The sequence below is a fragment of the Adiantum capillus-veneris genome, chromosome 1 (genome assembly GCF_014529385.1).
Source record: "Adiantum capillus-veneris isolate H3 chromosome 1, ASM1452938v2, whole genome shotgun sequence".
Lineage (NCBI taxonomy): Eukaryota > Viridiplantae > Streptophyta > Polypodiopsida > Polypodiales > Pteridaceae > Adiantum > Adiantum capillus-veneris.
The window spans coordinates 132451154-132523242 of NC_140931.1; the positions used below are offsets into that span (position 1 = coordinate 132451154).

The 72089-nt window shown below is 44.6% G+C and overlaps 2 protein-coding genes across 4 annotated transcripts; both read left to right on the plus strand.

Moving 5' to 3' along the window:
- The first annotated feature begins 7420 nt into the window (after positions 1-7420).
- On the plus strand, positions 7421-55556 carry LOC147465582 (protein OSB3, chloroplastic/mitochondrial-like). Of its 3 annotated transcripts, none has more exons than XM_086520709.1 (8): positions 7421-8558; positions 39237-39375; positions 39632-39680; positions 39776-39867; positions 40354-40462; positions 40563-40654; positions 41377-41474; positions 55146-55556. In XM_086520709.1, the coding sequence occupies exons 1-8, from the start codon at positions 8059-8061 to the stop codon at positions 55285-55287; spliced, it is 1221 nt and encodes a 406-aa protein (XP_086376835.1). In that variant the 5' UTR covers positions 7421-8058; the 3' UTR covers positions 55288-55556. The 3 variants fall into 3 exon arrangements, with proteins under 3 accessions (XP_086376835.1, XP_086376840.1, XP_086376846.1); XM_086520714.1 differs by lacking the exon at positions 55146-55556 and adding an exon at positions 54159-54701 and having other exon boundaries at positions 7430-8558; XM_086520720.1 differs by lacking the exons at positions 41377-41474; positions 55146-55556 and adding an exon at positions 54159-54701 and having other exon boundaries at positions 7456-8558.
- A 339-nt stretch (positions 55557-55895) lies between these two features.
- LOC147465583 (putative E3 ubiquitin-protein ligase ATL44) lies at positions 55896-56639 on the plus strand. The gene has a single exon (XM_086520723.1). The coding sequence runs from the start codon at positions 56044-56046 to the stop codon at positions 56575-56577; it is 534 nt and encodes a 177-aa protein (XP_086376849.1). The 5' UTR covers positions 55896-56043; the 3' UTR covers positions 56578-56639.
- The last annotated feature ends 15450 nt before the right edge of the window (positions 56640-72089 follow it).

The window sequence follows — 72089 nt, forward strand, 5'->3', positions numbered from 1 at the left end:
AATATTGTCAAAATTGGATTTTGATATCATGTTTAGTTTTTGGTCAAACTTATTTTGTGCATAAATGATTCAAGTCTTAAGGGCCATGTGTGGGCTCAGTTTGATTGCAGTGGATATGTCAACCTCCAAGTGTGGGAGTTGGTTCAATGTGAATATGGTTTATGTTCAAGGACTGAGATCCCTAATCGATTATGGTTGTGGTTTTGATTGTGGAAGATGGTGTGGCTCTTGCATCTTTTTTTTTTTTGGATATGGTTTTGCTGTCAAAATGCTACCAAAATTTTTGCAACCATGTTATGTGCTTTTGTGGCCTTGCAGGAATGGTTGTGCATCACCCTGAGTTGGGTCGAGTGCTCAACCATGTGATGTGAATTATGGTTTATGACTTTGGATCGGATTATGAGGTGTTTTGGATGGTTTATGGTGGACGTGTAAGGGTAGAGACTTTTTACAGTTTGACTGCTTGGAAAAGATTGTTTGTTTATATGGAAGATGCTTTTGTGATTGGACTCATGTGTTATGTTTCTCATGGCAGTGTCTCTACAAGACTAGGATAACCTACATCGCTTAGCCTTAGATAAAAGGGTCATTGGCTTTATTGGATTGGGGGTGTTGCCTAGGTCTTCTTTTTTGTTAGGCTCATCTACACGGTTAGTGCGTCGGGGGTTGAACAATCTACACGGCTAATGAATATCTTGCCTTGGACTTTTATAAACACCTGATGATGGGCATGGAAGAGGTGTGGCACATAAACTAGTATGGTGGTGTTGATACCCTACCACCTACTGGTATTTGGGATCCTTTGAAAGCTTGGGTTCATGGAGGGAGGCGAAGCGGCCTCGGCCTATGTCTGGCTCAAGTAGGTTGGAGGTGTACTGGCTCGCTCCCGGCAAAGTGAAATTCTCTTTGTCTTTAGTGCAAAGGAAGTGGATGGGTGGACCGATCGATCCCTACATAGGGTCCGACTCTCTTCTAGTCATCTGTTATATTTCGGTCGATCCCTACACAGGGTCCGGTGCTCTTCTAGTCATCTGTTATCTTTTGATGTTATTGTATACCCAAGTTTTGTTATTGCATTAATACATGCTTGCCTCTTTCATTTAGATGGGGCATTTAAAAATTCTCTTGTGTCATTCTCCTATGTCTCTGTGCACTTTATTTCACTCTCCACTATTCTCTCTCTTTCTCTATTCTCGCAAGGTGGTGTACACTTATATTCACCCTCTATTTCACTCTCCACTATTCTCTCTCTTTCTCTATTCCCGCAAGGAAGTGTACACTTATATTCACCCTCCACAATGTTATTTTTCTTGAGTATGCTTTCATTCATATTACGCATTTAGAGATATCACTAGTCACTAGGTGCCTTCGGATGCAGTCCAGCTCATGGCCTAAACTCCATGCTAGGTCGAGCACTGAGAACTCCTACCTTATGCAAATGCTTTCACAACTCTAATATATATTGAAAATTGCATAAGAGTGTAAATTGTGTATTTTGTGCATAGACCCCTAGGGAGGGGTATCTTTCAAGAACATTGGCATATGCAAACTACTTCATGACGAGGCTGTTAGTGAGGGGTTGTGATGAAAAGAATCATGTTGGCAATGATTTGGTCAACATGGAATACCAATTGCTGTGTACTTTTGAAAGCACAAAAATGTTCTTGATGAGCATGACTTTTGTGATGCACTATATGATTAGTCCATTAGGGGTAGATCCATAAAGCACTAAGCTACTTTAAGTGAGTGCAAGTAGTTTGTTAAACTGCACTTTCAAGAGGATAACCAAGGGATGGTGAAGGAAGCTTGAGAATATAATGATTGAGGAGGAGATGTTTATCGAGTTTAGAGCCAAGGATAGAAAGATTTGGTTATTTTTGGACATACAAAGCGAGGGTTTCATGACCACCTATGCTTCCATTTAGAAGGCATGTGGCATTATGCAACCAGGAAGCTTTGACCATTTTTCAACAAATGTGGAATAGGGAATCTCTCAAAATGTGGCTTGCATTTTAGAGCTTGCAAGACACCGACATGTGCAATTGGCTTGTGATACGGTGTATAATAGAGGCAGCTATTGAAGGATAATATCATGCTTGTATTGGGTCCTTACAACCTCCTATATATACCTTTTGATGGAGTGTAGAGCATTGATTATCCTACAGGCAATCAAGAAACTAATTGCCAAGCCATGGATGCACCTAAAAAGATGTAGGTGTATCATGTGTGCTTGATAGGAGGGTGTATAATAACAAGTTTCAGTTAGAGGTTTACATCTACAAACATGGATTAATAATCCAATTTCAAAACAAGATATAAGTTTGTGAAGAAAGGGGTCATTTTGTTGAAACTCAAAATGTATGTAGAGAGTTTTCTTATTCAATTTTGGATTGCATGCATATTTAGGATCTAGTAAGAGTGTGACCTCGGAGATGACTACTTTTTGCTTTGATCCAAGGATGCAATAAAATCCCAAAGGATTTTTGAGCAATAGTTTAGTAGCTCTTTCAATTCCCTATTTATGCATGTGAAGTCGTCTCATATGAGATGGAGATGAGGATATCACACATGTAGTGATTTGAATTTCAACAATATGGAATCAAGGATGGTACAAAACCTTCCTAAGGACACATGCAATTCACAAGGTCTTGCAAACATCACACACATGGACTTTTCCTTCGATAGTCTATAAAGGTGTATTCCCTTTCACATTGCCATAATGCAAGCATCTATGAATATCGACTTACAACTCATGAGTGTCCCCAACCAACCAACTCTACCTCGGAACGATCTTTGTCTAAATCTTGAAGCTTGGCTATAAGGATGAGGACCCCCTTATCCTCATTGCCAAGGGTTTGCCTTTCTCATAGGTATTTCTTTAGCTAGCTTCGTCTGGTGATTCCTTCCATTCAACAATCAATGAACTCTAATACAAAATGACATCTAAAATTATCGATTACCAAATGTTAAAATGTGACAAACAAAATACTAAAGTAGCCTTCAGGAAGTGCCTTGCAACTATTCTTGCTTCATAATAATGCTTTTATAGGCATCCATCATGCAAATAACACGAGTCTATAAATCACTCACCAACTTCTTATAATGTTTTCCTACAAAACATTGTGAGAAAATTTACAGCCTTGATGGCATTCGTTCTCTCAAATATCACGGGATGGGGAGCCTGGCCATCCTTTGCCTCTCGGCGTATGCCAACTCCTACACTCACCATGGCCCCTTTCATGAATCAAACATACTCCAAAACATTGAACTCCCATTCTCATTTGACCGAGGCCATTGACCCAAGTTCTACAAGGCTCTCTCATCACTATAAATTGTGTGCGGGGCTCGCAAATTAGTCTTGCTTGGTGGGCTTTGCAATAGAACATCTATAGAATATAATAGGACATATGCAAATTGACAACAAGCATCTAACAATGAATTAAACAAGTACAAAGCACTGGAAAAAAATAATAATTGCATATATGATGATTGATTACCTCTCTAGCTGTCTGTAAAATGGTCCAATTTCATGGCTTTCTCTACGACTGCTTAAGAAGTGAGACCAAGGCAATGTTGCTCTTTGTCGTACATGTTCTAATCGATTTTGGACTGTAGTTGGTTTCTTGCTAAGTTGGTTTTCATTCCTGTCACCTCGCCCTTTGTTGTGAAACATGAGCGGATGAGTAGGACCAATTGATAGACAACAACAATAGCTCAACTTGGGACTTAATGATCATTGAAAAAAAAGCAAGTTGTGTCATATAGGACTCACTATACATTAGAGGGCTACTAAAGGGGGTAATTTGAATTGAGCAAAGGGTTGTAGCTTAATCATTCTTCTTAAACCCTACTCCTTAACCTACTGGTAGTTGTTTTTTGATTGCCATTCAGCTTGGTAATACCAATCATAGGCACCCATCTTACTCTAAATCAAGCGTAGTCAAATTTTTCATATTTCTTATAGAACCTGAGAGAGAGAGAGAGAGAGAGAGAGAGAGAGAGAGAGAGAGAGAGAGAGAGAGAGAGAGAGAGAGAGAGAGAGAGAGAGAGAGAGAGAGAGAGAGAGAGATAGATAGATAGATAGATAGATAGATTTTATTGTCGTCCTCGGAGGTCAAAATATGACCTATGGGACCAAAGTTACATGTGATGTAGTATGTGTATGGCTGATGAGTGACTCTCGATGCTCCAAAATTGTAGTGATGAGAGTTGCAATGGAGAGCCCACACTTTGGATGGGAGAGGAAAGTGTGTAGGTCTAAGTTATGGCTGAAAATGTGAGAGAAGCAATTTCGGATGTGATCAAAAGCTGAGCACTCTAGTAGTGTGTGGTACTCAGACTCTCGAACTTGCAATGAGCATAATGTGCACAATCGATTTGACTCTTCTCCATTGCCCCAACGCCCTATCTCGCATCGAAGGAAATGGGAGCTAAGCCGAATTGCTGCGATAGTGCGTATCGCGGACAAGGGAATAGGCTCAAGCATGTAAGTGTGAGTACGGTTTCCTCTCTCAGCGAAGAACATGGTTTTGTAGTTGGGGGCAATATAGGTGGTGTAATGTATGAAGCGTGACCCACCGGATTTCTCCCAAGCCATAATACATTGGCGTTGTAGAAAAGAGAGAGAGAGAGAGAGAGAGAGAGAGAGAGAGAGAGAGAGAGAGAGAGAGAGAGAGAGAGAGAGAGAGAGAGAGAGAGAAGTGTTGTGACAGTTGGAGGGAGCAATGAGTTTTGGCTGTTGATCAGGAAACCTGATGCAAAACATATGTGAGGAGGAAAACGCAAGGATAAAGGGTTGTCCTTGTGCTACAAAACGGTTATGCAGAGAAGAACGTTGGGCTGCAATATATAAGATGCATTGCCAAACAAAGACATAGTAGATTCACATCAACTGCCTAGGAATAAAGTAAATAGTATAGAGTGCATTGACTACTACAATACATAAGTTGAATTGCCAAATTGTGAGAAAAGAAGTGCGTGTCTATTTGATTTATATATTTGATGATCGAGATTGAGCATAGTGAAAAAAACATGTGGCTAAACTAACTTAAGCATTGACAAACTCAAAAAAAATACAAAAAGCATCAATATACTTAAAAAATTGAACTGCACTACCAACCTGGTAATTGTGTACGAGTGTTGTCCAATTGTGCAAGCCGGAGAAATTTTTTTGAATCAAGATACATAAAAGCAATGTGAATAGTTAAACTTTGTGTCTTGTAATGAAGCATCGCAAAGTGTAAATGCTGAATATATGGTGCACTTCATGCAGCGGTGCCATACAAAAGTATGATGGAGAGTTGGCACTGTGGTCTTTCCAAAACTTCAAAGAAACGAAAGCCGTGCCCTGTCCCATAGGATTTATGTGTTGAGCCAAGCAAACACATAGGCATGGGGAATTGGATGCAAATAATAGATCTTGCACTGTTGTCGAGTTGTAGTCATTGTTATGTAACCGAAATGTCCATTGTTGTGAATATATGTCCTTTCTTTCACACACAAAATAGGATTAAACACAAATACAAAAGACACAGGATATAAATTAAACTTAAAGAGAAGCAAATTTAACTTTATGTTCTACGTCATATACACTGTAGGGTTTATTGTAGTAATGAGTTCTAAGTTCATAAGCTCCGATGCAATCACTACAGTAGAATGGCTCAATCAGCAGGTTGAAAATATTAAGCTAGAAGATCGTTTTTTCATCTCTTCATATATGTTGGAGGGGTGTGTTTGATCTCAGGCGCCTTGAGGAGGTTGTGCATCACACTCTGGTGTTTAAGATGCCGAAGCTCTATGCTACCATGAAAGTGTATCTCAGATGTTATCTTTGTTAAGAAGAGGTTTAGTTGTTGAGTTGATAGTGTCTAGGTGGAAAAAGCTCTTTTGAAAGAAATGTATGACCATCTTCAAAACGTGCATACTAGCTATTTGATTGCTAATGGTCTACACCAACCGTAGGTCTCTGGTTTCATGCTTGATGGATCTCATGAGAAATGTCTTTTCATGTCAAACGTTACGTAGAGCTAGAAAACGTCGTTCTCTCTCTCTCTCTCTCTCTCTCTCTCTCTCTCTCACACACACACACACACACACACACACACACACACACACACACACACACACACACATAGTAGGCTCAGTTTACTTCTTTGTCTATCATTTAATCACTTAAGATTTAGAATTAGAAAGAGTTAAGGGCACATACAAATGATCGTTTTTCAAAGATTGTTTTTTTCATCTTCGTATCTGTTGGAGCAGGGGGGTGTGTTTGATCTCAGGCACCTTGAGGAGGTTGTGCACTACGCTCTGGCATTTGAGATGCGGACGCTCTATGTTGTAGCTTAACATTAAAGTCCTCTGTCTCTTCTTGCATTGCATGCATGGAGGCTTTCCTCTCTCCTTCATGATATCCCAACCCTTTTTCCCACTCAAAATCTATCAATGAGGTTTACAACAACATGCCTTGCTCCTTGAGGTCCAAGAGTTGGATTCCCCTTTCACACCCTTATCTCCATCACTTGACAATATCGAAGCAACCAATAATCAATTGTTTACTAAGAGAGGTAACAAATTGTGTGTCTGAGAGAGAGAGAGAGAGATACCTTCTACTAAATGCTTGAGAAGCCAAGGTGTAGAATGTCGGTTGCAAAAGGGAGTGATGATGCCAATGATGATGGGTTGACAAACAAGGCGTATGATAAATAACAAGCTGCTATCACCACGTGGCAAGGCGAGCATGAGAGACACAATGCAAGAGAAACTTGAAGCAGAGATTCCATCACGACGAAAGTTGGAGAGCTCACTCGGAGCACATGTAGACCCTGCGTGCTGCCGTGGCTACGTTTGGGGGGGGGGGATTTTTCTCTTGTCACATGGACACACAATGTTATTTATGGAGAGATGTGTTGGATCATTTGGATATGAAATATTCTTAATAAGCCAAGGATAGTTGACCAGTTGCTCCAACAACATCCTCTTCTAAAAGTGGGGACAAAGCATTCCCAACAAGAGGTCCTATGCCTTACCATCTAGTCACTCCCAACCGCTCATGCCGCTTCGTAGGTCCTCTTTGAGCTCCTCTTTGCGAGGATCATGCCACCATTCAAGGTGAGCGCAATATTGTTTTGTGGAGGCAACGACCTCATATTGAGGCTCCATGTATCGGCTTCTGCCCTCACCATCCCATTAATTTCAACCTCTAGTGCACAAAAACTAGGATTTCTTGATCTCCCAACAAATGATCATTGCTCATATAGGCATATTTGGCTAGCTTGTCTTGAATATAGCTGCTGGCCGGGGTTGCTCGATTCAAGTGGTAAAGCGAATCCAAAATTTGCTAGGCATGCTGTGGATGGCTGTCTTGAATTATGCAAGAGGATATTGTCCGGTTTGACGTCGAGGTGGATGATATTGTTTTGGTGGCTAAAGAGGAGCACCTTGGTAGCTTGGTAGAAAATTGGGGCTGTGTTCGCAATACTGTTAGATTTTGCTCCATGATCGGTGATGGCGCGTAAGAACAGACCAATCAAGTTGCTGCAATCTCATCACCACTTTGCTGTCAACATCTCGCCATGTACTGCTCAACGCCAATGATATATTTTTCACAGGCGATCAAAAAAAAGCAGGCGCCTTATATTCCATTGCTTTATTTATCATTGTCGCTGCGCGATAAGTATTAGAGTGAGGCTATTGGCCGTGCGATTGGGCTCGAGGGCAACGACATAGATCATGCCAAGCGGCCTTCTGTAGGCTCAAGCAACCAGAAAACCTCATTAGGCTTACTCATTAAATAAAAATGTGATAGTGATATTTCACATTCGACTTTTTGACCAGGCAACATTTTCATATCCTTGATGGAGAGCCTTGACCAGGCAACGTTCTCATATCCTTGATGGAGAGCCAGTGTGATAACAATCCTAATATGGCATTCAATTAATTCCAAGCCACAAGTCGTAGCTTTGTCACCTCCGTATCCGGAGGCATGCATACACTTTAGATATTGATACCCCCCTCTTGTCATTGTTCTTGTGTTGGGCAAAGGCCAATTCAAGAAGTATGTGCATATTAGCCTGGCCTTGCAACGTGTTTGAAAATGTCCTCTCTAGTGGACGCCTTGTTTATTGTGTACCTCCAATGTTTAACACATTCGTACCGAGTCCATATACCACAGTCCAAGGTGGTGGCAACGCGAGAGCTGCGCCTTGTGGAGAAGGAGCCATGGAGATGACACATTCAGCAGCGCTAGCACTGCGTGCATCCTCAACAGAAGCATTTCTCAGTTCAAAGCAGCAGAAGCGCATACACCAGACCCTCCCAATCTCTTCAGCTTTCTCCACGCAGACGTCACGTTGGCAGGAGTTTTCTGCATCAGCTTCACCAAGTCCATCGGGCTTCAAGAAGCCGGAAGTGATCGAATGGCGGGAGAATATGCCCACCAACAAAGCCACCTTCATCGGCATGGTCATTCGCGATATCAGAATTAGGTACCTTGATTCGGGCAAGATCGTTGCTAATTCTTCCATTCAAGTCACTCGCCCTGTTAAAGAAGACAGCTGGTACTTCTCTTCCCCTCTTAGTTCGAGTATGACTCTTTGTGAATAAAGCAAAGCCTGAAAATTCCTGTGGCAAAACTGCTCGACAATGGTTCTGCTTACTGTTATGTTCTACCTTTAATGGAATATGAATTTCAATCCTGCTGAGCTGGGGTAGGGACCATATCACTCCTTTGATATAGAATTCCAGACTAATCATCATTTCAGGACTCTTATTCACTTGGTCGAAGTTCACTTGCTTCACTCTCCATTTCATTGCAATCAAAATGGCTGCCCGGCTTCTCTGGAGTTCCAAGAGGAAGATTCTTAAGCACCTTAGTCCTCAAAAGGGCTTAAACTGTTGTAGTGGACCCAAAGTTGGCCCCCCCCCCCCTCCCCTTCCCCTTCCCCTTCCCCCCTCCCTTGCCAATTAAATATTTTATCATACCATATATCTGCTAATGTAATGGTCCTTTGTCTCCGGTGCCCTCTCACAAAGCTGACATATTCGATCCCCTACCTATTTTCCCTTCCATCTATTTATCTCTATCCTCAACTGATGTAATGAGTTATGTAAATGAGCAGTAGGTGTGCGTAATCCGCCTCTGAGAGAGAGAGAGAGAGAGAGAGAGAGAGAGAGAGAGAGAGGAGAATTTTTAACGTCATAGGAAACCATCCCAAGAGACCTTAAAGATCTATCCAACGAGGACTCGAGTTGAACTCAAGACCTGTTATTCAAGAGGGAAATGGCATAACCAATCTACCACATTTGCGTGATAGAAAGGCTATACCATTTTCCTCTTCTTATTAACTGCTAGGTGCAGCTGAATGAATGTTTGAACTTTGCTCAAGATGAGTGCTCCAAACTGTGCTCAAGGTTCCTTTTGTTCTTATGGAAGGGAGAGCCTTCCGTTCTTAATGAGAGAGTGCAATGGACACAAACAAAGTGAATGGACACTGTGCGTGAAAGTGCATGAGACTGAGAGATAGAGAGAGAAGAGAAATACGACACCAGAGACGTTGTAAAACCCTCCTCCGAAGGCCCCACTCTCTATGGCGAGAGTGGTCTACTTATGATTGCACAAATCTCTACAATGCTTGGACTTGCCGACGATATCGACGACGATGAGGACGATGACGAGACGGGCTGAAATCTGCAGATCTTTATCTGCTGAATTCTGACTCTATGTCGGTGACGATGTCGATGACGACGATGCGACGACGACGCACTGAAAACGCAGAAATCTGTGTTTTTCGGGCTGAAACTGTAAACCTTGCGAAAACTGACCGTGCGGCGAGGAACTTCTGCGGGAAGGTGAGATCTGTGAGGTTCGGGACTTGATTTGCGGTGTCAGGGCTGAAAACAGAAAACGTTGAGGTTTCTTGATGTTCCGTCGCGGTGAATCTGCAAAACGCTGGGTTATGATGCAGATGCAAAAACGCTAGGGCTGAAAATCTGCAAATCTGTCGCCGGTTGTTCTGCAAATGCAAAGCGCTAGGCTGATATGATGTTCTTCTGTCGCCGGAATCTGCAAGTACAAATCGCTGGCTGAACTGGTCTAAAAACGCTAGGTTGTTGCTGTGGAGCAAAAACGCTAAGGCTTGGGGTTCTGCTGAGAAGTTGCCTGTTAAGCGATGGTGCTCCTGCTGCCTCTTCTGCCCATTAGTGCTAGTCTAGGTTTGCTTATATACAAACTTACTCAATTTGCCCTACCTACTTTCCAACAGAAGTCACTTAAAAATAATAAGTGGAAAATGTTAAAAATAGGTAAAGTAGGCTAAATGCACTGGAAAATTCCCCTGAAGGATTTTGATGGGAATGCTTATGATCATGCTGTGTGCAACCAGAGGATATGCATCTACACTAAGTGACTGGCCATGCACGGTCTGCTAACAAACTCACAAAAGTGCCAGAACACTTCTAAATCTAGACTGACTGGACTCACTGAAGCCTTGTCGTGCTGTAGCTTGTTCATGGACACATAGGGTTGGATCTGTCACGTGACATCCCCTACTTTTCAGAGTGAGGTACCCGTACCGAACTGTATGGCGTCGAGGGAGATCGCCAATAGCATCCGGAACCCTGGAAGGGACTCTTCGCCGGCCCACTCTGATGTGTGGGTCGTGCGGTACGTGAACTTCATAAAGGTCTGCAATGCTTGCTTCTTTGGGCCGCGCCGAAAGCGACACAAAGTCTTCTGTGGCTCCTTCGATGCTTCAACTTCGTCGATAGTCATGCTTCTTTCTTCTTCAAGAATCTCCATGGCTGAAAATTCCTGAAACCATTTCCAACACAAAACCATGAACATACCTATTCCATGTAAAGTGAGTGGAAAAAATCTTGTCTTCCTAAAAGACTGTGCATGCAATGCATAGTTACCGGGGAACGCCCCCTAGCCCCCGTTCCGGCGTTCCGGGGGGCAGTTCTCTTCCCGAACGTTCCGGAACGTCCCGGAATGTCTGACATTCCGGGTGGCCAATGCAAACCGGAACGGCCGTTCTGGAACGTTCCGAAACGCCCCCGGACCGTTCCGGAATGCCCCTGGAACGGCCAACGGCTACAAACAAATTTGGCAAAAATTGAAAAAATTGAAGTAAATGTTTGGGCTTCTTCTGAAAGTGTGCAAGGCCTCAAGGACTCATAAAATGCATCCCCCTTCCCCTTTCTCTTCACAAGCTAATCCTCAAGGCTCAAGCTCTCCCTCTCACTCTCAAGATCTCTCCCTCTCAAGGCTCAAGGCTTCAAGCCTTCAAGCTCTCTTCCTCTCCCTCCCACTCTCTCAAATCTCTCCCTCTCTCTCTCTCTCTCTCTCTCTCTCTCACATCATCTAGTCATAGCAAGGTTGAATGGTCTTCAAAACGAGTTTTTTGTGAGTATTAGAGTCAAAGCACTCTAATACTCCTTGTATTTAAACACAAGGAGCTAAAAATTGCACTATTTGGGTGTTTTTTATACCTCCCGTTCCGCGACGTTCCCGTTCCGGACCCCTAGCCGTTCCCCGTTCCGTGGGGATCCCGTTGCCGTTCCCGTTCCGCGTTCCGGGTAACTATGATGCAATGTCGATGAACAAAGAGACGGAGTGCCAAAGCGTTCATCACACACACGCAAACAATGAGATCGAATCTTTCTCTTCTGATCTAAAGCAATCAACTGTAGCAATTCACAACGGAAATGTCCATGTTTGGTGCTCATACTTTCATGTGCTCTTTCCACAACATGGTAGAGTGATGACCTGCCAGGCTACTTTGGCCCGGGTTAGCTGGGTGTCGCGCCCTGGTTCCTAATCAGCCTTTCTAACTGGCTGATACAGGAGCTCGAAAAGATCCAACAAGATGTAATGTACCACATAGTAGCCAACAACACTTGGTTGGCCACTACAACTCTGCCTGCCAAAGAGAGCCGTGCCGAATCCAATGTAGCAACTTCCTCCTGGTGGACATGAGGAGGGGAGCAATTTGTTGCTCAGGAGACAAGTCGAGGCCAATCTGACAGCCCAAGAAGCGAACTGCAGTCTCTAGGGGAATCCATCTAAAGCCCTCACCTGGCAACCAATCAGGCGTAGGAGCACTGCCAACCCAGAAAGTCAATGCCTTCCTCCAGTTGATCAGTGCGCTTGATGCACAACAAAACGTCTCTAGAGCTTGCTCACACCTGTGCAGGTTGGCCTCCTGGCCCTCCAAGTACAGAGCTGAGGAGTCGGCAAACTTAGCATCCAGTAGCTCATCACCCCGAATAGGGAGCGCTGAGCCACGCAGACCAACCTGCTGTGAAATCAAGAATCTGCTCATCGCCTCAACATAGAACAGAAAGAGGAAGGGGGCTAGTGGGCAACCCTGTCTGAGCGAACGTGTGAGCATGAACCGGTCCCCTCTACCTCTTGCCAAAAGCACCCGACTGTGTGCACGTCTATAGAGAGCTGACATACCTCCGATCCAAGCGTCTGAGAAACCCATCCTGCGTAGAGTGCTCGAGTGCCCTCTAAGAAGTCCCAGTCAACTCTGTCGTATGTGTTCTCAAAATCGAGAAGAAGTATCACCAGATCCTCACCTCAAAGGTGCGCGAGGGCAGCTGCCTCCCAAAAGGTGAAGATGTTGTCAAGGATACTGCGCTCCTTGACAAAACCTGTTTGGGTCCCATGTATAATGCTCTCTAGAAATGCTCAGAGCCTTGGCTAGAATTTGGTAGGTGGAGTTGAGGATGGTGATGGGCCGCCACTGTCAAATCTCGTTTAAGGAGCCGCCCTCCTTGGGAATGAGGTAGATCAAGCCCTCACTCATGTTGTCAAGCATCTCTCCTATGTGTAAGATGTATTGAAAAGCGCTACAAAGATCTGAGCCAAGTAAGTCCCAATACTCCAAGAAAAAACTGGGAGTCAAACCATCCGCACTAGGACAACCTCGGGGAAGTGCTCTGAGGGCCTCATGGAGCCCCTCTAGCTGTAAAGGCAGCTCAAGCCTCTGGCGCATCTCCTCAGTCACAAAACAAGGCATTTGTGCCCAAACCTGCTCTTTGCATGCATCCTGACGCTTTGACTGAGGGTCTGCTGACAGCAGGTCAAGGTAAAAGTTAGTAGCAACTGCACGCATATCCTTTGGCTCTGAAGCAACTGATCTGTTGGGTCTTCTCAAATGGCTGACACTGGTGTGCGCATGATGAGGTCCCTACTGTCTCAACGAAGGCCCTAGTCACTGTAACAGATTTGGACACTCCAAGTTGAGACTCTACCGCGACACCTCAAATAATCACTTCAAAACAGTTCACAGTTCACAATTAACTCGACACTGGCCCGACGGAGTTCTGTGCCCAGAGATATTGGCCCCAAAGACTGGCGCCCCTTTCGGTATTTCTTTTTGTATCAATCTGTGTTCAAAGTACAAGAGTGTACGCAGGCGCTCACTCTCAGACTCTGCGTCCAGATGCTCTGAGTTGTGAGGCCCTGCCCACATATTTAAATGTTTACAAGGAATGCTAAAAGTAGAGCCCAAAAGCTTCAAAAGATGTGAATTTTAAAAAGCTTGCCTCTCACAAGGCTTAGTAACCTTTTGAAAACAAAAGCTCTCTCTCTACTGCTTACGTAAAAATAAAGCAGCTCTCAAAATTTGCGTTGGCTTTTCCCCAGGGCTGAAAAAGCAAACTGTCGTGCTCGGATTTCTTTCCGCATTTCGCGCCGGATTTTACGGGCAGTCCATACAGTCATGCCACGTGTCAGTCCTTGTCAGCAGCCAGCTACGTCAACAATCTCAGATCAATTCCGGGGGTTCCCACAGGACAACCACGTCATCAATGTCTTTGCCAGAGAGTGTGTGTGTATACTGGGCAGCCACGTCATCAGTTTGTGACATACCCCTCCCTTGGAAGCATTGTAATCGCCCTCGATTACACTTGCAAAACAGACAGAAGCCATAAACTGTCTTAGCAGACACCGACTGTTAGTACGGACGCACTAGGAACACACATCTAGCACTTATACCAATCGACAATCACATCACACGACATCACTTGACATCATAGGACATCACATGACAAATCACATTCAACATTCATTCGGATCGTAGGGCAATGCAATTAGCAACCGCATCTAGATCCACTCAGGACCTCATATATGCCCGATTGACTAATCCCTATTGCAACCATGTCTATGGAGATCATTCAGACGAAAATGCTGTAGTCATTTCGTCCATCAATTCCTACACTTAAACAAGTCAAGAACAAATCAGTTTCATATAATCCGGAATTCCATTTCATAAAGTCATACAACAGAATACTGTCAGCTCTCAGCATCCCTGAAGCTCAAAGAGACATCAGTGACTCTAGTATTCAAAAATCAAGGCATCTGTTGACAAAGGAGCGGAGTAACTCCCCTCTTGTGCAACCCACTACGTCAGATCTTCGGCCAAGTTGAATTCGGAGTTCCATTAGGAGTAGACTATGCTAAACCAAAAGCTTCAAGGTTAAGTTTCACAACCTGAGGAGTATCTACTAGGTCCTCTGTAACAGACTTGGACACTCCAAGTCAAGAATCAACCGCGACAGCACCAAATAACCACTTCAAAACAATTCACAGATCACAATAGATTTGCACTGGCCCGGCGGAGTTCCGTGCCTAGAGATATTGGCCCCAAAGACTGGCGCCCCTTTCGGTATTTCTTTTTATATTAATCAATCATCAAAGTACAAGAGAGCGGTTAGGGTTTCACTCTCAGACTCTGCGTCCAGATGCTCTGAGAAGTGAGGCCCTCACCACTAATTTAAAGGTTACAAGGGATGCCCAAAAGCAGAGCCCCAAAAGCTTCAAATCAAAAGCAATTGCTCTCTCTCTCTCACAGAGAGTCAAATCATGAAAGCAAAAGCATTCTCTCTCTCTTTCTCATTTAAGTAGAGAAAAATCGAAATTTGCGTCGCTCATTATTTTCCTTTTTTTTTTTTTTTTTAATAATAATAATCCGCCTCCGCGATTTCCGGAAATTAGGCTTTCTGGCAGAAATTAGGGTTTGCAGGAATTTTAGGGTTTCTGGCAGAAATTAGGGTTTCTGCTGTCCGCCACGTCATCACTTTGTGACATACCCCCCTCTTGAAAGCATTGTAATCGACCGCGATTACGCCTGCAAAACCGACAAAAGCCATAAACCGTCTTAGCAGACACTGACTGTTAGTACCTACGTACTAGGAACACACATCCAGCACATGTACAAAATCGACAATCACATCACACGACATCACCAGACATCACAGGACATCACATGACATTCAACATTCATTCGGATCTTAGACCATGATTTATCGGCAATGTAGCTAGCAATCACATCTAGGTCCAATCGGGACCTCATCGATGTCCGATTGACTAACCCCTATTGCAACCATGTCCATTCGAGATCAATCAGACCAAAATGCTGCAGTCATTTCGGCTATCAGTTCCTGCACTCAAAAGAAGTGAAGAAACAAATCAGCATCATTATCAGGAATTCCATTTCATAAAGTCATCCAGCAGAGTACTGTCAGCTCTCAGTATCCCTGAGGCTCAAAGAGACATCAGTGACTTTAGTATCAAAATCGAGGCATTTGTTGACAAAGGAGTGGAGTAACTCCCCTCTTGTGCATCCCATTGCACCAGATCTTCGGCCAAGCTGAGTTTCTGGGTTCCGTTTGAGGTAGACTATGCTAAACCAAAACATCGAGGTAAAGTTTCACAATCCGAGGAGTATCTGCTAGGTCCTCCTCCTCCATCCACTTCGCATCAAATGCAGGAAAGTTCTTGAACTTAACCAAGAACCGCCTTCGGACTTTACCTTTCTTCGTATCATTATGTGCCAAAATCTGTTCAGGAACAAGGATCTCCTCGTTTTCTTCCACTTTGGGTTGCTCATCAGGCTCCCCATCATCAGGCACATCACCCTTAACAGGTTTCAAGAGACTCACATGCAATGCATTGTGAATCCTCCAAGTATCTGGCAATTTCAATTGGAAGGAGACATCATTTATCTTGTCACTGATCTGGAAAGGTCCGTAGTATCACATACTAAGCTTTGGAAAAAGCCTCTCCTTTCCCTTTTTCTTTCTTAGGTGTGCCTTCTCAAAAGTAAGAGCACCCAATCATCCTCCTTCAGTTTCCAGTCGCGACGATGGCGATCCGCTGCCTTTTTCTGTCGTTCTTGAGACTTTTGCAAAGTCTCGCGAACCTTGGCAAAAGCCGTATCCAAGTCTCGCGAATATTCATCCGCTTCAAATTTCTAATCTTTCGTGCTCAGGAAGGATGGAACCTTAACAACACTTTCAACAATCTCACATGGCGTCTTCCCCGTCGAAGAGTGTATCGTGTTATTGTAGGCAAGTTCCACCAAAGGTAAGTTCTTTTCCCATTGAATCTTCTGATGCGAGATACAAGACTTCAATAAATCTAAAATCACTGAATTGGCAATCTCAGATTGCCCGTCAGTCTGCAAGTAGAACGATGACGAGAACTGCAACCGCGTGCCAATGTTCTCCCAAATTGCCTTCCAAAACAAACTCATAAATCTGGGGTCTCTGTCGGAGACAATCGTCTCAGGCGTGCCATGTAATCGGAAAATCATCGTGATCATTCTGTATTCTCGGGAGATAAAAAAAAATGAAATCCATTTCAATATTTTCCGAGGGGCGGGTGGGTATGGGTAAAGGCTGTAACAATCCCTGTGCCTTATGCCTGTCAAACTTGACCTTCTGGCATACCAAGCAACTGCGCACAAACTCTTCCACATCCTTCTTCAGTCTCCGCCATAAGAAATCTCTCTCTACCCCTTTCATGGTGGTAGCAATGCCGTGGTGACCCGTAAAAGGTGGACAGTGGCAATCAGTCATAACCTTTTCCCCCAACGGCTGTGTAACGCACAACATAGTCTGTTTCATCAAGTAGCCTTCCCGAAGGGAGTATCCAGCTACTGTCTCCCCATCCCGTATCCGTGTGAAAATATCTGCAAAATCTGTATCTGTGGCATATTGATCGACCATATCCTCGAAGCTCCTATGATGTATCGTGGAAATAGCCAGAACCAACGGTTTTCGAGACAAAACATCTGCCACCACATTCTTCTGTCCCTGCACATGGACAATCTGGAAGTGGAACTGTGACAAGATGTTCACCCACCGCATGTGCTTTTCCGAAAGCTGCTTCTGTGACAAGAAGTAGCGCAAACTCTGATGGTCTCTAAAGACAGTAAAATCCGCTCCGAGTAGGTAATGCCGCCACTGAGTAAGAGCATGGATAACCGCCAATAGCTCTTTCTCATAAATCTGTGCTGTCATCTCCGGCCTAGAGAACAAACGGCTCTCGTAAGCTATGACATGGCCTTCTTGCATCAAGACCGCACCCAGACTACGACCACAAGCATCATAATACACTTCAAATGACTTCTGCAAGTCCGGCAAAGTCAAAACAGGTCCCGTAGTCAATTTCTCTTTCAATGTCGGAAAGGCAGTCACCTCTGTGGGTCCCCACGAAAAAGGTACTCCTTTCTGTGTCAAGATATGCAAAGGGGAAGCAACCTCTGCAAACTTTCGTGTCAAGATATGCAAAGGGGAAGCAACCTCTGCAAACTTTCGTATGAACCCCCTGTAGTACGAACACAGTCCCAAGAAGCTTCTAACTTCATGGACATTCCTCAAATCGGGCCAATCACGGATAGTCTCTATCTTGGCCGGGTCCATTTGCACTCTTGTTGCTGACACAATGTGTCCCAAAAAGTGTATCTCTGGTAGGAAAAATTCACTTTTCTTTGCATTAATCACTAACGTGTGATCTCGTAATGCCTGAAAGACTTGATGCAGATGATCTCTGTGTTCTGCCTCATTCTTTGAGAAAACAATGATGTCGTCAAAGAAAGTGCCAACAAATAGCCTGTACTCTCGAAAAATCTTGTCCATCATCCGGTTAAAAGTCGCAAGAGCATTGGTTAAGCCAATAGGCATCACCAAAAACTAAAATAACCCAAAAGTCGTCCGAAAAGCTGTCTTGTAGACATCTCCTGGCGCTATCCTGATCTGATGATATCCACTCTTCAAGTCAATCCTGCTAAAGCACGAGGATCCCTATAACTTGTCGAGTATATCATCGATCCTAGGAATCGGAAATTTGTTCTTGATGGTGATTTTGTTGAGAGCTCTATAATCGATGCACATTCTCCAAGATCTGTCTTTCTTCAAAAACCAACAACACTGGAGAGCAATACGGTGAAGTACTAGGCTGGACGAGACCCTTTTCCAAGAGGTCTTTCACTGGGTTCATAATCTTTTCATTCTGTACTCGGCTCACACGATAAGGTGGCCGATTCGGTGGCATGCTTCCAGATATCAGATCAATGGTATGATCTTCAGGCCCTCTCAAAAGCAATCGGCATGAGTGTGGAGAACAAAATCTTGGGGTTCTTTTCTTCAGGTCAAAACATATTCAACCTTTATCCATCGTTTAGTTCTCCCAAAAGAATGAGTAAGAAAACTGAAGTTCATCAAGTACAATCTCTAAGCCCTTCATTTATCAAAGTCGCTTTCTCGGCCCGGTAGTCAACCACGGCGTAGTTCTTGTGGTACCAAGGGATCCCGAGTAGAACGTCACTCGCGTGCCCTGAACACCCCTGTCATTGAAAACGAAGTTTGCCAATGCTCGGTGTAATGGCAACATCCCATCCGGGTGCCAGTCGAACTACCTCCGCCTGTGGCGTCAATCTGTCGGGCGTAGTTCCAAATCGAGCCGCCAATTCCAAGTGAAAAGAAGTTGGCCTTGGCTCCTTCAAAAGAGCTTCCTGATCCTTCACTTTGCCCTGAAAGCGGCAAAGTTTGTACTTTCATTCATTAGATTCGGTGCAGGTCCCACGCCATGTGGTACCAGTTCTGCTTTTCTATCTGCCTTTTCTGCCACATTCCTCAGCTGCTCTCGAACTCTCGGATCTGTCGTCGTCTTTATCATTCTGTTCTTTCTGTGCCTTATGAGGGCACTTTGCGGAAATATGTCCATGTTTCCCGCATCCAAAGCACTTCCCCTCTCTAATGAAGCGAGCTCTCTCCTCAGGAGTAAGCTTGGGTTGTGCATCCTTTTTCTCTGGCTTGCTCTTTTTCTTTCTATTTTCATTCCCAGAAGTTTGTTCGGCTCGTTGTGTCATGGCCTCATCTGTGGGGTAGGTCAGGCTGCCAGAGTGAATGGCAAAGCCCCGCTTTGCATGACTCATCAACTCCTGAACAGAAGCTGACTTCTGTTCCAAGCAGTGATTTCGGATCTCTGTAGGTAGACCCAAGGTAAACCGCTCAATCTGTTCTCTGAACAAGATCTTCTTGAATGAAGAGGCGGGTAGAAAAGAGTTCCAGAATCTTTCACAATAAGCATTGATTGTATCTTTCTTGGTCATCCAAAGATGGTTCCAAGCAGCTCGTACATCTCGTTCATATTCTTCCGTCAACCAAGAAGAAATAAAAAGCTTCTTAAATTTCAGCCATTTAACTGGCGCAGTCTTGTTTAAAAGAAGCGTGGACCACCAAGTACGAGCATTCCCCTTAAAGTAAAAGGTAGCACTCCGAATCTTGGAGTGCTCTGAATAGTGTCCTCCCGCGAAAGCGATGTCAAACTGTTGAAAAGAGACAAAGCCTTCGAAGCATCTGAGTATCCTGAAAAGTATCAAACTTGAACGAGTGGCCACCTTCCTTAGACTCTCGGACTTTCTTGCTTTTATCTTCGAGAAAGTCATACTGGTTGGCTTTGTAAAAATTCTTCTTGTTCGCATAAAACTTTCTGTCATCGGAATGTGAGCTGTTTGTAGACGAGTCCTCAGTAGAACTGTCAGTCTCTGGGCGAGATTTAGCCTTCTTTGCCTTTCTCTTGCCCTTTCCAAAGCGTTGCTTCTTGCTTCGCTTTTTACCTTTTCTGTCTTCTTCGCTCGAGTCCGAGGAGCTAGAGAAACTGTCAGAAGAAGAAGAAGAAGAACTGGGTAGGTCTTCAAACTTGACGCGCTTCTTCAATTTCTTTGCCTTGTCAAATGTCGACCGACGACCCAAATATCCCGGGAAGTCAGTGCCTTTCTTCTGCTTTTTGCCGTGCTTTTTGTCTTTCTTTTGCACGTCGAAAAGCTGAGCAATCCGTGCATCAACCACGTTCTCCAGTTCCTGCTCTGTATATTTTCTTGGAGGCAGAAGGTTTCTTGAGAGCGGGTTTCGGGAGTGGTGTTGTGGTTCTCTGCCACTCCATCTGTACCTCTTCCAAAGAGGTCTGGTTCATATATTTTGCCATCTTCGGATCCTTGGCAAAATTGAGCATCATCTTTGTTGCATCGCCAATCAATTGACGACGCTCCATCTCTCTTTGCTCCGCCTGAGTAGGCCGAGGCGGGCCATACTCTTTGTCTCAATCTTCGTTGTGATCCCAGCCCGCATCTCCAGATGCAGAGAGAGTCGACTGATCATTGCCTGAAGCCATAGGTGCCGCGGAAAAAAAAATTCGGGGATCGGATTTCCCGTAGAAGAGAAATCGGCCGTGCTCTGATACCACTGTAACAGACTTGGACACTCCAAGTCAAGAATCAACCGCGACAGCACCAAATAACCACTTCAAAACAATTCACAGATCACAATAGATTTGCACTGGCCCGGGGGAGTTCCGTGCCTAGAGATATTGGCCCCAAATACTGGCGCCCCTTTCGGTATTTCTTTTTATATTAATCAATCATCAAAGTACAAGAGAGCGGTTAGGGTTTCACTTTCAGACTCTGCGTCCAGATGCTCTGAGAAGTGAGGCCCTCACCACTAATTTAAAGGTTACAAGGGATGCCCAATAGCAGAGCCCCAAAAGCTTCAAATCAAAAGCAATTGCTCTCTCTCTCTCTCTCACAGAGAGTCAAATCATGAAAGCAAAAGCATTCTCTCTCTCTTTCTCATTTAAGTAGAGAGAAAGCGAAATTTGCGTAGCTCATCATTTTCCAAATTTTTTTATTTATTTTTTAATAATCCGCCTCCGCGATTTCCGGAAATTAGGGTTTTTGGCAGAAATTAGGGTTTGCAGGAATTTTAGGGTTTTTGGCAGAAATTAGGGTTTCTGCTGTCTGCCACGTCATCACTTTGTGACATCCTCCTCCTCCATCCACTTCGCATCCAATGCAGGATAGTTCTTGAATTTAACCAAGAACCGCCTTTTGACTTTACCCTTGCCGGACACCATACGGTGGTGGTCCTTGCGGTCTATCAGTGACTACTGCAGCACATGGTAGCTTCGACATCGGCTTGATCATACACGGGCATCAGATCTTGGAAGATTCATTCACTCTAGCCATCATTGGGCGGTTGCACACACCAGAGGGGGTGGTGAATTGTGGTTTGCTATGGACACACCTATGCACTCATTAGAGGAGTTCACACGAGATATGGCCATGCTCATGGCATATGGGATTCCGACATTCCCAGAGAGGACACCACCATCTTGGGTGGACAGACACTTACTACTTGACCTCGACACGTTAGATCACTTGCTTACACTGGAACATCTACATGGACTTAGGGAGAGGATCTTGGATCTCTTCTTGGACAGGTTCATTGCTTGGAATCTACAGACTGGAGTGGACTTCAGTGCTTTAGACTCTCTTGGAGAGTTTACCCGCGAGATGTGGGAGATCAAGCATTACGCACCTACATCTGGAGTCATCCGGAGCTTGGCTTGGATGGTAGTGGAGTTGCTCTTCTATACTCCTGATCATTTGGATTGCTACCTTCAGAGTTGCTTACACTCACCCTTGGTAACCTTACAACAGACTTATCCCCCGACTTGGGCAGTATGCCACTCCCAGCTCATTCATCTTGAGAGCCACACCGACCCGGCCAGGTCTAGTGGCATTGTTGGCAGGATTATGCTTTGGTTTACACAGAGGATTGGAGGCAGGAGTTACAGGCAGGTCGGCGCAGACATCTTGGTCTGGCCACTGATTCCCATATTTTCCTTAGCGCAGACTTCTCAGTCTGGCTTCCCTACTTTTACAGGATGATTACGGTGCAGACAGCTTGGTCTGACCACACCTCTTCTCAGAGGCCCTTCACAGCGCAGACTGCTTAGTCTGGATTTCTGGTCCAAAAGCAGGAGCTTAAAAACTGCCAGCGCAAATCACCGAAATCCATACAACTGCCACATCATCACTGTCAGTGTGAAACACGGAAATCCGTACAGTTTGCCACCTCAGCATCCAGTGCGAAATCTGGGTTTTCTATACAGTCTGTCAGAGTGAATTCCGCGAATCCGTATAGTTGCGAGGTCATCCCCTTCTACTGCTTCTGCTTCTTAGGGTTTAGGCCTCTTGGCCGATAGCTCCGTCCCTCAGTGACTTGACACGTCAGCAGTTTGTGACAACATCTTCATCATTTGCCTCACATCTTCGGATTCACGCGGTTTTTTCAGCATCAGATGCTGAGAGGGGGTGTTAGATTTACACCATTGCTGCTTCACAGGTCTAGGGCATGCGTGTACGGCTAGTGTGTCTCCGGGCTGGCCACCCTTTGCATATGCATATAGGCTGTATTGTCCGGCCGTCCACTTCTGGGCCAGCCGTCCACTTTGTCAGGGCGCCCTCATACTTCATTGTGATCGAGATCCTCACATGACACAAAATTTTTGGTGTGCATTGTTTGATAATCTTGGCACGAAGTTGAATTTTTCTTCTGCGTATCATTCTCAAACGGATGGGCAGAGTGAGATCGCCAATTCCACAATATTGGATATGTTGAAATCTGTCACAAAGTGATGACGTGGCGGATAGCAGAAACCCTAATTTCTGCCAGAAACCCTAATTTCCGGAAATCGCGGAGGTTGAAAAAAAAAAAAAAGCGACGTGAATTTCGCTTTTGAAGAGAATGCTTTTTTTTTAACAAAAAAAAAAGGAGAACTTGAGAGAGAAGAGCTTTTGAGCTCTTATGCTTTTTATTTTAAAAGCTTTTGGGGCTCTGCTTTTGGGCATCCCTTGTATCTTTAAATAAGTGGTGAAGGCTTCAATTCTCAGAGCATCTGGACGCAGAGTCTGAGAGTGAAACCCTAGCCACACTCTTGTACTTTGATCTGATTAATATAAAAAGAAATACCGAAAGGGGCGCTAGTCTTTGGGGCCAATATCTCTAGGCACGGAACTCCGCCGGGCCAGTGTACATCTATTGTGATCTGTGACTTGTTTTGAAGTGGTTATTTCGTGCTGTCGCGGTTGATTCGTGACTTGGACACTCGTGACTTGGAGTGTCCAAGTCTATTACAGTGGTATCAGAGCACGACCGATTTCTCTTCTATGGGAAATCCGATCCCCGATTTTTTTTTTCCGCGGCACCTATGGCTTCAGGCAATGATCAGTCGACTCCCTCTGCATCTGGAGATGCGGGCAGGGATCACAACGAAGATTCCGGCAGAGAGTATGGCCCGCCTTGGCCTACTTAGGCGGAGCGGCGAGAGATGAAGCGTCGCCAGTTGATTGGCGATGCAACAAAGATGATGCTCAATTTTGCCAAGGACCTGAAGATGGCAAAATATATGAACCAAACCTCTTTGGAAGAGGTACAGACAGAGTGGCAAAGAACCACAACACCACTCCCGAAACCCGCTCTCAAGAAACCTTCTGCCTCCAAGAAAATATACGGAGAAGGAATTGGAGAACGTGGTTGATGCGCGGATTGCTCAGCTTTTTGACGCGCAAAAGAAAGCCAAAAAGCACGGCAAAAAGCAGAAGAAAGGCATTGACTTCCTGGGATATTTGGGTCGTCGGTCGACATTCGACAAGGCAAAGAAACAGAAGAAGCGTGTTCGATTTGAAGGAGTACCCAGTTCTTCTTCTTCTTCTGATAGTTCTTCTAGCTCCTCGGATTCGAGCGAAGAAGACAGAAAAGGTAAAAAGCGACGCAAGAAACAAAGCTTCGGAAAGGGCAAGAAAAAGGCAAAGAAGGCTACATCTCACCCAGAGACTGACAGTTCTACTGAGGACTCGTCTACAAACAGCTCAGATTCCGATGACGGAAAGTTTTATGCGAACAAGAAGAATTTTTACAAAGCCAACCAGTATGACTTTCTCGAAGATAAAAGCAAGAAAGTCCGAGAGTTCAAGGAAGGTGGCCACTCGATCCAGTTTGATACTTTTCAGGATACTCAGACGCTTCGAAGGCTTTGTCTTTTATACAGCAGTTTGACATCGCTTTCGCAGGAGGACGCTATTCAGAGCACTCCAAGATTCGGAGAGCTACCTCTTACCTTAAGGGGAATGCTCGTACTTGGTGGTCCACGCTTCTTTTAACAAGAGTGCGCCAGTTAAATGGCTGAAATTTAAGAAGCTTTTTATTTCTTCTTGGCTGACGCAAGAATATGAACGAGATGTACGAGCTGCTTGGAACCATCTTCGGATGACCAAGAAAGATACAATCAATGCTTATTGTGAAAGATTCTGGAGCTCTTTTCTACCCGCCTCTTCATTCAAGAAGATCTCGTTCAGAGAACAGATTGAGCGGTTTACCTTGGGTCTACCTACAGAGATCCGAGATCACTGCTTGGAATAGAAGTCAGCTTCTATTTAGGAGTTGATGAGTCATGCGAAGCGGGGCTTTGCCATTCACTCTGGCAGTCTGACCTACCCCACAGATGAGGCCATGATACAACGAGCCGAACAGACTTCTGGGAATGAAAGTAGAAAGAAAACGAGCAACCTAGAGAAGAAGGATGCACGACCCAAGCTTACTCCTCAGGAGAAAGCTCGCTTCATTAGAGAGGGGAAGTGCTTTGGATGCGGGGAACATGGACATATCTCCATGAAGTGCCCTAAAAAGGCACAGAAAGAACAGAATGATAAAGACGACGACAGGTCTGAGAGTTTGAGAGCAGCTGAGGAATGTGGCAGAAAAGGCAGATAGAAAAGCAGAACTGGTACCACATGGCGTGGGACCTGCACCGAATCTAATGAATGAAAGTACAAACTTTGCCGCTTTTGGAGCAAAGTGAAGGACCGGGAAGCTCTTTTGAAGGAGCCAAGGCCAACTTCTTTTCACTTGGAATTGGTGGCTCAATTTGGAAATTACTCCCGACAGACTGACACCACAGGCGGAGGTAGTTCGACTGGCACCCGGATGGGATGTTTCCATTACACCGAGCATTGGCAAACTTCGTTTGCAATGACAGGGGTGTTCAGGGCACGCGAGTGACGTTCTACTCAGGATCCCTTGGTACCACAAGAACTACGCCGTGGTTGACTACCGGACCGAGAAAGCGACTTTGATAAATGAAGGGCTTAGAGATTGTACTTGATGAACTTCAATTTCTTACTCATTCTTTTGGGAGCGAACTGAACGCTGGATAAAGGTTGAATATGTTTTGACCTGATCAAAAGAACGCCAAGATTTTTCTGCACACTCATGCCGATTGCTTTTCAGAGGGCCTGAAGATCAAACTATTGATCTGATACCTGGAAGCACGCCACCGAATCGGCCACCTTATCGTGTGAGCCGAGTACAGAATGAAAAGATTATGAACCCAGTGAAAGACCTCTTGGAAAAGGGTCTTGTCCAGCCTAGTACTTCACCGTATTGCTCTCCAGTGTTGTTGGTTTTGAAGAAAGACGGATCTTGGAGAATGTGCATCGATTATAGCGCTCTCAACAAAATCACCATCAAGAACAGATTTCTGATTCCTAGGATCGATGATATACTTGACAGGTTACAGGGATCCTCGTGCTTTAGCAGGATTGACTTGAAGAGTGGATATCATCAGATCAGGATAGCGCCAGGAGATGTCTACAAGACAGCTGTTCGGACGACTTTTGGGTTATTTGAGTTTTTGGTGATGCCTTTTGGCTTAACCAATGCTCCTGCGACATTTAACCGGATGATGGACAGGATTTTTCGAGAGTACAAGCTATTTGTTGGCACTTTCTTTGACGACATCATTGTTTTCTCCAAGAATGAGGCAGAACACAGAGATCATGTGCTTCAAGTCTTTCAGGCATTACGAGATCACACGTTAGTGATTAATGCAAAGAAAAGTGAATTTTTCCTACCAGAGATACACTTTTTGGGACAGATTATGTCAGTAGCAGGAGTGCAAATGGACCCGGCCAAGATAGAGACTATCCGTGATTGGCCCGACTTGAGGAATGTCCATGAAGTTAGAAGCTTCTTGGGACTGTGTTCATACTACAGGGGGTTCATACGAAAGTTTGCAGAGGTTGCTTCCCCTTTGCATACCTTGACACAGAAAGGAGTACCTTTTTCGTGGGGACCCACAGAGGTGACTGCCTTTGGACATTGAGATAGAAATTGACTACGGGACCTATTTTGACTTTGCCGGACTTGCAGAAGTCATTTGAAGTATATTGTGATGCTTGTGGTCGTAGTCTGGGTGCGGTCTTGATGCAAGAAGGCCTTGTCATAGCTTACGAGAGCCGTTTGTTCTCTAGGCCAGAGATGACAGCATAGATCTATAAGAAAGAGCTTTTGGCGGTTATGCATGCTCTTACTCAGTGGCGGCATTACCTACTCGGAGCGGATTTTACTGTCTTTACAGACCATCAGAGTTTGCGCTACTTCTTATCATAGAAGCAGCTTTCGGAAAAGCAGATGCGGTGGGCGAACATCTTGTCACAGTTCCATTTCCAGATTGTCCATGTGTAACAAACTTGGACACTCCAAGTCAAGAATCAACCGCGACAGCACCAAATAACCACTTCTAAACAATTCACAGATCACAATAGATTTGCTCTGGCCCGGCGGAGTTCCGTGCCTAGAGATATTGGCCCCAAAGACTGGCGCCCCTTTCGGTATTTCTTTTTATATTAATCAATCATCAAAGTACAAGAGAGCGGTTAGGGTTTCACTCTCAGACTCTGCGTCCAGATGCTCTGAGAAGTGAGGCCCTCACCACTAATTTAAAGGTTACAAGGGATGCCCAAAAGCAGAGCCCCAAAAGCTTTTAAAATCAAAAGCATCAGTTCTCTCTCTCTCTCAGAGAGTCTTTTCTTTTTTTTTTATAAAAAAAGCAAAAGCAAAATTCGCGTCGCTCATCATTTTCCAAATTTAAAAAATAAAAAATAAAAAATAAAAAAATCCGCCTCCGCGATTTCCGGAAATTAGGGTTTCTGGCAGAAATTAGGGTTTGCAGGAATTTTAGGGTTTCTGGCAGAATTTAGGGTTTCTGCTGTCCGCCACGTCATCACTTTGTGACATACCCCCCTCTTGAAAGCATTGTAATCGACCGCGATTACGCCTGCAAAACCGACAAAAGCCATAAACCGTCTTAGCAGACACTGACTGTTAGTACCTACGTACTAGGAACACACATCTAGCACATGTACAAAATCGACAGTCACATCACACGACATCACAGGACATCACATGACATTCAACATTCATTCGGATCTTAGACCATGATTTATCGGCAATGTAGCTAGCAATCACATCTAGGTCCAATCGGGACCTCATTGATGTCCGATTGACTAACCGCTATTGCAACCATGTCTATTCGAGATCAAGTAGACCAAAATGCTGCAGTCATTTCGTCTTTCAGTTCCTGCACTCACAAGAAGTCAAGAACAAATTAGTATCATAATCAGGAATTCCATTTTATAAAGTCATCCAGCAGAATACTGTCAGCTCTCAGTATCCTTGAAGCTCAAAGAGACATTAGTGACTTTAGTATCAAAATCGAGGCATGTGTTGACAAAGGAGTGGAGTGACTCCCCTCTTGTGCATCCCACTGCACCAGATCTCCGGCCAAGCTGAATTCTGGGTTCCGTTTGGAGTAGACTATGCTAAACCAAAACATCGAGGTAAAGTTTCACAATCCGAGGAGTATCTGCTAGGTCCTCCTCCTCCATCCACTTCGCATCAAATGCAGGAAAGTTCTTGAACTTAACCAAGAACCGCCTTCGGACTTTACCTTTCTTCGTATCATTATGTGCCAAAATCTGTTCAGGAACAAGGATCTCCTCGTTTTCTGCCACTTTGGGTTGCTCATCAGGCTCCCCATCATCAGGCACATCACCCTTAACAAGTTTCAAGAGACTCACATGCAATGCATTATGAATCCTCCAAGTATCTGGCAGTTCCAATCGGAAGGAGACATAATTTATCTTGTTAGTGATCTGGAAAGGTCCGTAGTATCACATACTAAGCTTTGGAAAAAGCCTCTCCTTTCCCTTTTTCTTTCTTAGGCGTGCCTTCTCAAAAGTAAGAGCACCCAATCATCCTCCTTCAGTTTCCAGTCGCGACGATGGCGATCCGCTGCCTTTTTCTGTCGTTCTTGAGACTTTTGTAAAGTCTCGTGAACCTTGGCAAAAGCCGTATCCAAATCTCGCGAATATTCATCCGCTTCAAATTTCTAATCTTTCGTGCTCAGGAAGGATGGAACCTTCGCAGCAGTTTCAACAATCTCTCATGGCGTCTTCCCCGTCGAAGAGTGTATCGTGTTATTGTAGGTAAATTCCACCAAAGGTAAGTTCTTTTCCCATTGAGTCTTCTGATGCGAGATACAAGACTTCAATAAATCTAAAATCACTGAATTGGCAATCTCAAATTGCCCGTCAGTCTGCAAGTGGAACGATGACGAGAACTGCAACTACGTGCCAATGTTCTCCCAAATTGCCTTCCAAAACGAACTCATAAATCTGGGGTCTATGTCGGAGAGAATCGTCTCAGACGTGCCATGTAATCGGAAAATCATCGTGATCATTCTGTATTCTCGGGAGATCAAAAAAAATGAAATCCATTTCAATATTTTCCCAGGGGCGGGTGGGTATGGGTAAAGGCTGTAACAATCCCTGTGCCTGATGCCTGTCAAACTTGACCTTCTTGCATACCAAGCAACTGCGCACAAACTCTTCCACATCCTTCTTCAGTCTCCGCCAAAAGAAATCTCTCTCTACCCCTTTCATGGTGGTAGCAATGCCGCGGTGACCCGTAAAAGGTGGACAGTGGCAATCAATCATAACCTTTTCCCTCAACGGCTGTGTAACTCACAACATAGTCTTTTTCATCAAGTAGCCTTCCCGAAGGGTGTATCCAGCTACTGTCTCCCCATCCCGTATTCGTGTGAAAATATCTGCAAAACCTGTATCTGTGGCATACTGATCGACCATATCCTCGAAGCTCGTATGATGTATCGCGGAAATAGCTAGAACCAACGGTTTCCGAGACAAAGCATCTTCCACCACATTCTTCTGTCCCTGCACATGGACAATCTGGAGGTGTAACTGTGACAAGATGTTCACCCACCGCATGTGCTTTTCCGAAAGCTGCTTCTGTGACAAGAAGTAGCGCAAACTCTGATGGTCTGTAAAGACAGTAAAATCCGCTCCGAGTAGGTAATGCCGCCACTGAGTAAGAGCATGGATAACCGCCAAAAGCTCTTTCCCATAGATCTGTGCTGTCATCTCCGGCCTAGAGAACAAACGGCTCTCGTAAGCTATGACATGGCCTTCTTGCATCAAGACCGCACCCAGACTACGACCACAAGCATCACAAAATACTTCAAATGACTTCTGCAAGTCCGGCAAAGTCAAATTTGGTCCTGTAGTGAATTTCTCTTTCAATGTCTGAAAGGCAGTCACCTCTGTGGGTCCCCACGAAAAAGGTACTCCTTTCTTTGTCAAGGTATGCAAAGGGGAAGCAACCTCTGCAAACTTTCGTATGAACCGCCTGTAGTACGAACACAGTCCCAAGAAGCTTCTAACTTCATGGACATTCCTCAAATCGGGCCAATCACGGATAGTCTCTATCTTGGCCGGGTCTATTTGCACTCCTGCTGCTGACACAATGTGTCCCAAAAAGTGTATCCATGGTAGGAAAAATTCACTTTTCTTTGCATTAATCACTAGCGTGTGATCTCGTAATGCCTAAAAGACTTGAAGCAGATGATCTCTGTGTTCTGCCTCATTCTTGGAGAAAACAATGATGTCGTCAAACAAAGTGCCAACAAATAGCCTGTACTCTCGAAAAATCCTGTCCATCATCCGGTTAAATGTCGCAAGAGGATTGGTTAAGCCAAAAGGCATCACCAAAAACTCAAATAACCCAATAGTCGTCCGAAAAGCTTTCTTGTAGACATCTCCTGGCGCTATCCTCATCTGATGATATCCACTCTTCAAGTCAATCCTGCTAAAGCACGAGGATCCCTGTAACCTGTCGAGTATATCATCGATCCTAGGAATCGGAAATCTGTTCTTGATGGTGATTTTGTTGAGAGCTCTATAATCAATGCACATTCTCCAAGATCCGTCTTTCTTCAAAACCAACAATACTGGAGAGCAATACGGTGAAGTACTAGGCTGGACAAGACCCTTTTCCAAGAGGTCTTTCACTTGGTTCATAATCTCTTCATTCTGTGCTCGGCTCACACGGTAAGGTGGCCGATTCGGTGGCGTGCTTCCAGATATCAGATCAATGGTATGATCTTCAAGCCCTCTCAAAAGCAATCGGCATGAGCGTGGAGAAAAAAAAATCTTGGCGTTCTTTTCTTCAGGTCAAAACATATTCAACCTTTATCCATCGTTCAGTTCTCCCAAAAGAATGAGTAAGAAAACTGAAGTTCATCAAGTACAATCTCTAAACCCTTCATTTATCAAAGTCGCTTTCTCGGCCCGGTAGTCAACCACGGCGTAGTTCTTGTGGTACCAAGGGATCCCGAGTAGAACGTCACTCACGTGCCCTGAACACCCCTGTCATTGCAAACGAAGTTTGCCAATGCTCGGTGTAATGGCAACATCCCATCCGGGTGCCAGTCGAACTACCTCCGCCTGTGGCGTCAGTCTGTCGGGCGTAGTTCCAAATCGAGCCGCCAATTCCAAGTGAAAAGAAGTTGGCCTTGGCTCCTTCAAAAGAGCTTCCTGATCCTTCACTTTGCCCCGAAAGCGGCAAAGTTTGTACTTTCATTCATTAGATTCGGTGCAGGTCCCATGCCATGTGGTACCAGTTCTGCTTTTCTATCTGCCTTTTCTGCCACATTCCTCAGCTGCTCTCAAACTCTTAGGCCTGTCGTCGTCTTTATCATTCTGTTCTTTCTGTGCCTTATTAGGGCACTTCGCGGAGATATGTCCAGTTTCCCCGCATCCAAAGCACTTCCCCTCCCTGATGTAGCGAGTCCGCTCCTGAGGAGTAAGTCTAGGTCGTGCATCCTTTTTCTCTGGGTTGCTCTTTCTTTTTCTACTTTCATTCCCAGAAGTCTGTCCGGTTCGTTGTGTCGTGACCTCGTCTGTGGGGTAGGTCAAACTGTCAGAGTGAATGGCAAACCTCCGCTTCGCATGACTCATCAACTCCTGAATAGAAGCTGACTTCTGTTCCAAGCAGTGATCTCGGATCTCTGTAGGTAGACCCAAGGTAAACCGCTCAATCTGTTCTCTGAATGAGATCTTCTTGAATGAAGAGGCGGGTAGAAAAGAGCTCCAGAATCTTTCACAATAAGAATTCACTGTATCACTCTTGGTCATCCGGAGATGGTTCCAAGCAGCTCGTATATCTCGCTCAAACTCTTGAGTCAACCAAGAAGAAATAAGAAGTCTCTTGAATTTCAGCCATGTAACTGGCACAGTCTTGCTTAATAGAAGCGTGGACCACCAAGTACGAGCATTCCCCTTAAAGTAAGAGGCAGCTCTCCGAATCATGGAGTGCTCTGAATAGCGTCCTCCCGCGAAAGCGATGTCAAACTGCTGTATAAAAGACAAAGCCTTCGAAGCATCTGAGTATCCAAAAAAGTATCAAACTTGATCGAGTGGCCACCTTCCTTAAACTCTCGGACTTTCTTGCTTTTATCTTCGAGAAAGTCATACTGGTTGGCTTTGTACAATTTCTTCTTGTTCGCATAAAACTTTCCGTCATCGGAATCTGAGCTGTCTGTAGACGAGTCCTCAGTAGAACTGTCAGTCTCTGGGCGAGATGTAGCCTTCTTTGCCTTTTTCTTGCCCGTTCCGAAGCTTTGTGTCTTGCTTCGCTTTTTGCTTTTTTCTGTCTTCTTCGCTCTAATCCGAGGAGCTAGAAGAACTGTCAGAAGAAGAAGAAGAAGAACTGGGTACTCCTTCAAATCGAACACGCTTCTTCCGTTTCTTTGCTTTGTCGAATGTCGATTGACGACCCAAATATCCCGGGAAGTCAGTACCTTTGTTCTGCTTTTTGCCTTTCTTTTGCACGTCGAAAAGCTGAGCAATCCGTGCATCAACCACGTTCTCCAGTTCCTTCTCCGTATATTTCTTGGAGGCAGAAGGTTTCTTGAGAGCGGGTTTCGGGAGTGGTGTTGTGGTTCTCTGCCACTCCATCTGTACCTCTTTCAAAGAGGTCTGGTTCATATATTTTGCCATCTTCGGGTCCTTGGCAAAATTGAGCATAATCTTTGTTGCATCACCAATCAATTGACGAGGCTCCATCTCTCTTTGCTCCGCCTGAGTAGGCCGAGGCGGGCCATACTCTCTGTCTGAATCTTCGTTGTGATCCCAGCCCGCATCTCCAAATGCAGAGGGAGTCGACTCATCATTGCCTGAAGCCATAGGTGCCGTGGAAAAAAAATTTCGGGGATCGGATTTCCCGTAGAAGAGAAATCGGCCGTGCTCTGATACCACTGTAACAAACTTGGACACTCCAAGTCAAGAATCAACCGCGACAACACCAAATAACCACTTCAAAACAATTCACAGATCACAATAGATTTGCACTGGCCCGGCGGAGTTTCGTGCCTAGAGATATTGGCCCCAAAGACTGGCGCCCCTTTCGGTATTTCTTTTTATATTAATCAATCATCAAAGTACAATAGAGCGGTTAGGGTTTCACTCTCAGACTCTGCGTCCAGATGCTCTGAGAAGTGAGGCCCTCACCACTAATTTAAAGGTTACAAGGGATGCCCAAAAGCAGAGCCCCAAAAGCTTTTAAAATCAAAAGCATCAGTTCTCTCTCCCTCTTAGAGAGTCTTTTCTTTTTTTTTTTATAAAAAAAGCAAAAGCAAAATTCGCGTCGCTCATCATTTTCCAAATTTTTTTTTTATAAATTTTTAATAATCCGCCTCCGCGATTTCCGGAAATTAGGGTTTCTGGCAGAAATTAGGGTTTGCAGGAATTTTAGGGTTTCTGGCAGAATTTAGGGTTTCTGCTGTCCGCCACGTCATCACTTTGTGACACCATGTGCAGGGGCAGAAGAATGTGGTGGCAGATGCTTTGTCTCGGAAACCGTTGGTTCTGGCTGTTTTCGCGATACATCATAGGAGCTTCGAGGATATGGTCAATCAATATGCCACAGATACAGATTTTGCAGATATTTTCACACGGATACGGGATGGGGAGACAGTAGCTGGATACTCCCTTCGGGAAGGCTACTTGATGAAAAAGACTATGTTGTGCGTTACACAGCCGTTGAGGCAAAAGGTTATGACTGAATGCCACTGTCCACCTTTTACGGGTCACCGCGGCATTGCTACCACCATGAAAGGGGTAGAGAGATATTTCTTTTGGCGGAGACTCAAGAAGGATGTGGAAGAGTTTGTGCGCAGTTGCTTGGTATGCCAGAAGGTCAAATTTGACAGGCATAAGGCACAGGGATTGTTACAGACTTTACCCATACCCACCCGCCCCTGGGGAAATATTGAAATGGATTTCATTTTTTTGATCTCCCGAGAACACAGGATGATCACGATGATTTTCCAATTACATGGCATGTCTGAGACGATTGTCTCCGACAGAGACCCTAGATTTATGAGTTTGTTTTGGAAGGCAATTTGGGAGAACATTGGCACGTAGTTGCAGTTCTCGTCATCGTTCCACTTGCAGACTGACGGGCAATCTGAGATTGCCAATTGAGTGATTTTAGATTTATTGAAGTCTTGTATCTCGCATCAGAAGACTCAATGGGAAAAGAACTTACCTTTGGTGGAATTTGCCTACAATAACACGATACACTCTTCGACGAGGAAGACGCCATGTGAGATTGTTGAAAGTGCTACGAAGGTTCCATCCTTCCTGAGCACGAAAGATTAGATATTTGAAGCGGATGAATATTCGCGAGATTTGGATACGGCTTTTGCCAAGGTTCGCGAGACTTTGCAGGAGTCTCAAGAACGACAGAAAAAGGCAGCGGATCGCCATCGTCGCGACTTGAAATTGAAGGAGGATGATTGGGTGCTCTTACTTTTGAGAAGGCACGCCTACGAAAGAAAAAGAGAAAGGAGAGGCTTTTTCCAAAGCTTAGTATGCGATACTACGGACCTTTCCAGATCACTGACAAGATAAATGATGTCTCCTTCCGATTGAACTCCCAGATACTTGGAGGATTCATAATGCATTGCATGTGAGTCTCTTGAACCTTGTTGAGGGTGATGTGCCTGATGATGGGGAGCCTGATGAGCAACCCGAAGTGGAAGAAAACGAGGAGATCCTTGTTCCTGAACAGATTTTGGCACATAACGATACGAAGAAAGGTAAAGTTCGAAGGCAGTTTTTGGTTTAGTTCAAGAACTTTCCTGCATTTGATGCGAAGTGAATGGAGGAGGGGGACCTAGCAGATACTCCTCGGATTGTGAAACTTTACCTCGATTTTTTGGTTTAGCATAGTCTACTCCAAACGGAACCCAGAAACTCAGTTTGGCCGAAGATCTGGTGTAGTGGGATACACAATAGGGGAGTTACTCCGCTCCTTTGTCAACAGATGCCTCGATTTTGATACTAAAGTCACTGATGTCTCTTTGAGCTTCAGGGATACTGGGAGCTGACAGTATTCTGCTTGATGACTTTATGAAATGGAATTCCTGATAATGATACTGATTTGTTCTTAGCTTCTTTTGAGTGCAGGAACTGATAGCCGAAATGATTACAGCATTTTGGTATGATTGATCTCGAATAGACATGGTTGCAATAGGGGTTAGTCAATCGGACATCGATGAGGTCCCGATTGGACCTAGATGTGATTGCTAGCTACAGTGCCCATAAATCATGGTCTAAGATCCGAATGAATGTTGAATGTCATGTGATGTCTGGTGATGTCCTGTGATGTTGTGTGATGTGACTGTCGATTTTGTACATGTGCTAGATGTGTGTTCCTAGTACGTAGGTACTAACAGTCAGTGTCTGGTAAGACGGTTTATGGCTTTTGTCGGTTTTGCAGGCGTAATCGTGGTCGATTACAATGCTTTCAAGAGGGGGGTATGTCACAAAGTGATGACGTGGCGGACAACAGAAACCCTAATTTTTGCCAGAAACCCTAATTTCCGGAAATCGTGGAGGCTGAAAAAAAAAGCGACGCGAATTTCGCTTTTGAAGAGAATGCTTTTTTTTTAACAAAAAAAAAGGAGAACTTGAGAGAGAAGAGCTTTTGAGCTCTTATGCTTTCTATTTTAAAAGCTTTTGGGGCTCTGCTTTTGGGCATCCCTTGTATCTTTAAATAAGTGGTGAGGGCTTCAATTCTCAGAGCATCTAGACGTAGAGTCTGAGAGTGAAACCCTAGCCACACTCTTGTAGTTTGATCTGATTAATATAAAAAGAAATACCGAAAGGGGCGCCAGTCTTTGGGGCCAATATCTCTAGGCACGGAACTCCACCGGGCCAGTGTACATCTATTGTGATTTGTGACTTGTTTTGAAGTGGTTATTTGGTGCTGTCGCGGTTGATTCTTGACTTGGAGTGTCCAAGTCTACTACAAAATCCTATGTGTCGGACAGACAGTCTGATTGGGAGAAGTATTTGCCCCTTGTCAAGTATGCGTATAACAGTACAATACATTCGTCTACAGGGAAAGCGCCCGTTGAGATTCTTTATGGTGAAGCTTTGTTTCCACCAATCCTTGTAACTAAGGATAAGATTTTTGCAGCATATGAGTTTGTCCGGCTGTCACGTGACACATCCACTGTGTCCGTGGACAAGCTACATCACGACAAGGGTTCAGTCAGTCCAGTCAGTCTAGATTTAGAAGTGTTCTTGCACTTTTGTGTGTCTGTTCGCAGACCATGCATGCCCAGTCACTTAGTGTACATGCATATCCTCTGGTTGCACACAGCATGATCATAAGCATTCCCATCAGATTCCTTCAGGGGAATTTTCCAGTGCATTTAGCCTATTTTCCCTATTTTTGACATTTTTCAATTATTATTTTTAAGTGACCTTTGTTGGAAAGTAGGTAGGGCAAATTGAGGAAGTTTGTATATAAGCAAACCTAGACTAGCACTAATTGGCAGAAGAGGGAGTAGGAGCACTCGCTCAACAGGCAACTTCTCAGCAGAACCCCAAGCCGTAGCGTTTTTGCTCCACAGCAAGCCACCTAGTGTTTTTGGACGAGATCAGCCAGCGTTTTTGCTCTTGCAGATCCATGGCGACAGAAGACTCAACAAGAGACCTAGCGTTTTGCAGTTGCAGGCCATCCGACGACAGCAGAGCCATTTTCAGCCCTAGCGTTTTTAATTTGCAGATCAGCCCCAGCGTTTTGCAGATTCACCGCGACGGAACATCAAGAAACGTCAGCGTTTTCAGTTTTCAGCCCTTAGACACCGCAGATCAAGTCCCGAACCTCGCGATCTCACCTTCCCGCAGCAGCTCCTCGCTGCGCGGTCAGTTTCCCCAAGGTTTACATTTTCAACGCGGAAAACCCAGATTTCAGCATATGCGTTTTCAGCGTGTCGTCGTCGCATCGTCGCCATCGACATCGTCACCGACATAGAGTCAGAATTCAGCAGATAAAGATTTGCAGATTTCAGCCATTAGCAGTTTCAGATTTCAACCCGTCTCGTCATCGTCCTCATCGTCGTCGACATCGTCGGCAAGTCCAAGCATTGTAGAGATTTGTGCAATCATAAGTAGACCGCTCTCGCCATAGAGAGTGGGGCCTTCGGAGGAGGGTTTTACAACGTCTTTGGTGTAATATTCTCTCTCTATCTCTCAGTCTCATACACTTGCACGCACAATGTCCTTCACTTTGTTTGTGATCATTGCACTCTCTCATTAAGAACGGAAGGCTCTCCCTTCCATAAGAACAAAAAGGAACCTTGAGCACAGTTTGGAGCACTTACCTTGAGCAAAGTTCAAACATTCATTCCGCTGCACCTAACACTGGGATATGGACACGGCCTACGGGCAAGTTAAGAGAGAAATTTTGCACGATTGAAGAAAACATAAGAAAGTTGTGGACAAGCACAAAAGGAATGTGGACTTAACAGTCGGTCAATTAGTCTTACTCAAGTTTGAGATGGCAAGACTAAAGAAACAAGCGAGTCATAAAGAGTAAGTGGTAAAACTTTGCAATTTTCATTATGGGATGTTGAAGATAATTGACCAAGTGAACGATGTTACATTCCGATTAGAGCTACCATCTAATTGGAAAATCAACAATGCTTTCCATGTTAGTTTACTATGGCCATATGTGGAACCGCCTCCAAGTCAACCTATTGTTGAGGAACTTCCTGAGATTGAGGAAATGGAAGAAATATTTCAACCGGAGCATATCATTCATTATTAGGAGTGGCCACTCAAGTCCGGTAAGATTACACGGAAATATTTGGTAATTATTCTACTCTAGACGCTCAGTGGATGACCGAGCAAGAATTAACATCTTATCCCGAGATTCTGGAAGGACATGTACAAGCACTACAGTAGAGGAAAATTGTTTAGAAGCTAGAGGGATGTTGTTAAATGGACTTTTTTCTTATTTTTACTTAATAATTTCTATTTATTGAAATTATGATATTTAATTGTGTGCACTTGAATTGTATGGTTAGGAACTGTAGATCTATCGGAATTATTAAAAGCCATTAGGAACGGACAACTAACGGACAACTTTGATGTGTAATATGATGGGTGACATTAAGCATCACGAAGGGATTGTACCGTTAGTTTGGTAGGAAAGCCCGAGAAATGGATATTCCTGATGCATCACGTGATGGGTGACGGGAGCATTGAAAAGGGAATATTTCATTGGTATGGTCGGAAATCCGAACCGAAAAAAGAAATACGTGTAAAGACACAAGCACGAGAATAAAGATGGGTTCTAAGAAGCTTTTTCTAAAATCAGAATATTTTTAAGTGTTTTCTGGGAAGATGCTTCCTCGTGAGGAATCTGTGTTTGCATTGCATTTGTGCCTGAGAACTGCATCCGGGGACGCCTGGAATGTGTCTGTGTAAAAACAAGGGACTATTAAAAATAACCAGTGCTTGCTTCCTGGTTGAATTACGCGCGATGCCTCTCTCTCTCTCCCCTCTCGCCAAAAACAGCCGGCAACCCCCCTCCATCTCTAGCGCTACCTCATGCCACTATTCTGGCCGGCACCGCACCAGCTATTCCTACCGCGTGCGGATGCCTATACAAGGAGTCCACGCTCTCTCTCAGCTTGTAGTTTCCACCAACGCTAGCAGCAAGGGAGCACTTCCGTCGGGAATCTGCAAGTGATCGAGTGAAGCCAGTACGCGAAGTTCGCTTTACCGCACTCGGAGGGATAGGTACCGATTGTGAATTCATGATACGAGTTGTTGTTTCGTGTTTGTGCTTTTGCAGGTACTTCATCAAGGAGAAGGAGCAAGGAGGCCTCGGGCTATTCTCAGGGATTCCGGGAACGGTCTGTGGGGCTTCATGCTCTAGGTATAAACGGAAACAGAATTGAGAGCTTATCTCTCGGGAATTTCCCGCACGGGAAGGAATTGACCATTGAGTCTGAGAATTAGAACGGAGGGGTCACTTTGGTTCTTGTGCTTGTAAAAAGATTCTCCCTAATAATGATTCTCTTTAAGGGGGGAGACCAGCCCATCTTCTGGTCCCAAATACTGTGTCGAACTTCTCCCTTGTCTCTTTTGGTTGAAAGTATATTTTTGATTATTGGTGTGCACTCCCGTTTGTGACGAAGGGTTAGGAGAAGCTTTATCCAAAGCTAAGTTTAAGATACTATGGGCCCTTCTATGTCTCGGAAAATATCAACGAGGTATCCTTTAGACTGAAGGTGCCGGATAATTGGAGGATTTTTAATGCTTTTTAGGCGAGTCTCCTTAGCTACGATGATCTTTAATCCATAGGGACCAAATATCTCTAGAGGCATTCAAAACTGTTTGGCTCTTGACCGCTATCTCTGAGAAAGCCTGATTTCTGCTTAAAAAGCCCGGGTAGGTGCATCTGCTGCTGATTAACGACTTAAGTGGAATCCTTGTTGCTAGAAATCTGTTTGATATAAGCATTAAAGTCCGTTGTATTTGGATCAGTTGTTCTTTTGGGTCAAGTTGATATATTCAAACCTTGAATTGAAACTTCTGCAGGTTCTATTTAGAGTTCTGGGGTGACCTGGCTGAAATTGCTGCAGCCCATTTGAAAGTTAATGACACCATTTTTGTTTCTGGCTCGGTGTGGTCAGAAAAAGCGACTGGCAAGGATGGATTAGAGAAAACATTTGCCAAGGTGTGGAGCTTGATTTGACGCTGAAATCTTCATTTAAACTGTATGACGCCATGTGATGCTTACATGTTGTGACTATTTAGCCCTTTTAAGAAGTACTGTTGTTAGTAGCCAGTGAAATACATGGTCTACCTTATTCATAATACGATCTTAAACCTTGAGCAGTTCAACCTGAAGCTGATGCTTTTCAATGTCTTTGCTTCCTTCTATGTGCTTGTTTCATGGTCGTTTGGACATAAAAAGTTTTTGGGTTTTGCAGGTGGTAGTCCAAGACCTGAAGTTTGTTAAGAATTCTGATACCCATAACAGTGAGGATGTTCTCTGTATTTAGCATTTTCAACTTGTCCTAGTGTCAACATTATTCTTGAACTAATGATTTATGTCACATCTCAACTGAATGCAGGGACAGTACAAGTTCAGGAAATGGACTGGAAAGAGCTGTGGGAACATCTATTTGACAACCCCACAGATTGGTTTGATTGTCGAGACACAAAAGTGTGTTGTCCGTTAATATTATCATATTTTTAAAGATTTGACGTTTGAAATTTCGTCGTTTAATTGTTTAGAAGCATAGTGTTATTTGTGTTTGTGCCGTGTCAGAATTGTGGTTTGATGGTTTCAAAACATCACAACCATGGCTACTAGGAAAAGGTGGTGAAAAATCACTTTTTTGAAGAAGTTTGGATGAGGCATGCAGGGCACTAGTCATGGAGTGGGGCTGTGTAAGTGGGTGGGCTGAAGGTCCTATAGACTAGTGGAGAGTGACAGACTGGTTTTTTGGCTTTGGCAACCAAAGTTTTTTCGGAGGTTTGATAGTGTGGATATCATTGTTTGTTTGAGTTTATATTTGCAAAAGAGGCAGGCATACTACATAGAGAGGACACTCCCTGAAGAGGTGGAGGCTGAGTGTGGTGGTCAGTTTGCTGTTACTTTTTGTCATGAATAACAGAGAGGTATTAATGCTTGGTAACTTGATTGTAGACAAATGATCGGTCTCCAGATTTCAGGCACAAATTTTCTGCAAAGGCACTTTGGCTTGATAACAAGAACACGCCAGCATGGGTAACGGAGCGGCTGAAGAAAGAAACTGGTCATTTTCAGTTTCTAAGAGACTTCCATTTTATTTAATGCAAGAGTTGTACATGACCTTTGTTACTTTGCTGAATCCATATGTATGTATCTGGTCCCAGATTTGAGTTTTCAATGCAATCGTACAGCTGAGGAAAAGTGGGAGGACTTCTTTGATGACCCGTCAAGATGGTGGGACAATAGATCTACTAAGGTGGCTCTTGCTATACTTTATTCCTTGAATGTCTTGCTCTGCTGTAGTTTTCTGCTCATCATAGTGCTAATTCACATTGACTTGTATCTCAAGTCAATGTGACACAAGTCAGAGAAAGATTTTCTACATAAATATGCAGCTTGGGATTTAGTCCCTTTGCCAAAAGGAAGAAATGGTTTGTAGTAAATAGTTGGCAAAAACCCTCTGTAGAGAAAAGTTGTGAGAGCACTGTAGATCAATGCAGAGAGCCAAAGAAACTCCTCCCCGGACACCCTTCACACCCTCGTGTGTTTCACGTTTAGAAATTGGTCCTTCTAGCATTTTTTAAGTTGATCCATGTTCACCTTGTGGGTCCCGGCCTAACATATCCTCATAACTAGCTATGTCACAGTTCCTCCCAGATTAAGAATGTTTTAGTTTTTAGAACATCTTGAGAAGGTTGTAAATGATATTGCGTACTCTATACCATGTTGAGTTCTCCTTAGTATTTGACTAGACACTCTTTATAAATGGTATTTCTAGTCTGTTTCTGTCGTCTGTCTTTAGTCCTCTCTTGTACATGAAGTGATTGATCATCAATCTTTTATGTGGATCAACATAGGCTTAGCTCGGTCTTTAGACTTTCTATAATGCTGCTTTTAGCAAGCCGAATCATTTTGCTCATGTCTTCTGAGCAATCCTTGGCTTCGTGGACTTTCTTTATTTACTGTCCCATTGCATAGGGACTCGGGAGCTCTAAGCTGAAACCCATACATCAATATGAATGGACTGTATCCCATGGAAGAGTGCTTGGCACTGTTGTATGCAAACTCTATTCTAGGTAAGTACTAAGTACTCTTCCCATTTATTTTTTCTTTTATTCACATAAGGCTCTTAATATATTTTCTAGGATTTGGTCAACATTCCATTTGTATGTGGATATTTCGTTGTGCTCATGCTAACTTTAGTATCAAGTCTAGCAAAAACAGCTGGTCTCACTATTTATATCCACTATGAGCTGCAGAGAGGGTGTCTAAGTCTGGGTAGGGCAATTTATTGAGGTTGGTATATATGCAACCCCTTGCCTCCGTTGTATTATACATTCATTTATTCATTGCCAAGGTTGATTGATTCATGAGACTCTCTCTCTCTCTCATTGTGCCTATCTTCAAGGCAGGTGATCCTACAGAGCCTGGGAATTACCGCACTATTATGGTTGGGCACACATTGGCACGGTTGTATGCATCCATTCTTGAGCAGTGGTTGAGTAATTGGGTAGAGGGGGAGGGTGTACGAGCAAAGAGCCAGGCCGGTTTTAGGAGGGGTTTCTCCACTCTTGATCACATTCTGACACTCAGAGCCATCATTGAGGAGGGTAGGTCACATGGGAGACGGATTTATTCTAGCTTTGTGGATTTCTGCAAAGCATTTGACATGGTACCGAGAGCTCGATTGATGCGCAGACTGCACGAGATCGGGGTGCCCATAGTGTTAATTTGGGGAATTATGGCTCTATACAGATCAGTGATGGGACATGTACGCACCCCGGAGGGGCTATCTGATTTAGTTCACTCCACCATTGGGATGAAACAGGGTTGCCCATTGTCTCCTACTCTATTTGGTATGTATGTTGATGAGGTGTCTGATTACATTGATAGAGAGGGTGATAGAGGTGCCCAGCTGGCAGGGACGTGGATCCCATTGTTGCTATATGCTGATGATATTGTGTTGATCTCCGACTCACCAGAGGGTATGCAACGACAGTTGGATGCATCACACAATTTTGCAGAGGATAGTGGATTGTTTGTAAACCTTGGTAAAACCAAGGTTATGGTGTTTAACACCACACCACGGTGGATCAAGAGATCAACACCGACTTTCACATATGGTCAGGAGATTGTAGAGTATATAGATGCATACACTTACCTTGGGGTTGTCTTCACTGGGCCGAGGTTTTCTTTGGGGAGAGCAGCAGAGACTAGACTGACTAGAGCTTATGCGGCCTTGGGAGGCTTGGAGAGGATGTGTTCGCAGGTTCAGTTCCAGGAACCTCGGACAAAGTTATGGCTCTTTGATACTTTAGTAGCCTCAGCTATGTTGTATGCGGCGCAGATATGGGGACCTTTTGTAGGCCAGGATGGTTGGAGACGTATGGAGAGGCCCTGGTATCTATGATCTCTCGACTGATCAGAGCCAAGGCCTCCGTATCCCACGCTATCATTCGAGAAGAGCTAGCTGCCCCTCCTATGGAGATTGAGGCGCTTACCAGATCAATCTCCTTTGTGCACAGCTTGTGGGATACTACTAGAGACAGATATGCTAGACTGGCCTTTGAGTCTTCTAGATGGTTAGCTCTTTAGGGGGACATCACGGTTTCAGGTGCATGGCTTCACCATGGATAGGCTGCCCCCTTTCTAGTACTCTCTTCAGACACCCTCGATGTCTCTTACATGGGGGTTACTAGACTCATTCATCAGGACCTGATCCAGCTGGATACCAGGAGGACATGGATAGAGCCGCCACAAGAGTTGGGCACGAAGATGGCTTTCTATAGAGAGCATCTTCTCCACCTCACAGGACATGGGTTTGTGATTCGAACCAGCTACATGGAATACACATATGTCTCATGGTTTGCGATGTGCTATTGGTCAGATACGCACATCCTCACATCAGCTGGAGATTGAGACTGGTAGATTCAGAGGGATACCAATAGACAACAGGATATGCCGCTTATGCCAGCTAGAGCCAGAGACAGAGCTACATTACGTATGTCATTGCACAGTGTACTATGAGATTCGGGGCCGTTTCCACTGCTTATTCAGAGAGGGTTTCGGTCCTTTCTCTAGGGTCATGAGTTATGAGGATCAGAGATGTCTTGGGCTATATCTACTTGAATTACACAGATATAGAGACACTTACCTGGGGAGAGCTAGAGAGAGACAGTCCCAGAGACAGATTACAGATTTCTTTTCACTAGATATGGGACAGCCAGAGGAGCAGCCATCACTGCAGAGCTCGGCCCGCACTCATTCGACCACTACCAGCACTCTCATCGACCGAGCACTGGAGCTACAGAGATCCAGACGACCACAATTTAGGAGAGTCTACACAGCATCGATGGAGACTACAGCAGAGGATTCGAGCCATACTCTCTCGACATCCAGAGTGCAGATGAGGATGGATTCTAGTAATAGTAGTATTTTTGTTCTAGTCTTTTTGTACCCAGACATGGTATCATATTCACAATTTTGTAACAATTTGGTCTCATAGGTCATTTTAGCCTTTTGAAGACGTTAATATAACATTTCATCTCTCTCTCTCTCTCTCTCTCTCTCTCTCTCTCTCTCTCTCTCTCTCTCCCTCCTTGGTCTCTAAGCTTCGGTATCATCGACTTTGACATTTAGAAATGTTATACCAGTTTCCTCTTTTTATTAACACACTCACACACCCACACACACACACCCTAGAAGAAGAGAATTTTAATGTCGTAGGAAACTATCCCAAGAGACCTCAAATATCCATCCAACGAGAGTTCAACTCAAGACCTGTTATTTAAGAGGGAAATGGCATAACCAATCTACCGCGAGAGAGAGAGAGAGAGAGAGAGAGAGAGAGAGAGAGAGAGAGAGAGAGAGAGAGAGAGAGAGAGAGAGAGAGAGAGAGAGAAAGAAAGAAAGATTTTTTACGTCTATGTTAGGCCGAAATCGGCCTATGAGACAAATCAAATGTACATGGTGTGTATGTCAACCGTCTATCGGAAAGACAAATGAAACAAAACTGATACAAAACTGAACTGAATGTAGGTAGTGGAGTATCTGAGGAGGGATGGAGCTCTATCTCTAGGGGTATATGCATGTCTATATGCTCAAGGTAGTACAATCATGAGAATGCATCAAGCTATCTAGCTCCATCCTGTACAAATGGGGGGATGTAAGATGTGGTACATGGGCGGGGCTGGTGCCAAGGCTACCCGGATGAAAGCTGTCGGGTCGGCCCTCATCTGAGCTACTCGCTCCTCAGTGGCACGGCGCTCCCGGGCTCGGATCTCCTCGATCTGTCGGTGGTGGGAGCTCGCGCCCCTGTAGCCTGTGACTCGTGGTCGTCGTCTAGCTCGGCTCACCTCCGCCTGTGGGAGTGTCACTCCCCTCTGAGTGTCTGGTGAGGGAGGGGCGGCAATCCTCTGAAAGAAGTCTGTGAGCTGCGACTGCCTCCCCTCTGTCTGTGTAGCTGTGCGTGGCTGTAGTAGTGTGTCCCGATGGCTCTGTATCTCTAGTAAGAAACGTCCGAGCTGTCTCTGATCTCGAGAGTCCATGATCTCTCGGAGAGTGGGCTGTGCGAGAGTCCATGATCTCTCGGAGAGTGGGCTGTCCTCTGAATAAGGCCTCATACCTGCCTCTGATCTCAGTGTATGCTCTGCATCTACATACAAAGTGCTCCTCACTCTCCACCTCCTCTGTGCAGGCTCTGCAGACTCGCTCCTCCCTGGGAACACCAGTATGTCTCCCGATCTCAATCTCTAACCTGTGTGAAGCCACTCTCAGCTGACCAATCGCCACCCGTGAGCTATGTGGCATATATGTGTCCATATAGCATGGTCTCTGTATGAACCCCCCAGACAATATGGTGAGAAACTGGTCTCTGTAATCTGACATCCTCGTCCCCAAGCCAGGTGACTCCCAGACTCTCCTAGTGTATAGCTGCCACAGATCCTGTCTCAATACCAAGTTCCTCTCACTGCGAGAGAGGTGAACAGAGGGTGAGTGGGGGTCGTACTGGAATAGTGGTAGGCTCTCCATGTCAAGACCGTGTCCCTCAAACCATGCTCTGACCTGTGAGTACCATGCTCTCTCATGCCCACTCTCTGATAGCTGTATAGCTGCCTCAAATGCTCTACGAGTAAGTCTGTCAGGAGGTAGCTCTCTCATCCTCTGGATGAAGCAGACTGTCTGGAATAGTGCCTCTACAACCATAGGTGGTGTGGCGAGCTCGGCTCTAATAATGTCATGTGGCACTGTCTTCTTGCTGCGGAGCAAGCGTGAGATCATACATACCTGTGGCCTCTCAAGCTGTGTCCACTGGTCAGCTGTCAATCCTGGTGCCCATACTGCCGCCGAGTACATCAGGCCCGGGGTGACTAAGGTGTCGAAAAGCCACCCCTTCGTGTGGGGCTCCTGAAAGTGTGCCTGGTGGCATCTCCGCTCTAGCATGGTCAGAGCTGCATATCCTCGGGTGAGCCTGTCAGCAGCAGCCTGCCTCATAGTGAAGGGTCCTGGTAGGCTGGTGAATGTGATGCCAAGGTAGACATAGGAGGTGACTACATCAACCTGTCCTCCTGCTGCTGTGAAGGTGGCAGCGCTCCTCACTGCACTGGATGTGTGAAAGATCATGACCTTGGTTTTGCCAAGGTTCACAGTCAACCCCTTGTGTGTGCTGAATTCGTCCAAGGCCTCAAGATGGCGTTGCAAGCCCTCGGGTGACTCTGAGATCAACACAATATCATCAGCATATAACATGATGTGGACCGGAGTACCTGCCAAGTCGCTCCCCTCTCCCCCTGCTCGTAGTATGTAGTCGGAGATCTCGTCGATGTAGAGCCCAAAGAGTGTCGGGGAGAGTGGGCATCCTTGCTTAACACCAATGGTGCTAGCAATGGTCTCTGAAAAGCCGCCTGGGCAACGAACTCGACCCGTCACCCTCTCGTAGAGAGTATATATGGCCCAAATCATCTCTGTTGGTACCCCAATGCTGTGAAGGCGCTGGAAGATCTCTCGCGTGGGACTGTGTCAAAGGCCTTGCGGAAATCCACAAAGCAGCAGTAAAGCCTCTTCTTCCGCGCCTTTGCCCCATCAATGAGGCAGCGCAGAACGAAGATGTGATCAGTGGTGGAGAAAGCTCGTCTGAAACCTGCCTGGCTTGGAGCTCGTAAACCCTCGGTCTCTGCGTAGCAGCTGAGCTGTGCCTCAAGTACTGCTCCATATAGCTTGGCCATCGTGTGGCCAATCATGATAGTCCTGTAGTTCCCTGGGTCCAGGGTGTCGCCAGATTTGTGGATAGGCACTATGGTGTGCTGTGTCCACTCCTCTGGGAAGCCCTCCCCTATAGTCCGGTTGAAGACATGTGCAATCAACGGGGCTATAGTGGAGGCCGCATAAATGATGTGCTCACTCTGTAATCCAGTATGGTCAGCTGATCGTCTGTGCTGCATGCGGCGTATGGCCCTCTCTACCATCTCTGCTGTAAAGAAGGAGGAGCACGTGGGGCGTGGCCCGTGTGGCTGTGGGATAGGAGGCTGCCCTGGCACCTCATAAAGGCGCTCTGCATAATCATGCCATATCTGTGGATCCTCAATAGCTGTAGTCGGACGTGGCTCGCGCAGGGTGCGTCATGCCGTCGCGCTATCTATGCTCATAAATAGGCGGTATAGCTCAAGCTCCTATGCCTCTTCGAATGCTCGCCGCTTTTGGCGTGTCAGCGTCTTCATATGTCGTCTGGCCTCTCTCTCTGTGATCTCTCCTAAGGCTCGCCGTGCATGGAGGCGTCGGTATAACTCTCTGCACTCATCATCATACCAGCGGTTCTGAGGCATAGTCCCGGGGGGGGGAGTGCGTCCTGTGTGAGTGGTGTGTGGAAAAGAGCTAATAGCTGAAGTGTGGAGAACGGAAGAGATATGTGATGTGAGAACTGAGAGTGGTGTGGATGGGTGGAGGAGGCATAGGCCATGCTCGACCTCGGCCGAGTAAAGAGAGGCTAGCTCATGTGTGAAATGGATGGTGGTGTGTGGAGTGTGTGCTGTGGAACTGTGTGGGATAGTATCTCCGGTGATGGAGAAAGAGAGGTATGTGTGGTCGGCTCCGATGGGTATGGGTGGAATGGTGAAGGATGTGATAAGGTGTGTAGCCTCCCTGGGTCCCAGAATATAGTCGACTGTACTCCCCCCTCCCTCTGTAACTCCATGTGGCATACAAGTCAGGCCCCCTGAGGTGGGCCACTGGGCCATCCCGTTATAAATAACGAGACGGTGCTGGGAGCCAAGTCGAAGTAGGTGTCGTCCGTAGGCTGTGACTGGAGCTCTGTCTGCTGTATCTCTCATAGTAGCCTCCTCATCTAGAGTGTGTAGTGCCTCTGGGTCCTCGTGGTCATATGCCTCACACTGCTCACTGCGCGTACGAGCATTGAAGTCTCCCATAAGGAAGACTTCACCCAGTGTGGAGTACTCCATAATCTCCTCCGTGAGGCATGCGTACGGTGACTCCTGCTCAATAGGGGCGAATCTGGAGCCTGTGGGAGCAAAGTAGCAAAGGGCAATGTAGACGATCCTGTCTCGTGAGAGCTCGAGGCGAATCCACATGTATCGGGCCTGTGGGTCCCGGGCAACAATCTGTAGTCTGCTGTGAAGCCCCTGTCTAAAGAGTATGGCCACTCCTCCTGAACCGCGAGTGGTGTGCTGGCGCATACATCCCCGATGTAGAGACTCCCATTGGAATCCATGTATCCGTGGTAACCCTCTCTCTGGGCTCTCGTGTGTCTCTGTAAGTAGAATCATGTCTCGACCTCTCATCACCTCCTCAAGTCTCTCTGGGTGTGTCCATAGGTCTCCATTGCAATTCCAAACCGTGACATGAATCTCCTCGTATGTCCCACAGGCCGCGAGTCCCTATGCGATGGTCTTGCCATCAATGATAACCCTACCATCTCGATATACTGCCTTCTTCCCTTCTTTGCGGGCTTGGTGGACTCTAGGCATGCACGCGCGGCGGTGATCTTGTTGCATCTTTGTGAGGTCATCATCAAGATAAATCGGGGGGCCTTCTAGCCCTCTCAAGATGACCCTCTTTTGGAGGAAAGAAGTTCGAGACTCCTCGGAGGCGAATTGGAGGATGAGAGCTCTCTTCTTTGGATCTTTGCCGGCTCTCCAAACTTTGGAGAAAGGGATCTCTTCTTCCTTGTATCCCACTTTCTTGCATAAGGCTTTCCCATCGCTCTCGGGTGTGGACCCTTCTTCTTCTTTGATGCCGGTCACTCACACATTGAGACGGCGAGCTTGTCGCATCTTCTCCTCCTCGATGGTTGTGTGTACGATGAGTACCTCTCTCTCTCTCTCTCTCTCTCTCTCTCTCTCTCTCGCGGACCTGCTGCTGTGCTGCACCAGCGCGTGGACCTGCTGCTGCGCTGCATCTCTCGCGGACCTGCTGCTGTGCTGCACCAACGCGCGGACCTGCTGCACCAGCGCCCTCCTCCTGCTCCAGGCACATTACTGCTGTACTGCGCGCTGCTGTGTCACCCCAGCTGCTCAGCGCGCCCACCCCACCTGCACAGCACCCCCAGTACCTGCCTGTTGCTGCCGCTGATATACCAACCTGCTGCTGCTGCTGAACTGCCCCCCTCCAGCCTCCCCCTCACGCAGCCCCTCCTCGTTCCCCATCACGCAGCCATCTCTCTCTCTCTCTCTCTCTCTCTCTCTCTCTCTCTCACACACACACACACACACACACGGATACATACCCACACACACACTACACACATACACGCATACACACACGTACTCCCCTTCTCCCCTCTTCTTCACAATATGAAGAGAGGGTAGCTCCGAAGACAACCATGTCTTCCCCCATCATCAAGACGCCGACATCGACAATGAAGACAACCTTCATGCTCACGAACAAGAGGCTTGCACAATTGGAGAAGGACATGAAAGAATGGTGGATGGAGAGAGAGATATGGAGGGAGGAGAAAGCCACCTTCATCAAGCTATGGAACGAAGAGAAGGAGGACATGAGAGCGGAAATCCAAAACCTCAAAGAGGAGGAGAGAAGGGCACGGGAGAACGAGAAGGAGAGGGAGAGATGGAGGAAAGAGCAAGAAGAGATGAAGGCACAAATCGACCTCCTTCATGCTTCCATCACATCCCTCACCCCCGAGGAAGGAGAGATTAAAGAGGAGGCTAAGGAAGCCCTCAAGGAGGAGATCACCAAAGCCCTCACCGCAAGCATTGAGGACAAATTAGAAGCCACCAAAGAAGGATGGGTCGAAGTGGTCAAAAAGAATATCAAGAAGGTAGCAAGAGAGGAAGGAGAGAGAGAGAGAGAGAGAGAGAGAGAGAGAGAGAGAGAGAGAGAGAGAGAGAGAGAGAGAGAGAGAGAGAAATGTTATATTAACGTCTCCAAAAGGCCAGAGTGACCTATGAGACCAAACTGATACAAAAGTGGTGAATCTATTACAATGTCTGAAAAGTGTGAAAGTGTGAAAATAAATGCGAAAAACTAAATACAAAGTATTAGATAAATTTCTTAGGAGCATTCTGGGTGTCTGGCTAGAATGCTTCTAATCCTTTGTTGTAGTCTCCTCCGGTGAAGTGTGCTTCTGCATCTCGGTAGTGGTCGTCTCGATTTCCTAAGCTCAATCGCCCTGTCAATGAGGGTGCCTTTGGTATAAATGTGGGTACTCCTTGTGCTCGCTGTTGGCCTCTTGCTTCTCCTTCCATTCTTGCTTCTCTCGATCCAAAGAAATCTGTGATCTGCCTCTGAGGCTGTAGTGCTCTTTGTCTTCTCATTAGATTATCCCTGTGCCGATGTGGTTTCAGTAGGTACAGGCCTAAGCACCTTTGATCTTGGTATTGCATGACTCTATCTAGAGGTCCAAAGCCTTCTTTAAATAGGCAATGGAAACGCCCACGTATCTCATAGTATACGGTGCAGTGGCATATGTAGTGTAATTCTGTCTCCGGCTCCATTCCGCATAACTTGCAAATTCTGCTCTCAGGTGGGATTCCCCTAAATCTGCCAAATTCAATTTCCAGCTAGTGTGAGGATGTACGAATATGACCAATAGCACATCTCAAACCATGGGACAGGTGGGTATCCATGTAGCTCGAGCGAATCACAAAACCATCTTCAGATAGCTGTAGGAAGTTTTCTTTGTAGTCGGCCATCTTCGTGCCCAATTCTTGTGTAGGGTCTACCCATGTCCTCTTAGTGTCCAACTGTATAAGATCCTGGCGGATGATTTTATTAATCTCCGTTCGTGTGATTGCCAGTGATGGAGCCTCAAGAGAGTATTGGAAGGGGGGTAATCTTTCCATACTGAACCCGTGTCTCTGAAACCACGAGGATAATTGCGCATACCAGCATGATGTATCTCCTTTCATTGCTAACTGTCGAGAGATTCGAGGGCCAATCTAGTATATCGGCAATTACTTGTATCCCACAGACCATGTATAAAGGACACTGATCTGGTAAGAGCTTCAATTTCTATCGGAGGGGCAGCTAGTTCCGCTCGGGTAATCGCGTGTGGTACGGAGGCCTTGGCTCTAATCATTCTGGAAATCATAGATACCAACGGTCTCTCCATTGACTTCCAATTATCCTGATCCACAGATGGTCCCCAAATCTGGACCCCATAAAGCATAGCCGAAGCCACCACAGTATCAAAGAGCCAAAGTTTTGTTCGTGGTTCCTGAAACTGCACTTGTGAACACATCCTCTCCAACCCTCCCAAGGCCGCAGAGGCTCTGGACAATCTAGCATCTGCTGCTTTCTTAAGAGTAAACTTCGGTCCTGTAAATACCACACCAAGGTATGTGTATGCATCTGTGTACTCTACTGTATCCTGGCCATATGCAAATGTAGGTGCCGATCTCCTAACCCACTGCGGTGTGGTGTTAAACACCATAACTTTGGTTTTACCCAAATTTACCGACAGTCCGCTGCCCTCCGCGAATTTATGTAATGCATCTAATTGCCTCTGCATTCCATTTGGTGATTCTGCTATCAATACAATATCATCTGCATACAACAACAAAGGGATCCATGACCCTGCAAGTTGAGCACCTCTGTCACCCTCTCTATCAATGTAATCTGATACCTCATCTATATACATACCAAATAAAGAAGGGGACAGTGGGCATCCCTGCTTTACTCCAACGGTGGAATGAACAATGTCGGAATCCCCTTCTGGAGTATTTACATAGCCAGTTATTGACCCATATAAGGCCATGATCCCCCGGATAATCTCTTTGGGGACCCCTAACTCTTGCATTCTGCGCATCAATTTGGCCCTTGGTACTGTGTCAAAATCTTTCCGAAAATCCACAAAGCAACAATACATCCTTCTCCCCCTTGCTCTTCCTTCCTCAATAATGGCTCTGAGCGTAAGAATATGATCTAAAGTGGAATAACCCCTCCTGAATCCAGCTTGTCCTGTTGCCCTTATGCCCTCATTCTCTGCCCATCTACTCAATTTTTGTTCCAGAATGGATGCGTACAGTCTGGTCAATGTGTGACCCACCATAATGGTACGGTAGTTCCCGGGTATCATAGGATCCCCTGACTTGAAAAAAGGTACGATAGTAAATAATTTCCAAGATTCAGTTAATCCTTCACACATGACCCGATTAAACAGAGGAGCAAGGACTTCTGAAAGTAGATCCCTTGCATGGATCATATGTTCTGTTACTAAACCCTCATGATCATATGCTCTTCTTGTCTTCATCTTATCAATGGCTTTTTCCACCATTTCCGTAGTAAAGAAAGTACTAGTAGCAGGGCATGGCTCTAGCGGATCTGGTAATGGAGGCTGTCCAGATACCATATATAATGATGTTACATATTGACCCCAAATAACTGGAGAAGTAATTGTCGGAGGCGATGAGTGCTCGTGAAATAAACGCCAGGCCTCATGTGAGTCCTGACTCAAGAAGAGCTGATATAAATCCTTCTCCAATTTGGCTAAAAATGCCCTTTTCTTGCGACGTACTATACGCCGAAGAGCAATCCGAGACTGCTTAAATGTGATGATCCCAAGTGTAAGCTCTTTCTGGACCTGGGTTCTCGTCTCTCTGCGTTCCTCGTCGTACCAACTGTTTTGAGGCATGTTCCCAGATCCTCTCTTCTGATCAGGCTGAGTATGTGGGTATGCCTTTTGTGCTGCTCCATGTAGTATCTCTGTTAGCTGAGAAGTAATCTCCTCTACAGTATATACTGGCTCGGCTGCCCACATCCTATTATAGATCTGTTCCACATAGACTGAATCAGTCTCTTGTGTGTGTCTTCTTCCTTTGTACTTGAGAGGCATTGTATTGGAAGGAGATTGATAAGGTCAAGAGAGCATGATCCACTGCAATCCCAACCGGTCTGGGTCCCACCTTAAAGTCCTCGATACTAGAAATAAAGCTTGGTGAAGTCATGACATAATCCACTGTACTGGCCCCATGCCTGTGCGGGAAGCATGTGAATCCCCCAGATAGAGGGAAATTCTCTAGACCATTAAGTATGGCCAAACCATGTGTAGTTGCCATCTCCATGAGATGTCTCCCATATTCAGTGTGTTCTTTATCCTGTGAGTTTCTAGTAAGCCCCTCCTGTGATAAATCCACTTCTCTGAGCATTTCCTCAGAAGTATCATAGAATACTGCTTGAGAGTTGGCCGTTCTGGCATTAAAGTCTCCTAAGAGAACGATGTCTCCATCTCTAGAGAACTCCCATATGTCATTATTCAATATGGAGAAAGGGGACTTTCCTTTAGGTGAGGAGTAGACTGATGTACTTGGAGGGAAGTATCAGGTAGCGATATATAGAAACCTACCTGTTTCAGCTCTCATTCTCACCCACATATACCTTGCTTGTTCATCTTTCCTGATAATCTGTAGTAGTGGTCTCAGATCCTCTTTAAATATGATTGCTACTCCTCCTGAACCCCAGCTACCTCGTAGAGATCTCTTGTCTGGTCGACTAGCTGTTTCCCATAAATACCCCTTCACATGTGGCATAAGCTGTCCCGGTATCTGGTGTGTCTCGGAGTAGAAAACTATGTCTCTGTCCCCAAAGCTGTCTTCAAAGGCACCTACATCTAGCCTATATGATCCATTACAATTCCACGCCGCTATCCGGAGCATCGCCCCATAGGTCTCGCACCGTCATGATGAGTGCTTTTCCAGAACCACTACTTTCCCTCCTCTATAAAAGGCGATTCTCCCCTTTTCTCTTGCTGCCCTGATCTCTGGCATCAACTCTTGCATGTGTGCCACTTGTGCCAATGTAAGGTCATCTCCCAGGAAAATACCGGTTTTCTTAAGAGTTGGCCTCTTCTTTAGAAATTCTTTCCTTATTTCTATATTCGGGAAGCGGAGAATAAGTGCCCTATCCTTTACGTTTCCCTTCTCATCGATTCCTTTCTTGCCCACTCTCCATGCACTTGTGTGAGTAGGCTCTGTGATGCCCATGCGTTGAAGCAGTTCCCTCACTTCTTCATCTACATTCTCTTTGTCTTTGACTCCTGTGACCCGCACATGCAGAGCCCGATTCTTCCTTTTCTGCTCTTCCTCAGTGGTCATATTAATAATGGTGGAGGTAGGTGTGGTCTCAGGCATCTGGGCCTTCCCTTTCTTCGCATCCTCAATCCATTTCTCTGCTTCATCAACCTTTTCTTGTGTCTTAACAAGACGTTCCGCCAATGAGAGAGAGAGAGAGAGAGAGAGAGAGAGAGAGAGAGAGAGAGAGAGTTGTTTGACTCTGCTTGCCTTTGAAAGCAGAAAGTTCCCAATTATCCAGACTTCAAACACAAAGATACACTGGAGACCTTGTGGATTGAGAGTGATAGTACTCCAGACTGGGTGAAGAAAAAGCTTGCATCCTTGGAATCAGTTTAATTTGAGGTTCTGGAAAGGCATCGCACTTTGGGGTGAACAGCAGATTGCAAAGGAAGAACATCTGAATAATCAGTTATTTGCCCATTATGGAAGGCGTGATCATTGTAAGCTTCAAATTCACAACCTCTATGTATGTTATACAGAGGAGCCCTTGATGTTTATGGGAACTATGGTACTTATCCAGTTTCTTGGTAAATAGACGGTAGGGCCCTCAAAAGGAACTGTCTGTAAGCAGCTATTGCTGTGTTTCAATGTGTTGGCAAAATGTCGGGGCACAGAGCTCTCACTTGTGTAATTTGGACTCCACTACTGCAGACAATTTTCGGCCTTTAGGATTGTGAACAAGCATAGATTTCATTTTTGTGGACTTGGGTGCTGTGTACACTTGTCTGCCTAATTTCTTAAATGTAGTTCCACCTTCATCCATCTTGTGTACAAGCTAAGCGTTTGAGGTGTTTTTTAAGGGAAAAGCTGTTGTCCTTTAAGTCCGCTTCATACCTCTCAAGTTATTTATGTGATTTATAGTATTCATGATAGGGTTCTATGATGTATGTCGGCCAGCTTTGTAGTGTGCTTTTTTCCGTCGTCAAGAACATGCTCCATTTGGTTTGAAATCTATTTTCATTTTGCTGAAGAAAACTGATCTTTTCAACCAAAAACTCTTCTAATAAGAGTGGCTAGGGCCAAGGCCAGCTATGCTGAAACAATTGTCTTAAAGATGTATAGGAGGAATGGGGCCAATGAAGAGGGAGAGAGGTATCAAATTGTGCACTGTTGCCATTTCGTATAATGAAGTCAGTCCTATTTCTTGCTCCAAGTATGCTGGAAGTGTGATGTGTGCTTTGCTCTGTTTTGCCACAATCATAGCAGGAGACTCACAGAATGTAAGTGGTGGAATCTTCAAGTTGTGACGTTTCAACCGTTTGCCAATCGTGCTATTTGGTTTACACGTTGCGCGATGGAGAAGATTTGCAGGCTCTATGAAAACAGTCGATTGTGGATCTTCACCTAAGAGTCATCCAGTCATGGGGGGCAATTGCTTGTGGAAGAATCAGAATTCTCCCATTCATATCAGCTCAACCTTCTGGTAGCTCAGAAGGTTTCCTCGGAAACAATGAAAGTTTCATAAGCATGGTTGTTCTGTAGATGAACCCATCGGCATGTATGCAAAGTATTCTTTGATTGGCTCTATAAAGCGTAGTAGCTTGTGGAGATCCCTGTGCTGTACATTAGGAACCTCGTGCGTCACCTCTCTATAAGCAGTCCATGGTTTCTGTTGTCTTCCCGGAGAGGTGAATCCTCATTGTTCAGAATCCAATGTCTCTGCACACACACCACCCACACACACTCCTCAGCAATGGCTCATCCACCTCTCTCTCTCTCTCTCTCTCTCTCTCTCTCTCTCTCTCTCTCTCTCTCTCTCTCTCTCTCTCCCTCTCCCTCTCCCTCTCTCTCTCTCACACGCACACACACAAATCTGGTTGCAAGTCACATGTTTGTGCATGCACACCTGCCTCACACTCATTCAAAACTTGCCATTGACTCTCTCATCTTTGACATTCCACCCTCATGTTGATTTCATGCATCTTTTACAAGTATGTAACAATGCCAAGCTCATCACCACGAAAATCCTCGCATCATTTTTGGTTTCATTGCTGTCACCTAACATTGAAGAGGTGCTTCAAGCAAGCCAATATCATTTAAAGGACCCTATGCAAGCTGTCTCAGAGGAATTTCTTTACGAGTGTGATTTCTCTTATCTAACACCATGCATACTTGCAATAGCACTCAATGCTCAAGCATAAGTCATGTAGAGGATGATGATTATGATCTAGATGATAGGCACCCTCTTGGCTACTCTATGCTCGTGGTGTCATTACTCCTTGCCGGTGTTTGTGGCATCTTTTTGTTTGTTATATTGATACTTAAAATTTACGAGCTGAGAGCTCGTCGTCGCACCAATTCAGCATCACAACGCAGAGGAAACACTGGTCTTAAAGCATCCGAGATTCAATCCTTGCCCACTTTCAAGTTCAGCACTAATTGTAATAGCCACCTCCATTTCTTCCACGAAGAAGCTATGCATACTGATTGTTCAATATGCTTAGGTGATTTTCTTGAGGGGCATCTTTTAAGAGTTCTTCCTTCTTGTAGGCATGCCTTCCACATTCAGTGCATAGATACTTGGCTTTCCAATCATCATTCTTGTCCCACTTGTCGGGGTGAGGTCCTTACATCCGTTGATGGAAAGACAGATCGAGTTATGCAACTTGAGATTTTGATCGCAAATCACTTGCCATAATCCATTAAAAGAAAGGTTAAAGTGTATTTATTGAAACCTTAATATGAAAAGAGTTTCTATTACCCCTTCATATTTCCTATTTATTCTTTGATGATCAATAATTTTGTATGCCTTTTTTTTGTTTTGGGGGGGGGGGGGGGGGGAATGCAACGAAGAGAAATGAAGGTCTCTCTCTCTCTCTCTCTCTCTCTCTCTCTGGCTAGAAAAACGAGTGAAGCTCCAATTTTGGCCACACGGTTGCGTTCGGAACAACCCAAAACCCAGTATCCATACGCAAAGGATGCAACCTTGTGGCCAAATTGTCAAGTTCCATCTTAAAAGCTCCTAGAAGTATTTGGCATCGGTGTGGGGTACTTTCAAGAGGTTTCAAGTTGTTTTTTAGTCCATAGTCTTGTCTTTGGGTGTTAAAATGAGATATATGGCAGTCGTTTCGAAGGTTTTTGGGTGTTATGAATGCAACGGTGTGGTCAAAATTATCAAATTCTAACAATCTTTAAAAATTTAGCCAGTGCAAATTTTTTGAAGGTTTTCAATTCATTTTAAGTCCAAAACTCCGTCTCTACGCTCATAATGAGATGTGTGGATATTTACTTTTAAGGTTATGGACATCTTAAATACAACATGATTAAATTTTCTCTCTCAATAGTCAATGAGTTAATTTGTATATATGTAGATATTTTAGGAGCGAATTAGGTTATCTTTAAGTCGAACGTTTCTTCGCTAAGTGATATATGAGTCAATTCCAGATTGCGCATGCATACACACACACACACACACAGATTGTTGGCGACATTCGCATGTTTGTCGACAAGAGGGAGCAAGTGAGGGGGTTGTGTGGGAGGTGTCCTGCATCGCAATGCACGACAATAGAAGAGTAAGACCACACGACTCATGTGTTTAAATGTGCATTGTGTGGTAGCATGCCTTGTGTTGTAGTGCCCAACAATGGCAGGGTAGCTAGTCACACAACGAGGGTATGTGCATTAGCCGTTCTATGGAATAATGCTTACCAAAGGGGCATCACCTCAAGTATGCGAGGAATATGAAGTCCTTGTGGTAAATATTGACTCATTGTACGGGTACTACATCGATGAGTAACGCGCTCATATGATGCTCGTAGTTGATAGACATCCTTAAATTCAAGCGACACCCAGTTCGTAATGTGACTAAAACGTATCGCTCGCTAGAAGCATGTATTTATGCATGCATGTGACGTTCACGTTGCTGCCCTGACCATATAAATGTTGTATAAATTGTACGTGCATGTATATTTAATGTTTGTTGAAGTGCTGTGTGTACAGTATGTACATGAAATACTTGGTCATTAATACAGTCGTACAAAGTATTTTGTATCAAATTTTCACGATGTTTATAAATTTTTATGATGTCTCTTTTTATAAAAAATCTTGTTTCAAATCATAACGCATATAAAAAAAGGAATTGTCATAATTATTTATTATCATTCTCTAAATAGAATTGATCATAACTATACATAAGCAAAAAAAAATATTCTTTTATATTATTACCTAAGATAGCCATACACAAAACCAAAAATCTATCTTAAAAGGTTTTACATTCTCTTTCATTTCATCTCTCTATCGTGTCAACAAATTTCTCATTGGAAAACTAAATGTTTCATTCACAATATAATGCATGCTTTTTTCTTGAACATATTTAAAGAAGAATATCAATTGATCACAAAAATAGACTTCATCTCTCTCTCTCTCTCTCTCTCTCTCTCTCCCCCCCCCCCCCCCCCCCCCCCCCCCCCCCCCCCCCACGTCTCTAAAGAGTAGAAAACAAAGTAAAAACTGTTGAATATGATTAGCAGTCATATTCTGAAGCAATGTCTTTGATAGCATCTCCTTCTTACGGTCTAGCATAGTTTTTTAATTGTGTCATGTTTTTAATGTATATGGTTGGACAAATTGAACCAATGTATTTCAGAAGCCTTATCGTTATGGTTTGATTAATGTTTTTGAGTATGTGACGTGCGTGAAATTATAATTAATCAATATCTTGAATATATATTTTGTCATCATAGATTGACTGATATTCTAATTGTGTAACATGCGTGAAATCTTCTTGATTAGAATTTGGATGCACTATGTTAAACATTTGAATCTTTTTTTTTAATTGATTCGTATAAATGACGGCTGAAAAGAAAAAAAATCCGTATGCGAACAATTACAAAGAGTGCATACTAGCAATTTCAATATATAATTAATCAATATCTTGAATATATATTTTGTCATCATAGATTGACTGATATTCTAATTGTGTAACATGCGTGAAATCTTCTTGATTAGAATTTGGATGCACTATGTTAAACATTTGAATCTTTTTTTTTAATTGATTCGTATAAATGACGGCTGAAAAGAAAAAAAATCCGTATGCGAACAATTACAAAGAGTGCATACTAGCAATTTCAATGTATGTAGATGTTGTTGGAATTAGGGTTGCAGGAAAACACCTACAGCTTGGAGAAGACAAAGGAAGCTCAAGGCACACAACAGAGAAGAGTGTATTACTTAGTGTGCAATAGAAAGATAGATAGCCCTAGAATGATGGATGTATATACAATGCACAGGGGGAAAAACCTCCTAGTGAGGGAAAAAATGCCCCAACGGTCCTAAGTGGATTCACAGACATCACTACAACATGTATATGGTAACCAATTCCCCCTAGAGTGATGTGATGAACGAGAGCTGGCACAAAGAGTAAAGGGAAGTGCCATGCCCTGAGGACATGATCAATCCACAAAGGGGAGTAAGCCCAAAGCTTTGTGAAAAGCTTCTAACTTCTCACGAGACAATGCCTTTGTGAAAAGATCTGCAAGGTTGTCCTATGTTGGCACATAAGCCAAGTTGATCTTTCATGCTGAGAGCCTCTCCTTGACATAATGGTAATGCACCTCAATGTGCTTTGTGCGAGCATGAAAAATTGGGTTCCTCACAACTGTCAATGCGCTCTGACTGTCAGTGTAGATAGTGTTGGCAATGTCCTTCAAACACCCAAATCACTCATAAAGCGTTTGAGCCATACACACGCAACGGTAGCTGCGAAGAATGCCCTGTACTCAGCCTCACAACTAGAAGTAGCCACAGTAGGTTGCTTCTTGCTCAACCATGATATACATGAACTACCAAGCATAAAACAAAAACCACTTGACAGCTTTTGGGGCTCTGCTTTTGGGCAACCCTTGTAATCAATAAATAGGTGGGTTAGGCTCTCACAACTCAGAGCATCTAGACGCAGAGTCTGAGAGTGAGACCCCTCCCACTCCTTGTACTTTGAGTTACAGATTAATACAAAAAGAAATACCGAAAGGGGCGCCAATCTTTGGGGCCAATATCTCTAGGCACGGAACTCCGCCGGGCCGTCTCAAATCAATTGTGAACTGTGAACTGTTTTGAAGTGAATCTCTGTTGAGTTGCGGTAGAATCTTGACTTGGAGTGTCCAAGTTTGTTACAGATTCCATAAGTGCTTGATGTAAATCTTGCTTGGAATTGGCTATGGATGCCACTCTCATAGACCTATGAGCTGCAGCCTGTCGCCCCCGTGACTCTGGAGTCTAGTGGCCTGGCTGGTGGTTGCCTCCTCGTGCTGCACCTCTCAGGGCTGGCCACCTCCAGTTGTGCTGCCCCCCTTAGGCAACTGGCCCTTGGCGGGTTGAGCTCCCACCTTAGGCTGCCCTTCTTGACGTTTTTTTTTTTGCCACACACGAGGCTACTGCCTGCGAGACTGCTGCAGACTCAAGCTCCACAAACTCCTCACCCCTTCACGACCTCTTCTTTGCTACAATTCTCTGGCTTGGAATGTCCTTTGCTCTGATACCACTTGTTGAGCATGTACGGAAGCCGATGGTGTTGCGAATGGACATTGCGAATGGACATGGCAATGGAGAGAAGCGTGTGCAGAAAAGAGAGAGTTAGAGGATAAGATTGCACCATTCACACAAAGAAAAGAGATGTAAGGTGCAACAGAAGTGAATGTTGAACTTTGCTCAAGATGAATGCTCTGAACTGTGCTCAGTGTTCCTTTTACTTAGGGCAGGAAGAGCCTTCCCTTCTTTAATCAGAGAGTGCAATGGACACAAACAAAGTGAATGGACACTGTGAGTGAAGGTGCTAAGACTGAGAGATAGAGAGAGAAGAATACAACATCAAAAATGTTGTCAAACCCTCCTCCGAAGGCCCCACTCTCTATGGCGAGAGACGTCTACTTATGATTGCACAAATCTCTACAATGCTTGGACTTGCCGACGATGTCGACGACGATGAGTACGACGACGGGACGGGCTGAAATCTGAAAATGCTAAGGGCTGAAATCTGCAAATCTTTATCTGCTAAAGTTGGACTCTATGTCGGTGATGATGTCGATGACGACGATGCGACAACGACGCGCTGAAAACGCAGATGCTAAAATCTGCGCTTTTCGGGCTGAAACTGTAAACGACGCTGGATCTGACCGTGTGGCGAGGAATTGCTGCGGGAAGGTGAGATCTGCAAGGTTTGGGACTTGATCTGCGATGTCTGACTGCTGAAAACTGAAAATGTTGATGTTTATGGGGATTCCGTTGCGAAGATCTGCAAAAACGCTGAATGGTCTTGGAGATGCAAAAACGCTAGGGCTAAAAATTGTCCTACTACTGCCGGTTGTCTTGCAAATGCAAAACGGTAGGCTTCTTGGTCTGTCTTGTTGCTGCCGGGGCTGATTTGCTATGCACAAAACGCCAGGCTGCCTGTGGATGAAAATGCTAGGTCCTTGCAGATGCAAAAACGCTAGCCTTACTGATGTGGGGGGTCTTGCTAAGAAGGTGCATGTTGAACACACTGGTTCCTGCTGCCTCTTCTGCCAGAAAGTGCTAGCGCTAGGTTTCTATATATACAAACTTAGCAAAATTGCCCTACCTAGTTTCACTTAAAAATAATAAGTGAAAAATCTCAAAAATGGGGAAAATAGATCTATGCACTGTAAAAATGCTCCTGATGGGTTCTGACTGTAATCTGATGGTCATGCTGTGTGCAACCAGAGGATATGCATCTAATCTAAGTGTCTGGACATGCACAGTGTGCGAACAGACTCACAAAATTGCCAGATCACATCCTATTCTAAACTGACTCGGCTGAACTGAACCCTGGTCATGCTATAGCTTGTCCACAGATACATAGGGTTGGATGTGTCACGTGACAAGAGACCTTTCATTAGGTTATCATAAGCCTTATAATGGCATTTACAAGGTGTTCACACGAGTCCGCCCAAGTTGGGCTGACCCCAACAAGCAATAAGAAGCCGCATGTGAGAGAAGCTATGACCTGTGTCCAGTCAGCAGCATCCGCATACAGAAGGGGGTTGGGCCTAGAGAAAGAATTTCTCGTCTATGAGAGGCCTAAATCGGCCTGTGACACAAATCAAAATCACGTGGATGTATGTTCTCTATCTATCGGTCAAGGACGGAAGATATGGTAGTGGAAGGACACATGTAAGTGAACTGGTAAAACGGTGAGGAAGGGGGTGGCAAAGAGGGGATCCATTGGGGATGTGATACATGGGAGGGGGGTTGGAGCTCTATCATGATGTTTAGATGCATGTCTAAAAAGTAGTGCAATCGTGAGAAAATGTAACAATCTATCTAGCTAGCTCCATCCTGTGTGAGGACTCCTTTTGTATAGTGGATCGATGGCATGTCAAGTCATGGCCAGTGCGTGTAGCCCAAGTGCCAACAAGTAGTCCTACATGTGCAATCCTCCACCAAAATCGGTGGAACCTTTCTGGCACCCTCAACAATCTCAAACGGCGCCTTCTCCATAGATGTGTGAACAATGTTTGTTGTAAGCAAACTCCTATGAAGACAAATACTTCCCCCACTAATTCTTATTGTCAGAGATATAAGACTTCAACAAGTCCAAAACCACTGAATTGGCTATCTCCGATTTATCATTGGCCATCTGCCTATGGATGAAACTATTAAGAGTTCGAATTCCTGTTTGGTGTTGGCTCCAATATCTCCCGGAAGCAAATTAGGGAGTGAGCTGATTTGTGGTTGTGCCCGGCCCTATCTAAGGTAGACATACCTTTTCTCGGCAATGCACTCCACAGTGTTGCCCACCCGGTAGGCTAGCATGAGGCGCGTTCCTAGTGTTTCCCAAGGTCAGAGTCTCAAGTGTTTGCAATTCTGCGACTAAATATGTGTCCCAAGTCACTTTTACTAAATTTATATAATTATTAGCATTTTTAGGCCATTTATAAGGATCGTGGGGTTTCAGACGCGGCAGGGAAATTCTAGCAATTGCCTATACAAGCAAGTTGTTCAATGCACAGTTCCAACCTTTGGGCACACTCTCTCTCTTGTCATCGTATAGATCTTGAGTTCAACTCTCCTTGTCGGATAGATCTTTAAGGTCTCTTGGGATAGTTTCCTAAATCGCCATCAAGAACAAATTCCCAATTCCAAGGATCGATGATATTCTCTTGACAGACTTCAGGGATCCTTTTGTTTGAGTAGGATTGATTTGAAAAGCGGATATCATCAGATCGGAATCGCTTCGGGAGATGTCTATAAGATAGCCTTTCGGACAAGCTTTGGTTTATATGAATTTTTGGTGATGCCTTTTGGAGTACCAAGGCTCCAGCAACTTTCAATCGAATGATGGATAGGATTTTCCGAGAGCATCGATCTTTTGTGGGCACTTTCTTTGATGATATTATAGTTTTTACCAAGAATGAAGCAGAGCACCGAGACCGTCTGCTACAGGTCTTTCAGGCATTGCGTGATCATAGGTTGGTTATTATGCCAAAAAGAGCGATTTTTTCTTGCCGGAGATACATTCCTTGGGACACACCGTCTTAGCAGCAGGAGTACATATGGACCCGACCAAAATTGAGACTATCCGCGATTGGCTTGACTTGAAGAATGTTCATGAAGTTAGAAGCTTTTTGGGTTTGTGCTCTTTACTACTGGCGGTTCATTCAGAAGTTTGCAGAGATAGCTTCGCCTTTGCACTTTTTGACTAAAAAAGGAGTCCCTTTCTCCTGGGGACCGACAGATGTGACTGCTTTTCAGACACTTCAAAAAAAATTGACTACTGGACCAGTGTTGGCTTTGCCAGACTTGCAAAATACATTCGAAGTTTATTGTGACGCTTGTGGTCGTAGTCTGGGAGCGGTCTTGATCCAAGAAGGCCATGTGAGTGTTTTCCATCAGCAGTTCCTCCTAGCGTTTTGCAGTTTCCATCGTTAGATCAGCCAGATCAGGTAGCGTTTTCAGTTTTCAGCCCTTAGCCATAGTAGATCCAACCCTTAGCTTCACAGATCTCACCTGCCCGCAACAAATTCTCGCTGTATCGTCGGATTAGCCAATGTTTTCATTTTCAGCCCACTGTCCAAAAATTTCAGCATCTGCGTTTTCAACGCATTGTCGTGGCATCGTCGCAATCGCCGTCCTCGCCGACACAGTGTCAGTTTTCAGCAGAAAGTCACCATTTTCAGAAATTCAGCAGATCAGCCCTAGCGTTTTCAGTTTTCAGCCCGTCCTCCTCGTCGTCATCATTGTCGTCGATATCACCGGCAAGTCCATCGCATCTAGACCATTGTACCAGATATGTGCAATCTATAGCATAGACCTCTCTCGCCATAGACAAGGGGGCCCTTGGAGGAGGGTTTGAGAAGGACACTCGCGTGTCAAAACAACCAGCCCAATTTAAGTCCGAAAAAGCATGTAAGTCTAGCGGCAATGATCCCTCCTTGGGATAAAATAACCAAGATGTAAAGTGCCACTTAAGTAGCGGAAAATCCTCTTGACACAACCTGCCAATGCTTAGACCTTGGGGTATGCATAAATTTGCTGATATATGAGACTGCAAACTGAGTATCCGACCTTGTGTTGCATACATAAATGAGGCATCCAATAATAATTTGGTAAAGAGGACATCTGCAAGATCACCAGCATCATGAAGACTCAATTTCAAACCTGTTTTCATGGGAGTGGCAATAGGTTTGCAATCCTCAAGTCCAAACTTACGTAGCAATGTCTCTATGTAACTTTTCTGATACAAAGCTATACCACCATCACACTGCTTAAACTGTATACCCAAGTAATGATGCAACTGTTGGAATTAGGGTTGCAGAGAAACACACACAGCTTGGAGAAGACGAAGGAAGCTCAAGGCACACAATAGAGAGTGTGTTACTTAGTGTGCAATGGAAAGATAGATAGCCCTAGAGTGATGGGCGTATATACAATGCACGGGGGAAAAAACCTCCTAAAGAGGGAAAAAATGCCCTAGCGGTCCTAGTGTGTTCACACACATCACTACCACATGTATATGGTAACAAATCCCCCCTAGAGTGATGCGGTGAACGAAAGCTGGCACATGAGTAAAGGGAAGTGCCATGCCCTCAGGACAGGATCACTCCACAAAGGGGAGTAAGCCCAAAGCTTTGCGGAAAGCTTCAAGCTTCTCACGAGACAGTGCCTTTGTGAAAAGATCTGCAAGGTTGTCCTGTGTTGGCACATAAGCCAAGCTGATCTCTCCTGCTGAGAGCCTCTCTCTGACATAGTGGTAATGCATCTCAATGTGCTTTGTGCGAGCATGAAAAACTGGGTTCCTCACAACTGCCAATGCGCTCTGACTGTCAGTGTAGATATTGTTGGCAGTGTCCTGTCCAACACCCAAATAAGCCATAAGGCGTCTGAGCCATACACACTCAACCGTAGCTGTGAAGACTGCCCTGTACTCAGCCTCACAACTCGAAGTGGCCACAGTAGGTTGCTTCTTGCTCAACCATGATATACATGAACTGCCAAGCATGAAACAAAAACCACTTGTGGACACTCGCGTGTCAAAACAACAAGCCCAATCTGAGTCTGAAAAAGCATGTAAGTCTGGCGGCAATGATCCCCCCTTGGGATAAAACAAGCCAAGATGTAAAGTGCCACTAAGGTAGCGGAAAATCCTCTTGACAGCCTGCCAATGCTTAGACCCTGGGCTATGCATAAATCTGCTGACCTGTGAGACTGCAAACTGAATATCCGGCCTCGTGTTGCATACACAAATGAGGCAGCCAACAGCAGTTTGGTAAAGAGTGACATCAGCAGGATCACCAGCATCATGTAGACTCAACTTCAAACCTGTTTCCATGGGAGTGGCAATAGGTTTGCAATCCTCAAGTCCAAACTTACATAGCAATGTCTCTATGTAACTTTTCTGACACAAGGCAATACCACCATCACACTGCTTAAACTGTATACCCAAATAATGATGTAACAGCCCCAAATCTTTCATCTTGAAAGTAGCATTCAAATCAGCCTTAAATTCAGCAATATGTCTCTCATTTGGTCCAGTGATCAGCAAATCATCAACATAAAGCACCACAATGAGAAGTACATCACCCTCATGCTTTACATACAATGTGCTTTCTGTTGGACTGTTACGAAAGCCTTGTTTGACCAAATGAGTGTTAGCTTTCTCATACCAAGCACGAGGAGATTGCTTCAACCCATACAAAGCCTTGTTACATTTACACACTTTGTCCTCTTGTCCTTTTATGACAAAACCGCGAGGCTGCATTACATAAACTTCCTCAAATATGTCACCATTCAAGAAAGCAGTAACAATGTCTGATTGATGTACATCCCAACCAAAATGAGCTGCCAATGCACATAGAAAACGCACAGTAGTCATACGACAAGTGGGAGCAAAAGTCTCTTCATAATCTATGCCTTTTTGTTGTGCATAACCCTTTGCAACAATTCGAGCCTTATGGCGATCGATCTCACCATTCGGCTTGCGTTTCAACTTGTAAACCCACTTCGTACCATTGGCCTTTTTGCCAGGAGGCAAATCGCATAAAGTCCATGTGTCATTTTCTATAAGTGCATCATACTCTGATTGCATGCCAGCCATCCAATTTTCTGAATTTTGTGCTTCATCAAAAGTCAAAGGCTCCTCAACATCATGTAAACTAGACACAGCCAAAGCATAACAATCTGATGCATAAGATGCATGGCAAGAGCCTGAACGAGTACGACTAGACAAAGGTGCATCCAATTTACTGTCACGCAAAGTGTGCACGAGCCATTTTGGCATACCTCTAGCTTGCTCATTTTCAGCCCTTTCCTCATCAAGTACATCATGTACATCTGCATCAGTAATAGGCTGATCTAGAACATTTTCAGAAACCCCCATAGGCTGTACATTTGCCTCATTCGAACTTACATTCGTATTTCCACCACTAAAAAGAGGTTACAAAGTGTCATAAATGTCCTGTGAGCTTACATTACTGTCTCTAATACATGACAGCAAGGGCTGAATAGAATCTTCCACAAACACTACATCCCGTGAAACCAAAATACGTTTTGTTTGCGGATGATACAACGTGTAACCTTTGCTTTCAGCACTATAACCAACAAAAATACATTTGACAGCCTTATCATCCAATTTTCTGCGCTGCATTTGTGGCACCAAAGGATATGCCAAACAGCCAAAAACACGCATGTGCTCAATAGAAGGTTTTCTATCATGCCATGCTTCATATGGAGTAATAGACTGCAAAGCTTTCATAGGACACCTGTTAAGTACATAAGTGGCACACATGATGGCCTCAAGCCAAAAAGAATGCGGTAAAGCTTGACTTTTGACAATACATCGTGCCATTTATGTCAGTGACCTGTTTTTCCTCTTAGCAACACCATTTTGCTGAGGTGTGTAAGGCATTGTACATTGGTGTTTTATCCCATGACTAGCCAGAAATGCATTAAATTCATGAGACATATACTCCCCCCCTCGATCGGAACGGAGGGTGCCCATAGTACATTTTGAGACATTTTCAGCCATAGCCAGACATTGTTTGAAGCACATAAAAACTTCGGACTTCGCTTTAAGCGGAGATACCCATGCATGCGTGGAGTAATCATTAATGAAAGTCACGAAGTACAGGTAATTGCCCAAGGACGGAGTTTGCATGGGTCCACAAACATCACTATGCACAAGCTGCAACCTGCATGTGGCCCGAACAGAACCATCCTTTGGAAACTTAGAACGCTGCATCTTACCCAAAATATAGCCTTCACAAACATGTTTGACAGGTGCTTCAAGAGGTGGCAAAGAAGCAACCATGTCAGATTTTTGCAAACGCAGCAAACTGGCAAAATTCAGATGACCAAAACTTGCATGCCAAAGTTTTGCATCTGAAATAGCCCTTGAATCTGCAACAGCATTTGCAAAGTTTATTCCACACTTGTCATACAAAGTGAGCTTATACAGCCCACGGCACAAAAGGCCAGATGCAACAATTTCATCACCAAAACTGAGATCATGAACTGTACATCTATCATCCACAAATTTGACTACAAGTCCAAGTCTAGCAAGTGCGGATACAGACAAGAGATTCTTCCTGATCCCAGGTACATAAAGTGCATCAACAAGTGTGAAAGAATTGCCATTAGCAACAGTAAGCACAATCTTTCCAACTCCCTGAACTGGATAAGAGGCGTTGTTGACACAAGTGACTGAATTCCCATGAGGGACAGACTCGAGAGAGGTAAACAATTCACGATGTGAGGTAATGTGCTTTGTAGCACCACTGTCGAAATACCACACATGTGAATCTGCAGCAACTGACAAGCATGCATCATGGACAGCAGGATTGTAAGTGCACTCTGCGCTAAAAGCCCATTCTGCATCAACATCAGCAACAAAGTCTCCTTTCACAGAAGACTCAACAATGGCTGCATTTGTAGTGGAACCAACATTTGCAGTGGAACCACCCTCTTTCTTCTTAGCCTCTTTGGCCTTCAACTTAGGACACGACTTGATCAAGTGATCATTGGCTTTACAATAATGGCAACGCATCTTCTGTTTGCCCTGCTCACCAGAATTGCCAGACGAAGTACTGCCAGCAGAAGCATTAGGAACATAATTTTTGCCACTGGCAACAGAACCATAAGAAGTGGCTGCATTGCTGTTACCACCCTTTCTTTCGTAAGGCATCAAGAACCGTCTGCACAAGGGAACTGTCTGAAATGAATTCACCTGCAGAAATAAGTTGCTCATTGATATCCTTGACACTAGCAAGGAAAGTGTCCATATCATCTTCCTCATGCATAATCTTCGACTCCAGCTCTTTACGCAGCAAAGCAATTTTAGCCTCATTGAGGCTTGCATAAAGACCTGCTAGAATATCCCAAGCCTGTTTTGCAGATTTTGTTGAACGTATGTGAGGAACAATGGTGCGCTTCACAGACAACGCAATCAATGCATGAGCCTGCGCATCCTTAACATCCCAACGAGCTTGTTCTGCTGTAGGCAAAACAACTCTAACAGTTGCAATCCTTGCAGCAAGACCTGCAACATCCTCAACATCGCCTACATCCTCAGAACCAGGACGTACATCAATGCCCTGCACAATGTTCCAGACACCCTTTGACACAAAAACATGTTGCATCATATAAGACCACATAGGGTAGTTGTCCCCATCCAACCTGTCCTTAGCAGCAAACATCTTGAACACATCTGTGTTGTTGTTGTCAGCCATGGTAAATGCTACACCTGATGTGAAAACTGCCTGAAAATAGGAGAAATGGAGCAGGAACAACCTGTGCTATATAGCACAAACCGTAGAAGACTATAAGGCACCAGTTATGCAGAAAACGGCACTGATAGAAATTTTGCACAAAATGACGAAATAGCCTGTGCAGTACTTCCTATAGTGAAAACGGAGGCCGAAATGAGCCCAAATCAAAACGGAGGCCGAAACGGCGTGTGCTGGAGCAACTGGCGACTAAGCCCTGGACGACGTGACCTGCTCTGATACCAATTGTTGGAATCAGGGGTGTAGAGAAACACACACATCTTGGAGAAGACGAAGGAAGCTCAAGGCACACAATAGAGAGTGTGTTACTTAGTGTGCAATGGAAAGATAGATAGCCCTAGAGTGATGGGCGTATATACAATGCACGGGGGAAAAAACCTCCTAAAGAGGGAAAAAATGCCCCGGCGGTCCTAGTGTGTTCACATACATCACTACCACATGTATATGGTAACAGCAACAACACCAAATATTTCATCTTGAAAGTAGCATTCAAATCAGCCTTAAATTCAACAATATGTCTCTCATTTGGTCCTAGTGATCAGCAAATCATCCACATAAACAACCACAATGAGAAGTCCATCACGTGACCTCACGCTTTACATACAATGTGCTTTCTGTTGGACTGCTACAAAAGCCGCGTTTGACCAAATGAGTGTCAGCCTTCTCATACCAAGCACGAGGAGATTGCTTCAACCCATACAAAGCTTTCTTACATCTACACACTTTATCCTCTTATCCTTTCTGGACAAAACCGCAAGGCTGCGTTACATAAACTTCCTCAAATATGTCACCATTCAAGAAAGCAGTAACAATGTCGGATTCATGTACATCCCAACCAAAATGAGCTACCAATGCACATAGAAAATGCACAGTAGTCATATGACAAGTGAGAGCAAAACTCTCGTCATAATCTTTGCCTTTTTGTTGTGCATAACCTATTGCAACAAGTCGAGCCTTATGGCGATCAATCTCACCACCCGGCTTGCGTCAACTTATAAACCCACTTCATACCAATGGCCTTTTCGCCAGAAGTCAAATCACATAAAGTCCATGTGTCATTTTCTATAAGTGCATCATATTCTGATTGCATGGAAGCCATCCAATTTTTTGAATTCTCTGCTTCATCAAAAGAGAGAGGTTCCTCAACACGATGTAAGCTAGACACAACCAAAGCATAACAATCTGATGCATAAGATGCATGGCGAGGGCCTGAACGAGTACGACTAGACAAAGGTGCATCCAATTTATTGTCATGCAATGTACGCACGAACCATTTTGGCATACTTGTAGCCTACTCATTTTCAGCCCTTTCCTCATCAAGTACATCATGTACATCTACATCAGTATTGGGCTGATCTGAAATATTTTCAAAAACCCCCATAGGCTGTCCATTTGCCTCATTGGAATTTACATTCGAGCTTACACCACTAAAAAGAGGCAACAAAGTGTCATAAATATCTTGTGAGCTTACATTACTATCTCTAATACATGACAGCAAGAGCTAAATAGAATCTTTCACAAACACAACATCCCGTGAAACCAGAATACGCTTTGTTTGTAATTGATACAACCTATAACCTTTGCTTTCAGCACTATTGCCAACAAAAATACATTTGACAGCCTTATCATCCATTTTTTTGCGTTGTGTTTATGGCACCAAAGCATATGCCACATAGCCAAAAACACGCATGTGCTCAATAGAATGCTTTCTATCATACCATGCTTCATATGGGTTCATAAACTGCAAAGCTTTTATAGGACACCTATTAAGTACATAAGTGGCACACATGACGGCCTCAAGCCAAAATGAATGCGGAAAAGCTTGACTTTTGACCATACATCGTGCCATTTCGGTAAGTGACATGTTTTTCCTCTCAGCAACACCATTTTGCTGAGGCGTATAAGGCACTGTACATTGGTATTTAATTGCATGACTAGCCAGAAATGCATCAAATTCATGAGACATATACTCCCCCCTCGATCGGAATGGAGGGGTGCCCATAGTACATTTCGAGACATTTTCACCCATAGCCAAAAATTGTTTGAAGCACATAAATACTTCAAACTTTGCCTTAATTGGATACACCCATGCATGCCTAGAGTAATCATCAATAAAAGTCACGAAGTGAAGGTAATCGCCCAAGGACGGAGTTTGCATGGGCCCACAAACATCACTATACACAAGCTGCAATCTGCATGTGGTCCTAACTAAACGAGGCTTTGGAAACTTACAACGCTGCATCTTACCCAAAATACATCCTTTACAAACATGTTTGACAGGTGCTTCTAGAAGCGACAAAGAAGAAACCATAACAGATTTATGCAAACGTATCAAATTGGCAAAATTCAGATGACCAAAACATGCATGCCAAAGTTTTGCATCTGAAATAGCCTTTGAATCCACAATTGTATTTGAAAAATTCTGCCCACACTTGTCATACAAAGTGAGCTTATACAGCCCACGACATAAAATGCCAAATGCAATAATTTCATCACTAAAACTGAGATCAAGTATTGTACATCTATCATCCACAAATTTGACTACAAGACCAAGTCTAGCAAGTGCAGATACAGACAAAATATTCTTCTTGATCCCAGGTATATAAAGTGCATCAACAAGTGTGAAAAAACTGCCATTTGTAGCAGTAAGCATGTGCACAATGCAGCAAACTTGACAACTTTAGGATTTGTTGGGGTCATAAGTCTCCAAGTACTACCAAAAGTCTCCTAAGAATCTAGCAAGGCATCAAGAACAATCTGACAAGGGAAATGTCTTAAATGACTTCACCTACAGAAATAAGTTGCTCATTGATATCCTTGACACCAGCAAGGAAAGTTTTCGTATCATCCTCCTGATGCATAATCTTCCACTCCAGCTCTTCATACAACAATGCCATTTTTGCCTCAACTTGCATAA

Bases quoted from the DNA above. Each gene is read 5' to 3' on its own strand.
- LOC147465582 (XM_086520709.1), top strand. From the start codon at position 8,059: ATGTGCATATTAGCCTGGCCTTGCAACGTGTTTGAAAATGTCCTCTCT. The intron at 39,868-40,353 runs GTGTGTTGTCCG...ACTTGATTGTAG, and splicing joins TTGATTGTCGAGACACAAAA to ACAAATGATCGGTCTCCAGA. The intron at 40,463-40,562 runs GTCATTTTCAGT...ATCTGGTCCCAG, and splicing joins GCGGCTGAAGAAAGAAACTG to ATTTGAGTTTTCAATGCAAT.
- LOC147465583 (XM_086520723.1), top strand. From the start codon at position 56,044: ATGCATACTTGCAATAGCACTCAATGCTCAAGCATAAGTCATGTAGAG.